General features: G+C 33.8%; 2 protein-coding genes across 2 annotated transcripts; both read right to left on the bottom strand.

Annotated features, from left to right (window-relative positions):
* Positions 1-16,413: 16,413 nt before the first annotated feature.
* On the bottom strand, positions 16,414-30,797 carry LOC147382471 (15-cis-zeta-carotene isomerase, chloroplastic-like). Its single transcript, XM_086428825.1, has 4 exons — positions 30,245-30,797; positions 18,220-18,366; positions 17,895-18,104; positions 16,414-16,900 (listed from the first exon to the last, which is right to left on the bottom strand). The coding sequence occupies exons 1-4, from the start codon at positions 30,677-30,679 to the stop codon at positions 16,565-16,567; spliced, it is 1,128 nt and encodes a 375-aa protein (XP_086284951.1). The 5' UTR covers positions 30,680-30,797; the 3' UTR covers positions 16,414-16,564.
* Positions 30,798-52,877: 22,080 nt separating this feature from the next.
* LOC147382470 (uncharacterized) lies at positions 52,878-53,742 on the bottom strand. The gene is made up of 2 exons (XM_086427143.1): positions 53,358-53,742; positions 52,878-53,261 (listed from the first exon to the last, which is right to left on the bottom strand). The coding sequence occupies exons 1-2, from the start codon at positions 53,568-53,570 to the stop codon at positions 53,007-53,009; spliced, it is 468 nt and encodes a 155-aa protein (XP_086283269.1). The 5' UTR covers positions 53,571-53,742; the 3' UTR covers positions 52,878-53,006.
* Positions 53,743-72,089: the final 18,347 nt, after the last annotated feature.

The following is a 72,089-nucleotide window of genomic DNA, read 5'->3' as shown; positions in this document are numbered from 1 at the left end:
AAATTTTGAATGTAAACATTTAAATTTTAAATTAAATAACATCATAATTCTTCTCTAAACAGGATCACCTTGTATCTGATAATTAATAAGGATAAAGATAACATGACAAAAACATATTTTCTTTCACAATGCTCAAACATGGATTAGAATTGAGCTAATAAATTGTGCCCATGATATTAACTCAAGACTGAATCCACCACTTTAGCAGTGTTCATACATTTTTCTCAATCATTCATCAAACTAAAGAAAATATAAAGAATTTACTTTCTCTTTCTTCGATCACCCCTAATATTTCTTATGTCTTTCTTTGACGTAATAGATCTTGATGGCATGCCAAATTGTATAGGAGGAAGGGCTGGAACAGCAAAAGGAGCAACCGTTGTCGTTGGCACAAGTGTTGGAGGTGGAATTGAAGTTGGGGATGCAACAATATGTTCAGGAAGAGAGAGAGAGAGAGAGAGAGAGAGAGAGATGACCAACTGGCCACCGTAGTTGAGAGGTAGCCCATAGCCGGACGCCCTCACCTCAGCCTTGTAAGTTGCAAGAGACGAGAGAGAGAGAGAGAGAGAGAGAGAGAGAGAGAGAGAGAGAGAGAGAGAGTCAGTCAAAGACGCCTTATTCCTTAAGATTTTGAAAAAAAAAACTTATATTTTATTTTAAAATAACATATTGGTTCGGATATTTACCAAGTCTGAACTGAGAACCGAGTTGAACCCATCGGTTTTTCATTTTTTTGAACCTGAAACCGAACCGTTATCAGTTTAAACCGAACCAAATCAGCCTAAAATTCACGATTTAGTTCGGTTCTTGGTTTGAGCTGGATTAAGTTGCTCCTCTAGTACTTATATAAGAATAAATGACACAATCAAAGTTATTACAATTGTTGGGTGTCGAGCTTATGACTCGCAATATAAAACTATGAGAAAGGGCGATTAACCAAGAATTAAGAAAAATAAAATAAAAATATTAGAGACCAATTTTATTTTTTATTATATGGATAAGCCATCGAGAAAATATTTGTACTTAAACAAATGTCAAAGAAATATAAAATAAAAAGGAAGAACCTTCAAATGATTTTTATTGACTTAAAGAGAAATCGTAGGACATAATACCCACAGAGAACATTTAATGGATATTAGAAAAATGAAAGTTTCGAATGAATAAATTGATACAATTAAGGAAGAAGATTGCCCAAGTTAAAATTAATTGTTTACTACTACTTCGAAGTTAACACTTTCGTCGTCTCAATGGAAAAATATTATATATAAAGATAAAGAGATTGGAGAATACATTGTCTATAGAATCAACGTTGGATGATTAAAGTGAAGTGTACTTTTTGGAGTACTATGTGACAAACGTATACTAGTCAAATTAAAAGAAAAATCTTATAGGACAGTGGTAAGACTAGATATTATGTATGAAGCTAAATGTAGGATAGTTAAGAAGTATCTTGTTAATTAATTGAGCATAACTAAGATGGTAATGTTGAGATTGATGAGTGAGAATATTAAAAAGAATATAATTAGGATCGAACTTAATTGGGAAAATGTAGGTATAACTCTAAAGGTATGTTTGATTGCATGGAAAGTGACTTTCCATGGAATTTGAAATCCATGGAAAAGAAGGGTTGGAAAATCAAATTTCATTGTTTGATTTTACTTAGATAAAATCATGTGAAAAATATCTGAGGAAGATGAAGAAGAAGAAGAAGAAGAAAAAGGAGAGGAGGAGGAGGAGGAAGAGGAGAAAGAAGATGTGAGGAAAGGGAGAGGCTTGGGGTGGAGGGAGGAGGAGGAGGAGGAAGAAGAAGAAGAAGAGGGGGAGAGAGTGAGAGAAAGAGAGGGGTGACCAGTGATGGAGATGGCAATGGTGTGACGACAATGACGATGGACAGAGTGAATGTGATGATGGCTATGGAGCTGGTAGTGATGGAGAAGAAGAAGATATGGAGTTAGGGTTTTAATTTGGGTTGTAAAATATGTGTGGATTCCATTTTCCCACATAAAATCAAGGTTTTGTGAGTCTTTTAGGGGAGGGTGAAAAATCATTTTCCATGTAAAACTGAAATCAAACACATAAAAAATGTCATTTTCCATGAAAAACGATTTTCCACCCTTTTTTCCTTGTGCAATCAAACATATCCTAATAGATAATAATTAAGAGAAAGTCAATAGAGATGGTTTGGACATATTACAGATCCAATTAGAAGCATATTCAAGTTGAGCTCTTATAGGAGTGAGAAGAAGACCCAAAAGAACTTTAATGGAAACAATGAACACACACTCCATGCAAATAAAAAAAAGATTGACCATGTACAAGATGGAAGGGAGGAACAAGATTCATTTATACGAACTTAGTACTCCCAATAAAAAAATGGTTATGTACAAAATGGAATATAGGAACAAGATTCATTTAGCAAATCCCAAAATTTTGGGATAAGGCTTTGTTGTTGTGAACATGAGTTCATACATCTTATAAGTAGAATAATAGTTGTAAACTAATTAGATCATTCAACTTGACTTTTCTTGTTTCCATCAAGTTGAGTCAACCCAAGTATGCAAATCATCTCTCCTATGCCAAATATATATATATATATATATATATATATATATATATAGGGTATTTTGACAAAATCTTAACCAATATTTTAGACAGTTTTATCTTATATAGCTAAAAAGTTTCGAAATAGAATGATTTTTTGTGAGGATAATTTCTATAGTCAGTAGATCATCCTCATAAAAATCAACCAATTCTGAAACTTCTAACCCATGAAAAGTGGTTACAAATTAATAGTAAAAATTGACGATTCACGATTCTTCATCTTATAAACTAGGTTAGAAATTTCAAAATTTACTGATTTTTTGTGAGGATGATTTTCTTATCATGGAGATCATCCTCACAAAAAATCAGCCCATTCAAATTTTTTTAGCCCATATAAGACAAAATGTTTTGGCTAGAATGTTGTCTAAGATTTTGTCAAAAGAACACCTCCCATATATATATATAGAAATTTATTAAATATTTAAAAATAGTATTTATATTCTAAAAGCAAGAATTACATTTATTTTTTTTTTCTTTGAAAAAATATTAAATATAATTGCATAACTGGGTTGAATTTTTAATTAGATTCGGTACATTTCTGCGTTAACTTGACCAATTTTCCAAATTAACTCATTGAGTTGGTTCAAAATTTTAGGATCGAGTGAACTCAAGATTAAATCTGAATCGAGACATCACTCATTCTCATATTATCAAAACATAATCAATCAAATCATTGATTTCAAATAGATCCGTTGACTTTCAATGCCAACAATGATGTTATGGTTTTGACTTTTGATCCCAACTTACCAACACTAATCAGGTGATAGAATATTCATGATGATGGATTTGTAAGAGAATTTTACAAATGTTAAGGGCCCGTGTGGATACAGGAGCCAGAAGTATTTAGAACATAAGTACTTTTGTAAGTACTTTTTGAAGTATTGTCTAGAGTAGGTAGATAATTGTTGTGTGTTTGGATGCAGGTTCTGAAAAGTACTGTCAGAAGTACTTTTGATAGAGTTTTGTGTTTGAAAACTATTTTGGATTCTGTTAAAATGATCAAAATGCCCTTATAAGTATCAATTACTATTTTTAACATTATAACTCAATAAATTATTCTTCAAAAGAAATAAAAGTTATTGTTTTTATTCATAAAAACTAATCTAAACACTCAACAATTATAAATAAATAGAAGATATTGTGAGCAAATATATACAACCACTAAAAATATGAAAAAGCTTTCACCTCATCAATGGATAGTAAATTTGTGTGTAATTGTTCACATCAATCTTGCAATAAGAAAATTTCAACCATGGTTGGAATACTCATGGATAAATCATTGAGTGAGCAATTGGGGGAGATAGAAATCCAAATTCAAATGCTACACTAAAAAGTTACTACCACATCAATGGATTATAATAAAATATTATTTAATTGCATTTTTGAGGATATGCTTGTAATTTTCAAAATTTATGAGGGGCATACTTGTCCCAAATGCTACATCAAAAAGCTACCATCACATCAATGAATAGTAATATAGTATTATTGTAATTGCATTTTTGAGGGTATGTTTGTAATTTTTAAAATTTATGAGGGGTATACTTGTCCCAAATGTTACACCAAAAGGTTACCACCATATCAGTGGAAAGTAATATAATATTATTCCAATTGCCTTTTTGAAGGTACGTTTGTAATTTTCAAAATTTATGAGGGGCATGCTTGTCCCAATTCCGTCATTTTGATAATGTTTTGTGGCTCCGCGCAAGAGTAGTTTAGAGAAGTAGCACCATAGGTATTCTGTGAAAAAACACTAAAATGACTTCACAATAAAGTAATTCTTTCCAGGAGTTATTTATCCAAACGCCTTTAAAGTGCTTCTGACTCCTCGCAAAAGTCAGAAGTACTTAAAAAAGTCAATCCACATAGGCCCTAAGGTTCCAACTTCCATCTGTTATAAAAGGATTAGAAAACTGACTCTATATCAAGTGTATGAACACAGTCCTCAGTTTTTGTTGGAAATCATTTATCTTTTATTATAATTCATGATAGATATTCTTTATTTATATATAATAACTAAATGGTGGTAATGTGCAAAGACAATGTATCAAAAGTTTTTTGTAATTTAAAATATTTATTAAAGGATTTTTGAATATTACATAGTAAAAAAAAACATATTTTACTATCAAAAGTGACTTAAAAAGAACTGGACACGCGGTCCTTGCTATAAGGAACGGCTTCACGTTGTCCTTATTATAAGGAACTTGTTTGACTGATTCAACAAAGCGTCCTTCTCCCGCGTCTTTAAAGGGGCCAACAGGGTTGTCGACATGCTTTTTTCCCACCAGAATAGTATAGGTTGTTTTAATTAGATTGTGAGTCGCTCTCTAACTACCTTGTCTCTGTTATTTTTCAGGATGCCTGTAGTGTCTCGATTCTTCGATTGTAGCTGGTCTGAGTCTGCCTTAACCCTATTGACCTTTCAAAAAAAAAAAAAAAAAGATAGTCCACGATCCCTCAACTTGTATGTTGAGGATGATCGTGTGCTTATTTAAAAGGTTTTTTTTTCATGAGTACACCATTATCCCAATCGTTTAATTTAATGGCAAATTAAGAATGATTGGTTAGTGGAACAAATGAATACTTGGGAAAGGGGGGGGGGGGTTGCGAGGCCACACCCTCACTATCCTTGTGCGTGTGATCCGTGCCCCAGGCCTAGTCCTTCGACAAGACCATGGTCTATGGACTAGGCAAAGCCTAGATAAGAGCTCGGTTCCCTGTCTACAGGGGATACCTGGGTGGTTATAAAATCTCTCTCTCTCTCTCGAAGGAAGTGTGATAGAATAACTTGCAAATTTTTTACTCTCCTAATTCAGATTATTCTCTTCAACCTTATTCAATTTTAAGGATGAAGAGGAGAGGACTAAATGTGTTCTTCTCTTAGTTTTACTGCTCTTTTAGTCTTAGGTGGTCCCTTGCTAGCTATTTGTAATAATTTATAAGTCATTTGGATTTATCATATAAGTAAATTTTGTTTTGAATCAAGAATTATCATATTTTATAACTAGAGCTTTACGTTGTGTTCGCGTGGGGAAAGGGGTACCTATTGTCCATTGTTTGAAATTCGGATCAAACCAAGGTCCCACCAATTTGATAAATTTTTGTTCTAATCATCGGTTCGATTTTAAAAATATTGTTATTTTTTATTTTGATCTCTCTTATAATTAATCGGAGACCTGATGCGTGTGATGTGCAATGTTTCACATGCCCCGAGACTAGTCCTTAGACAAAACCATGGTCTATGAACTAGACAAAGTTCAGATACGGCTTAGCCTACTGTTTACAAAAATAATTGATTATCAAAAAAAAAAATACAACAGATGGTAAACTGATCGGATGAGAGCTGATTCTTAGATGTTCAATTTTGGATATTCATCGGGCTGAGTCCCCTGTTCATTGATTCATTAGTCATCTTAGGTGAGTCAAAAAATATCTTTATTTATTGATAATCTTAAAAATTTTTTTGAGAAATATTATCTTCCAAAAAAATACTATATATAACCAGTAACTCAAGCCAAGTTTCTAATCCAACTCAACATGTTTTCTTGTCGACCCACCAAGCAACATTGATAAGTAGATTAAAAACAAGTTTGAATAGTGAGTCAACTCATGGTTCATTGAGTTAAATTGGCTTGATGAGTTTTGAGTCGACTCACCGATTTTAAAACTTATTGTATACTACATAAATAATAATTCATTTAAAAAATATATATATTTAGCTAAGGAGCAACAGCTGTGATAGTTAAATAGTCTTTTATATATATATATATATATACACAAGAAGTGAATAGGGTTAGAGAGGGAAAGTAGATCAACATATATTTGGCACCATTCTTGCTCCTCCTAGTTGTATATATATCTTTCAAGAAGTCAAAACAGAGAACATAGATTTTTCTCACTCGTATCTCGATGACAAACATCTATGATTTTGAAACACATCCACATCAGTGATATCTCCAACATGACTCATATATATATATATATATATATATATAAAATCCTGATAATATGACTCGTCAAGTGGCATACTCAATCGACTCCTTGACGTGGATAAATTAGAGAATTGTAGATCTGTACGTCTCAAGATACATGGCTACCTTAGGATATGAAGGTAGGTTCTTTGTCAAATTTAATTTCTTCTAGAAAATAACACTTTTATCATGCTCAAAGGTGGCAAATTTTGTTTAAGAACAACTTTTCCATCCACCTTTTCAGGCTAAATTAAAGATATTCTTCTCACTTGTATCTTGATGAAAAATATATATGATTCTGACACACATCCTTATCAGTGCTATGTCTTGCAATGTTACTCCAACATGACTCATATATATATGGAAATGTTCAGCACCCTAAGTTTTACCACACACTTTAACAAATGTTTTTGTCCTACATGGGTTAGATGTTTTGGAATGGGCTGATTTTTGGTGAGGATGATCTCTATGATTAGAAGATCATCCTCACCAAAAATCAGCCCATTCCAAAACTTCTAGCCCCATGTTTACACGTTGAAAAATCGTGGACCGTCCATTTTTTGTAAACCATTTTTGATGGGTTAGAAGTTTTGGAATGAGCTGATTTTTGGTGAGGATGATCTCCTCATCATAGAGATCATCCTCACCAAAAATCAGCCCATTCCAAAACTTCTAACCCATGTAAGACAAAACACGTTTGTTAAAGTGTGTGGTAAAGCTTAGGGTGCTGAACGTTTCCCATATATATATATATATAGGGTCCCTATCCGTGGCCAACAGTTTGGCAAACATTTTGGCAAACACTTTTTCAAAACATAGAGGTCTTGGAATGGGCTGATATTTGGTGAGGATGATCTCTACGGTGAGGAGATCATCCTCACCAAAAATTAGCTCATTCCAAAACTTCTAGCCCCATTTTACAAGTTGAAAAATCGTGAACCGTCCATTTTTTGTAAACCATTTTTGATGAGATTAGAAGTTTTGGAATGAGCTGATTTTTGGTGATGATGATCTCCTCACCATAGAGATCATCCTCACCAAAAATCAGCCCATTCCAAGACCTCTAACTCATGTTTTGAAAAATGTGTTTGCCAAAATGTTTTGCCAAACTGTTGGCCATTGAACGCTACTCATATATATATATATAATATATATATATAGGGTCCCTTTCAGCAACAAACATTTTGACAAACATTTTGGCAAAACATTTTTCAAAACATGGGTTAGAAGTTTTGGAATGGGCTGATTTTTGGTGAGGATGATCTCTACGGTGAGGAGATCATCCTCACCAAAAATCAGCCCATTCCAAAACTTCTAGCCCCATGTTTACAAGTTGAAAAATCGTGAACCGTCCATTTTTTGTAAGTCATTTTGATGGGTTAGAAGTTTTGGAATGGGCTGATTTTTGGTGAGGATGATCTCTATGATTAGAAGATCATCCTCCCCAAAAATCAGCCCATTCCAAAATGTTTAGCCCCATGTTTACACGTTGAAAAATCGTGGACCGTCCATTTTTTGTAAACCATTTTTGATGGGTTAGAAGTTTTGGAATGAGCTGATTTTTGGTGAGGATGATCTCCTCATCATAGAGATCATCCTCACCAAAAATCAGCCCATTCCAAAACTTCTAACCCATGTAAGACAAAACACGTTTGTTAAAGTGTGTGGTAAAGCTTAGGGTGCTGAACGGGACCCTATATATATATATATATATAGGGTCCCTATCCGTGGCCAACAGTTTGGCAAACATTTTGGCAAACACTTTTTCAAAACATAGAGGTCTTGGAATGGGCTGATATTTGGTGAGGATGATCTCTACGGTGAGGAGATCATCCTCACCAAAAATTAGCTCATTCCAAAACTTCTAGCCCCATTTTACAAGTTGAAAAATCGTGAACCGTCCATTTTTTGTAAACCATTTTTGATGAGATTAGAAGTTTTGGAATGAGCTGATTTTTGGTGATGATGATCTCCTCACCATAGAGATCATCCTCACCAAAAATCAGCCCATTCCAAGACCTCTAACTCATGTTTTGAAAAATGTGTTTGCCAAAATGTTTTGCCAAACTGTTGGCCATTGAACGCTACTCATATATATATATATAATATATATAGGGTCCCTTTCAGCAACAAACATTTTGACAAACATTTTGGCAAAACATTTTTCAAAACATGGGTTAGAGGTTTTGGAATGGGCTGATTTTGGTGAGGATGATCTCTACGGTGAGGAGATCATCCTCACCAAAAATCAGCCCATTCCAAAACTTCTAGCCCCATGTTTACAAGTTGAAAAATCGTGAACCGTCCATTTTTTGTAAGTCATTTTGATGGGTTAGAAGTTTTGGAATGGGCTGATTTTTGATGATGATGATCCCCTCACCGTAGAGATCATCCTCATCAAAAATCAGCCCATTCCAAAACCTCTAACCCATATTTTGAAAAATGTTTTGCCAAAATGTTTGTCAAAATGTTTGTTGCTGAACATTTCCCTATATATATATATATAATATGGGAAATGTTCAGCACCCTAAGTTTTACCACACACTTTAACAAACGTTTTTTGTCCTACATGGGTTAGAAGTTTTGGAATGAGCTGATTTTTGGTGAGAATGATCTCTATGATTAGAAGATCATCCTCCCCAAAAATCAGTCCATTCCAAAATGTTTAGCCTCATGTTTACACGTTGAAAAATCGTGGACCGTCCATTTTTTGTAAATCAATTTTGATGGGGTTAGAAGTTTTGGAATGAGCTGATTTTTGGTGAGGATGATCTCCTCACCATAGAGATCATCCTCACCAAAAATCAGCTCATTCCGAAACTTCTAACCATGTAAGACAAAACGCGGTTGTTAAAGTGTGTGTAAAACTAAGGGTGGCGAACGGGACCCATATAATATAGGGTAGCGTTCAAGGGCAAACTTTTTAGCAAACTTTTTGGCAAAACATTTTTCAAAACATGAGTTAGAGGTTTTGGAATGGGTTAATTTTTGGTGAGGATGATCTCTACGGTGAGGAGATCATCATCACCCAAAATCAGCCAATTCCAAAACTTCTAACCCCATCAAAAACAGTTTACAAAAAATGGACGGTCCACGATTTTTCAGCTTGTAAACATGGGTTAGAAGTTTTGGAATGGGCTGATTTTTGGTGAGGATGATCTCCTCACCGTAGAGATCATCCCCACAAAAACCAGCCCATTCCAAAACCTCTAACTCATGTTTTGAAAAATGTTTTGCCAAAAAGTTTGCTAAAAAGTTTGCCATTGAACGCCCCCATATATATATATATATATAAATCTTGATAATATGACTCGTCAAGTGACTTACTCAATCGACTCTTTGACGCGAATAAGTTCAAGAATCGTAGATCTGTATGTCTCAAGATACATTACTCCTTTGAGATACAATTTTATATGGGGAATGTAATCGTGTATCCTGAGATGTACGAATCTACGATTCCTGAACTTATCATGTCGGGGAGTCGATTGAGTATATCATCTGACGAGTCATATTAGCATGACTCATAAAAAAAGAGGAGGATAAAAAAGAGAGTTACTATTGGCATTGGAACTTATACTTATTACACTCCAATTAAAAATAAAGAAAATAAGTAAAAGTTAGAGTACTAATAGAAAAAGCTCTCTAATTTTATTTTTTATTTTTTTGTACTAAATTTCTATTTTTAAGGTTTAAGATTTTTCATGAATCTAATCATAATTATAAAAAATTATTGAAATTATTTGAACGAGTGTTATAATGTTTTACGTGCATGTTTTGATATTTAATTGGGGGTGGGGTGTAATAAATAATTTAAGAATTTGGAGTGTAATAAGTAAAAGTTAGGGTAAAAAGAAGAAGTAGAATCTCTCTCTCTCTCTCCTCTCTCTCTCTCTGTGTCTATCTTTAAATCCCCACTAAATGCGTTTGTGGCGGACATGCGTCGGAATCTCGGGAAGAATATGATACTAATTCTATTTTAACACGTTTGACCAAAATACCCATCATTTTATTAATTGTTGACTAGATTGCCATTACCCACCATTTACTATAAATTATAATTTATTAATTTATAAAATAAAGTAAACTTATTAATTAATTCTAATTTAATCGTTAAAATATGATTAATGATGCGGACATCACTTTGTTATGGACATTTTTTTCTTGTTATGGACATTTTTTTCTTGAATCTAATAAATTTCATCTCTTAATTAAAGAGTCATGCTGGAGTGACCTCAAGATTGGATCTCATATAGTACATCCTCACGAGAAAGTGGATAAGAACCGTAGATACTTTTTCACTCTTATCTCGAGGAAAGTTTTTATTGGTTTCCATACACTTTCACGTCAGAGAGGAGGATGCGAGGTCCAATCTTGTTGAGGTCACTTCAACATAATTCTTAATTATATAACGACCAATTAAATGGTAGTAATACTTCCTCTACCGCTTAACATTATTAATTAAAATTGGTGTCACGTCTTTGCCATGATAATAAGAGGATGATGATTACTATCGACGAAAACCTATATTAGTTAAATATTCAATTTATAAAAATTCTCTTCCATTACACTAAATGACAAAAAAATCATAATAAAATTAAACTACCAATTTATTTTATTTTTTAAAAATAATCTTACAAATCTTTACTATTATAATGAGAGAAGGAAGAGTTTAAGTGGTTCGACGGCAAAATCGAGAATTCCTATAATGCCCTCACCTTTACATTTAAATCTAATATAATTAAGGTCATTTTGACAAAAAAAAAAAAAAAAAAGTCAAGAAAATTGCAATCCGTCAACCTTATAATTATGTTGGTTAGTTTTCAAAATTATAAAAATATCTTTTTTTTTTATGATATCTTCAAGCATCCTTTAACTAGTATTTTAAATTAAAAAAAAAAAAAAAAAAAAACCTTTCTAATGATACATGTGCATTTGCACACGCTTTAACAAACGCGTTTTGTCTTACATGGGTTAGAAGTTTCGGAATGAGCTGATTTTTGGTGAGGATGATCTCTATGGTGAGGAGATCATCCTCACCAAAAATCAGCTCATTCCAAAACTTCTAACCCCATAAAAATTGATTTACAAAAAATGGACGGTCCACGATTTTTCAACGTGTAAACATGGGGCTAAACATTTCGGAATGGGCTGATTTTTGGGGAGGATGATCTTCTAATCATAGAGATCATCCTCACCAAAAATCAGCTCATTCCAAAACTTCTAACCCATGTAGGACAAAAAACGTTTGTTAAAGTGTGTGGTAAAACTTGGGGTGCTGAACATTTCCCATATATATATATATATATATATATAGGGTCCCGTTCGGCACCCTAAGTTTTACCACACACTTTAACAATGCGTTTTGTCTTACATGGGTTAGAAGTTTCGGAATGAGCTGATTTTTGGTGAGGATGATCTCTATGGTGAGGAGATCATCCTCACCAAAAATCAGTTCATTCCAAAACTTCTAACCCCATCAAAATTGATTTATAAAAAATGGACGGTCCACGATTTTTCAGCGTGTAAACATGGGGCTAAACATTTCGGAATGGGCTGATTTTTGGGGAAGATGATCTTCTAATCATAGAGATCATCCTCACCAAATATCAGCCCATTCCAAAACTTCTAACCCATGTAGGACAAAAAACGTTTGTTAAAGTGTGTGGTAAAACTTGGGGTGCTGAACATTTCCCATATTATATATATATATATATATATAGGGTCCCGTTCGGCACCCTAAGTTTTACCACACACTTTAACAAATGCGTTTTGTCTTACATGGGTTAGAAGTTTCGGAATGAGCTGATTTTTGGTGAGGATGATCTCTATGGTGAGGAGATCATCCTCACCAAAAATCAGTTCATTCCAAAACTTCTAACCCCATCAAAATTGATTTATAAAAAATGGACGGTCCACGATTTTTCAGCGTGTAAACATGGGGCTAAACATTTCGGAATGGGCTGATTTTTGGGGAAGATGATCTTCTAATCATAGAGATCATCCTCACCAAATATCAGCCCATTCCAAAACTTCTAACCCATGTAGGACAAAAAACGTTTGTTAAAGTGTGTGGTAAAACTTAGGGTGCTGAACATTTCCCATATATATATGGGAAATGTTCAGCAACAAACATTTTGACAAACATTTTGGCAAAACTTTTTGAAAATATGGGTTACAGGTTTTGGAATGGGCTGATTTTTGGTGAGGATGATCTCTACAGGGAATAGATCATCATCACCAAAAATCAGCCCATTCCAAAACTTCTAACCTATCAAAAATGGTTTACAAAAAATGGACGGTCCACGATTTTTCAACCTGTTAACATGGGGCTAGAAGTTTTGGAATGGGCTGATTTTTGATGAGGATGATCTCCTCACCGTAGAGATCATCCTCACCAAAAATCAGCCGATTCCAAAACCTCTAACCCATGTTTTGAAAAATGTTTTGCCAAAATGTTTGTTGCTGAAAGGGACCCTATATATATATATGGGTCCCGTTCGCCACCCTTAGTTTTACCACACACTTTAACAAACGCGTTTTGTCCTACATGGGTTAGAAGTTTTGGAATGAGTTGATTTTTGGTGAGGATGATCTCTATGATTAGAAGATCATCCTCCCCAAAAATCAGCTCATTCCGAAATATTTAGCCCCATGTTTACACGTTGAAAAATTGTGGACCGTCTATTTTTTGTAAATCAATTTTGATGGGGTTAGAAGTTTTGGAATGAGCTGATTTTTGGTGAGGATGATCTCTATGGTGAGGAGATCATCCTCACCAAAAATCAGTTCATTCCAAAACTTCTAACCCCATCAAAATTGATTTATAAAAAATGGACGGTCCACGATTTTTCAGCGTGTAAACATGGGGCTAAACATTTCGGAATGGGCTGATTTTTGGGGAAGATGATCTTCTAATCATAGAGATCATCCTCACCAAATATCAGCCCATTCCAAAACTTCTAACCCATGTAGGACAAAAAACGTTTGTTAAAGTGTGTGGTAAAACTTAGGGTGCTGAACATTTCCCATATATATATGGGAAATGTTCAGCAACAAACATTTTGACAAACATTTTGGCAAAACTTTTTGAAAATATGGGTTACAGGTTTTGGAATGGGCTGATTTTTGGTGAGGATGATCTCTACAGGGAATAGATCATCATCACCAAAAATCAGCCCATTCCAAAACTTCTAACCTATCAAAAATGGTTTACAAAAAATGGACGGTCCACGATTTTTCAACCTGTTAACATGGGGCTAGAAGTTTTGGAATGGGCTGATTTTTGATGAGGATGATCTCCTCACCGTAGAGATCATCCTCACCAAAAATCAGCCGATTCCAAAACCTCTAACCCATGTTTTGAAAAATTTTGCCAAAATGTTTGTTGCTGAAAGGGACCCTATATATATATATGGGTCCCGTTCGCCACCCTTAGTTTTACCACACACTTTAACAAACGCGTTTTGTCCTACATGGGTTAGAAGTTTTGGAATGAGTTGATTTTTGGTGAGGATGATCTCTATGATTAGAAGATCATCCTCCCCAAAAATCAGCTCATTCCGAAATATTTAGCCCCATGTTTACACGTTGAAAAATTGTGGACCGTCTATTTTTTGTAAATCAATTTTGATGGGGTTAGAAGTTTTGGAATGAGCTGATTTTTGGTGAGGATGATCTCCTCACCATAGAGATCATCCTCACCAAAAATCAGCTCATTCCGAAACTTCTAACCCATGTAAGACAAAACGCGTTTGTTAAAGTGTGTGGTAAAACTAAGGGTGGCGAACGGGACCCATATATATATATGGGTCCCTTTCAGCAACAAACATTTTGACAAACATTTTGGCAAAACATTTTTCAAAACATGGGTTAGAGGTTTTGGAATCGGCTGATTTTTGGTGAGGATGATCTCTACGGTGAGGAGATCATCATCACCAAAAATCAGCAAATTCCAAAACTTCTAGCCCCATGTTTACAAGTTGAAAAATCGTGGACCGTCCATTTTTTGTAAACCATTTTTGATGGGGTTAGAAGTTTTAGAATGGGCTGATTTTTGGTGATGATGATCTCCTTACCGTAGAGATCTTCCTCACCAAAAATCAGCCCATTCCAAAGCCTCTAACCCATATTTTGAAAAATGTTTTGCCAAAATGTTTGTTGCTGAACATTTCCCTATATATATATTATATATATATATATATGGGTCCCTTTCAGCAACAAACATTTTGACAAACATTTTGGCAAAACATTTTTCAAAACATGGGTTAGAGGCTTGGAATGGGCTGATTTTTGGTGATGATGATCTATTCCCTGTAGAGATCATCCTCACCAAAAATCAGCTCATTCCAAAACCTGTAACCCATATTTTCAAAAATGTTTTGCCAAAATGTTTGTCAAAATGTTTGTTGCTGAACATTTCCCTATATATATATATATTATATATATATATATATATAATATATATATATATATATATATATATATATATCTATATCGATGGAAGCATGACAGAATAACTTTCAAATTTTTTACTCCACCAATTCAGATTATTCTCTTCAACCTTATTCAATTTAAGGATGAAGAGGAGAGGACTAAATGTGTTCATCTCTTAGTTTTACAGATATTTTACATTTTTAGTCTTAGGTGGTCCCTTGCAAGCTATTTGTAATAATTAATAAGTCATTTGGATTTATCATATTAGTAAATTTTGTTTTGTATCACGAGTTTAACTTTCCTCAAGTGATTTTTGTTAAAATGAAGAGTAATTTTGTGTGAGTAGCAGTTATTTGGAAAACGTTGAGTCTGCCTACTTAGATAAAAATCAAGTAATGAAATAAGCAGCGAATTCGTCACTTTGAAAAGAACCAAGAAGGGAATTTATAGCTTGGAAACAAATCGAGCAACAAAATTGATGATTTTCAAAGTTGCGAGTTCGATGTTTGGAAAAGAAAAAGTAGCCAATTTACTACTTCGAAACAAACCAAGCATCAAATTCATCACTTTGCAACAGATCAAGCAATGAGTTCATCACTTTGCAACAAATTCATCTATTTTGAAAATCATCTAATTTGTCTCTGTTAGACTGCACGGGTTGTGAATGTTCCCTTTTTGAGACTTAGTGTTCACTTTTATCTTCAAAAATATTGTTATCCATAGAAAATTTTGCCAATTGTCTCAAGATACGCAAAATAAGATGACAAATGATTTTATTGATTTGGTAAGACATATCTTAATACACTTGCTCAACGTAGAATTCACCTTTGATTAATTATCAATTATTTGAAAATGATGTATGAATTTCTTCTCTCTGGACTTCGCGCTTGATTGACTAAGAACATGATATTAATTCTGAAGAGAAACTTGGATGTTTGATCTTATTTATAAGTTTTAAAACTTAAAACTTTGACTTGACATGTCAAATGGAAAACCAGGTTGGTTCAAATGATTTAGAGAATGCTTTTCCAAATCAGCTAGTGGTCATTCACCTTGAAATCCAATCAAGTCGACCTACGTAAAGTACTTAATAGATTAAAAGCTGTTTTTCTTTGCAATTCATCAATTGCGCATGAAAAAGAGACAAGAAAATGATCTCTTAGAAGCAGCAATTCTTAGACAAGTTGACTTAACAAGTTGGTTCCATACAGTTCCAGGATGAGTCACCTCAAAATCCAATTAAGCCGACTTCTCAAAATTTAGAACTATAAAAGAAAAGAAAAAAAAAAAAAAAAAAACCCTCTTTTTGATATTGTCCAAGGTAAGATGAAATGGCAGAATCATTTTTTGCATGACCATTTTCGCAGAGAATTCGTATCCCTTGGAAACTAAAATTCCTTGCAATCAGACCAATCGCAACACTTTGTTATATGTATTGAACTTTATATATGGCTTCTGTTTGTTTCCAAAATGGTTACAACTAAACCTGCTACACATCTTCATGGAATTACAAAATGAGACATGTACATCTTACATAAACAAGTTATTGATTCTGCATCATTTTACCAATGAAGACGGAAACTGGCTGCCTGCATAAGTGGGTGAGCCCAATATGCGCCCAATGTCAAGGCTGTGATTGTCAGATATGGCAACCGAACGAATTCCTTATAGTAATCTTTGGGCAACTTTTGACGACCATCAATGATAGCGGCGAAAGGAACAACACTTGTTCGGCTCCTCACGACCTCAAAAGCTTCCCCATACCGTGATGCCAATCTCCTGTCACCATTCCAAACACCAAATAGATGGTGTCCTATCAAGCCAACAGAAACTGCTACTGCGACAGAGTTGCCAATCCATAGTGTGTGCGCCAAGCACCAGATCACCTGACCAACCATCTGAAAAGAAATGCAAATACCTATATCGGTCTACTAAACCATAATAATAATCGTAAGAAAACCCATAGTAGGAAATCTCACAAGCCCAAAATTGATTCCATAATAGTTCACACTTCACACTAGGAGATACAATGGCCAAAATTTGACCTGATTGAGACAGTTTGGTGGTCACGTGCAACTAAGACATAAATGAATGCAGATTGAGGTAGTGAATGCGATACGAATACCTATGGAAATAATAGATAGGGCTGGCAATTGGTCAAATAATATCAGCTTACCTGACACATCTGACCCCAGTTATATGGGTATGGGTACAATTTTTGTTATCCGATTAAGAATTCGGGTAAATTTGTCGATAATAATTATATTCATTTTTTTTTAAGGTCGTATATGGATAAGCATCCGATCCAATCTCAATATCTGTTTATCTGAGCTTCATACGGTAAATTCACAATAAGATATATTTATAACCCTAAAGTTCATCCATCATCTTCACAATGACTATTTTACAAGGATATCCGCTTGAAATTTGGGTACAAGTGGTATATGGATATCCTTAAAAAATTGGATAAATAGTCGGATATAGATATCCTCCTTAACAAAAGTGGGTAAAAAAATTGGATGCGGATAACTGGATATAGGTTGGATAAGGATTCGGATATATGCTTCATCCAACCCATTTCCAGCCCTAATAATAGAAGACATGGCTCTAGAAGAACTGAACGGAGGAACATTATTTGATTAGCCAACCACAAATTTTCAGGACAAGGCTTCAACAATGATGCTGATGATGGTTCTTTTGAATGGCCAAAAAAGGACGATGAATGGCCCATAAATATCAATTCAGATTGGTTTTCAGCCGTAATGTCCTAGCTAAGACAAAGCCAACGGTGTGGGCTGACCACCATGCATCTGTGGCGTGTATCCTCCAATGCTGAGCCTAAAGAGTTTTTCATGCATGTGAATGCACACAGATCAATAGTAAATGAAGTACCTGTGGATGCCTGGTTATTCTCATAATCCCAGTTTCCCACATATGCAACTTAGGCTTATCGACAGCTGCGACTTCTAACAAATTAAAGGTCGATGGGTAGAGGAAAAGAAAGGAGATGAAGGATGAAATCCACACTAGCTGATGTAGACCAGGAACACTCTGGAGCTGCCACAACTGTATTCCATCATACCGGTGATTGATGAAGTACACCTGAATTACACCAACCCATGTGAAGTTATTTAGATAGTTTGACCAAACTGACAATAAAATCTTAAAAGAAAAAAGAAAGCTACCCAACAATATACTTGATTGAATAGGAACTCACAACTGCACTGACTGCCAAAGGAAGAGAGATCCCTGCAAACAGAACACGGTATGCACGTGGTCCGATGAGTTCCTCACCAGCTTCTCGGAGACTAGCCATGCCACTGTGGAAAACGGCAAAAATGAGAAGAAGGGCCAGCACTACAATCTGCAGAAGAAAGGTTAGAAGGTCAGCATTTTAACTTCTCAAGAAGCTATGCAATACAGTAGATAAAACTCATGCAAAGCTCTTGCCAATAAAAAGAACTACTAAAATGATACCTACCTCAGAGTACAAAATGTGGTCCTCTAAATTCATAGTAGTCTTACCAGATCTACATGACCAATGAGAGTGTATGTTCACGAGCACGTGTGACAAAGCATTTTGGCCTACGTAACTAGGGCACAACACTTTTTGAATTTTTTCCATGTCAAACACTTACTGACACATGCACGTACTTTTTGAATTTTTGCAATGTGATACCAATACAGCCATTATATACTTCTATGCTACAATACATATATTTTTTTATTTCCTAATGTAATATTAGTTTTTCTCTTAGTGCGTCAAGATTTGTTTGTTTCTCTTAGGGTTTTTAGAAATAAAAAATACCTCTAGAAAAGGTGAAAACAAGTAGGACCTTAGGCCCAAATAGTATTATGATAGAAATAAGGAAATTCAAGGGAAGTTTTGGATTGTCTTTTTAGAAATAGTGCCCTAAAAAAGTCGTTTTTGTAATAGACTTTCTTTAAATAAAGATGTTTGACAGAAATTTATTTAAATCCCATTCTTGAGTTATTATGATATAATCATTTTCTTGTATGCATTGTTCTTGGTACATAACATTTTCCATTGATCAATGAGGCATGAGATCCTGAAAGGTCCTTAAGTATACTTCTAGGTTAACTAAATGATTGGCTTAGGGTTGACATGAGAGAATTAGTTTACAGGTTCCTAATAACTGAAATGGTCACATCTATGGACTTGGACGATTCATTTATATGAATGCCATGATGATATCATGCTCTCATTTTATAAGAAGTAGCCAAGTCTCAAAGCACCAAAGTGATGACTGTAGGCTCAACAGATGAGTCTTTTATCATACATTGACTGGTTAGGTATGAGAAACCTCTTGATGAAGGCTACTATAGGATAGAGTTTCTATTTAGCAAACTAAGATCTTATGTTGCTTGGACCTAAAAAGCTTATTAATTAATAATTAGCTATCTAGCTACTTTGATTACACCTAAGTGGGCTCAGAAGGCATCCTTGAAACTGTGTTATATTGGGGGTGGTCAGAGATCTGCTTAAGTAATGATAAATTTTCATTATAGAATTCATACGTACTAAATTTGAGAACATCCAAGATTGGGAAAGACATAAATCAAACATGTTTTGAAGGATTATTTTTATTATTTAAAATAATTTTATTTGTTATAATTAAGTTTATGCACTTGTTTTTTCTAGAGAAAGAGTTTCTTAAATATTTGATAAAGATCTTGACATCCCAATGACATGCGTATAGGCTATGGGTTCGATAGTAATTCAAATCCTGAGGGCTTATATATGGGATATTACTGTATAAAAGGAATAAATTAATTATTGATTCATGGAAGGGGCCTATTTGGTTAAATATCTATATTATAGGGATGTAGTTGCAAAATGGAAATCTTACGTTACTTTGCAATTCCAGAATTGATAACTATAGGTTAATTAATTGTTTTGTTTTATGTTAGCAACCTATATGACCTAAACTTGTTTAGAGGTTTATTATATATGCAAAAGTGTGGGACGGCTAGGTTAGGGCAGTTAAAACTTTGAGCCCTACTTCTGTGAGGGATGACTAAGAGAAGGGAGAGGTACCATTTGACAATCTCTCATTTCAGCTGGAAGAATAGATTGCCCACCATATAGTAGACTCATTGATTTTTGAAGTTTGTATATATTGGATTGATTTCTCAGTAAAAAAAAAAAAAGGAAAAACCTAAACAACTAATTAGTTTTACTTTGGTTGTTTTTAATTGGGTTCAACGTACAACCATGCGAAGATTTAAGAAATTGTTCCAAGATTTTCGATCCTAAATTAATTTTAATCGATGTTTTCCAAGTTTACCAGAAGTGATTCCCAACATGTCAAACTAAGGTATTGAATAATATTGTAAAGCTTAAAAAATATGTTAAATGAATAAAGGAAAAGTATCATAATACCTATATATAAGAATAAATTAGACATTCAGAAACTCTGGACTGACGTTTTTATTTTTTTAATTCTAGATATCATATGGACCAAAAAGTTAACTCATTAGAGAGGAATCATTATGCCTACCATCTTCCCAGAATCAAATCCTATTACTTTTACATTCCCTAAAACCAATTCCATTTTAAAGTCATTTAACACTTTTGAAAGCATTTCCAAACTCTGCAACGTATGGAGACTGAGATCACCATTCTTCAAATCTAGGTTTCTAGTTCCAGATCTGTCTAGAATAAGCTTCCTCTAGAGGTTAGAAAGTTTCACTCCAAATCTCTACTACTTCCACAACAAGGAAAGTTGACAGTTTTAATTCTCTGCAATCTGAAACCACCTCCTTTCTTAAGGGAGCAAATGCATTTCCAATAACAAGGTGAAATTTAGATCCAACATTATTATTCCACGAGATTTGTTTTTTCCATTTGATTCTCAATTGATTCAGGAATGAAGAATAGAGACATGAAATACACAAGGATGGTACATACAGAAATCTTAAATAAAAACTATCTTACCACCTTTAGAGAGATATACGGACTTCAATGAACCTAGTTTTTTGCTACTTCTATGAACTATCAGATCGCAAACCACCTATGACCTATAACTAGCCCTAGGAGGGCAAGATATTATTTGAGATGGGAAATGACTGACCTCATGCAATGACACTCCTGCTAAATAGTCAATATTAGGACCGATTCAAACAAAACACCTTATTTTTTTGTGAGGTTAATGGCTGGACCTAAGACCGCTTGAAACAACACAAGAAACCATTACAAAATTGAAGCTGGGAAATAGAAGCTCAACATACATAATAGTATTCTTTGCAAGCTAAAGATGAGATACCATCGTACTTCCTTCTCTTAATGAAACTTCCATACTTCTATTTTGGATTATTTGAGAAATAACTCTCCATAGTGCTTCTACAACGATATCAGATAGAAGTGAGATAAATCATCACATTGTCTTAGACATCTTGAACAATTGAAATACCTGATTGGATAATCATTCACCTAAATAGACTAGTAGAAGATACACATTTTATGATCCACCTTCTCCACACAAACAAAACCAATTATCCCTTTCATATAGTTCAAAACTAAAACCTAATTGATGTCGTCATATGCTTTTCCAAATCAATTTTACTATGAGTTTGACCTACCTGATTTAATTCTAGAATATATACAGTTATTAAAAACAAAACCCATCCAAGATTCATTTGCCTTTGAAAAAAGCACCTTGCATAACACATATATCATTTGTAAACCACTTTTGATGGGGTTAGAAGTTTCAGATTGAGCTGATTTTTTGTGAGCATGATTTGTCTCCCAATGTTGTCCCCCTAAGATTGTCTGCCGAACGCTCCCACCTTAATCCTTTACACAAACATTTTAGTAATAAGTTCGTAAGTGGCACACACTAAACTATTCATCCTTAGATACGAGACATCTTTCATTCCATACTAGATTTAGTAGAAATCTACCCTCCCTAATGCGATCCTCACCTTCTACAATATTACCTCTAATGACCATTCTAGATATACGTTTGATTTTTTGTGAGCACTCATTATTTGATGAAAAAACTTGGTGTTGTTATCCTCCTTTTTAGCCATCTGACCTTTTACTCTACCTAATCTCTTAAAGACTTAATCATCCTTTGAAACTAAACCTTTAGATTTATTCACATTGAATTTTGGGTAGAACCTCCCTTTCTTTCTTATTTCTTTCCCTTTTTATTCACTGTTTTGAATTCTTCTTTATTCCAAGATTTAGCTTATCCTTAAGACCATTTATCTCTAAAACGAAAATCAGGTCCTTCCTTTGTATTGAAAATAATCTAGTTATTTCAGTATATTTACTATCCTAGTTGTTTTAGTAACTTTTATTTATTTTTGTTTCTTATGTGTAAAGGCATTTATGTCCATTAACTCTTTTATTAATATAAATACATGCCAAGTTCTCAGAAAGAGACTTGACAATTATAGTTCTACAATTCTTCTTGGTATCAGAGCCTAGAAAACTCATCGTCCCCTCCCCTTGAGTCCCTCTTTAGTTTTTAGGACCTTGAAGTCTCCTCTCTTCTCTTCTCTCCTCTCCTCTTTTCTTTCTTCTTCCACATCCCTAGAACTTGAGACCTAATAACCTAGTAGTAGCTCTGTTAGGTCTCCCCTTCGGGGGTCTTTTTTTGTGTTTTTTTCCTTTATCGTATGTTGCGATAGAGTTTTATATGTCCTTCACATCCTACGATTCTGCACTGTATTCTTTGCCTTACGTTAGGGTGTTAGCATTGTTGGTTACCTACTATAGGGTTCTTTGCCCTACAGACGTACTCTTTGGTGACCTGCGACAGCAATAGTGGCTGTGTAGGTGTGTGCGACAGCTACTGGGCTGTTCTTTGGAGTTATGTTCACCCTGTGACAGCAACCAGGGAGTCTCCTCTGGCCTGCGACAACAACTAGTTTGCTTTTTTGGATCTCCTCTGGCCTACGACAACAACTTGGTTGCCTTTTTGGATTTCCTCTGGCCTGCGACAGCATCTCGGTTGCTTTTTTGGATCTCCTCTAGCCTGCGACAGCAACTACGTCGCCTTTTTTGGATTTGTGTTAACCCTGTGACAGTAGCAGTGATTGTTTAGGTGTGTGCGACAGCAACTGGGCTATTGTTTGGGGCTGTGTTAACCCTGCGACAGCAGCCACTGACCTGTGACAACAACTGGGTTACTTTTTGGGGTTGTGTTAACCCTGTGACAACAATAATGGCTGTGTAGGGCTTCTCTTGTGACATGCGACAACAGCTAGATGGGTCTTTGGTGGTATACAATAGCAACAGAGGTGCTGCCGACAGCAACTAGGTGAACGAGGTGACTTTTTGGGGTTGTGTTAACCATGAGACTACAGTAGTTGTTGTGTGGGCTTCTCTTGTGACTTGCGACAGCAGTTAGGTGAATCTTTAGTGGTATATGATAGCAACAGAGGTGCTGCCATTGATTTTTGTCCTTGTTGCTGCCCTTTGACAGTATTACTACTCTACTGCCCTTTACCTCATGGTTCCTTTCATCTTGCGTTGATACTATGGGAGATCTCCCTTCAATCCAAAGTTTTGTTGTTCATAGTGCGCAACGACGACAACTCATGAGACCAAGGATTCCAACACAACTCTTGGGGCAAATTCCTCAGTCCAACTTATAACCATTGCCCTACTAGATGGTCGGAATTTTCAGTCCTAGTCTCGGTTTGTGCGACTTTATTTGGGTAGTAGAGGTAAATCTGGATAGCTTTTGGGCATCGTTATTAAACCACCCTTCACTGATCCCTTTGAATAATGGGAGACTGACAACTGCACTATTCTTGGATGGCTATTTAATTCAATGGAGCAGCGGATCTATACGATGTTTATGGATCATGAAATTGTTCTACCTTTGTGGTCAGCCCTCACTCAGGCATATGCTCACACTAGGATTTATGAGCTTTACCGAGACATTGCCTATGCTACCCAAGGAACATAGAGTCTAGATGATTATTTTGGATTTCTTTAGTCCTATTGGGAGGAGCTCTCTCATTATGAGTCTATGGAGCAGTCGGGTTTGTGGTTAAGAGGATTGTTTGATATCAGACATACCAATTTCTCATTGGTTTACGCCCTGAGTTTGAGGCACTTCGGCCCAGATCCTTAATACCACTCTTTTACCTCATTTATTTGAGATATTTGTGACCATTGACAATGATGAGTGTCGTAATCGTATAGTTCCTTTTCAGACTCAGGTCCCTAGCATTCTTTTTGCTCTAACTATAGATTAGATGGTTCTAGAAACCAACTTGAGTTTCTCCAACTCTCATACCCCGGGATCTGCGAATCGAGGTCAGAGTAGCTGTGGTCGGGATAAAGGGAATGCCCTTATTTGCAGTCATTGTGGAAAGGCTGGCCATGAGAAGGCCCGCTGTTTTCAGCTCTATCCCTATATGTAGAGATTTCCTGCCACTCCATCTTTTGGACAGTCTGCTCCTCGTGCCGCTATAGTGGAGTCATCATCTATTCCTTACTAAACCGCCTTCACTTGGCACTATTGATTTGCAACAGTTACAGACTTAGACTGCCACTATTGTCTGGGATTAGATTCATGCTCACACTCACTCATCTTCGATCGTGGCCTCAGTTACTACGCCTCCAGGTATATCCTCTGTTTTTCATGTCACTTAGTCTTGCTCTGATCCTCTGACATGGGTTATTGATTCTAGTGCATTTGAATACATGATTGGTGAGTCTAGCCATTTTATTTCTTCTACTTTTCCTACCACCCATAAGGAGGTTTGTCTTGCTGATGGATCTCTTACACCTATCCACAGCAAGAGTACCATACCTTTATCCTCTGGGATTTTCCTAGATTCTATGTTTCATGTCCCTTACCCATCTTTTAATTTTTTGTCTGTGAATAGTTTTATTAAATCTCAAAATAGCTCAGTTACTTTTTTTCCTACTCACTGTATTTTTCAAGACTTGACTTCGAGGAGGATTTTTGGCAAGGGGTATACGAGGGATGGGTTGCACTTGTTTGGATCTCAACTTACTGTTGTTCCGACTTCTGTGCTTCCGTCTTTTGGGAGCCACACGTTTTCATTTCAAAATCTAGATTTATGGTTTTGCTCGCTTAGGACATGCCAATTTTTAGCACTAATGTTCTTTATTTCCTGCTTTAAAAACTGCTTGTAGTGGACACAAATTTCAATGCTTTGTGTGTGAACTTTCTAAACATACACGTACTTCTTATATTCATCGTATGCATAAATTTAATGCAATATTTGATTTAGTTAATTTTGATGTGTAGGGACTTTCCGCTATTACTGTTTTTAATGGTCATAGATATTATGTTACATTTATAAAGGACTATTCTCGTTGCACTTGGGTTTATCTGATGCGTTCTCGTTCTGAGGTGCTCTCTATTTTTGTTAAATTTCTTAAAATGATTCAGACTCAGTACAATATCACTGTTAAATCTCTTATGTCGGATAAGGGGGGGGATATATATCTGATGGGATTCGTTCCCATCTTCATAAGTATGGTATGCTTCACCAGTTAACTTGTCCTTGTACTCTTGAGCAGGATGGGGTGGCAAAACACAAGAATCGCCACCTCATGAACATTGTCTGTTGTCTTCTTCGAGGAATGCATGTTTGTAAGGCATATTGGAATATGATAGTCTTCATTGTGGCTTTTCTTCTTAACCGAGTTCCGAGTCGCACCTTAAAAGGACATGTGTTTCTTCATGTCCTTCAACCTCATAGCATTGTCTTCCCTATTATATCTCGAGTCTTTGAGTGCAAGTGTTTTATTCGGGACAGGACTCCCAATTAGACAAAATTGGATGACAAAACCATTTGATGCATTTTCTTAGGTTACTCCTCTAGGTCAAATGGATATTGGTGTTATGATCTAGTTTCTCACCGTGTCATACACTCTTTTGATATTACTTTCTTTGAAAATATTCCATATTTTCATGCCACATCTACTTTGCAGGACCCATCTCCTATAGTGTTTCCTTCTTTCAGCTTTTTCCACATCTTCACCGATGCTTAAGGTCTACACTCGTTGCTTTTGCCACTCTCCACCCTTGCCAACCTTCTCCTTGGATTCAGGTATATCATATCCTACCTTTACACATATACTTGTTCTTATCCCTTTTATTTCTGACTCTCACTTACTTATTGTCCTTCGCAAAGGTAAGCGGGTGTGTGTGACTGATTATCCTATTGCCCAACTCGTTTTCTAGCAGGGTCTTTCTTCCTCTTATCAGGCCTACCTTGTAACCACTGATTCTATTCGAGTTCATCGGTCTGCATCAGAGGCTTTGCAAGACCCTCAGAGGACTAAAGCTATGACTATTGAGATGGATACTTTGCAGAAAAATAATACCTGGGAGCTCGTTACTCTTCCATCTAGGGAGTGGACCATTGGTTGTAAATGGGTCTTCATTGTGAAATATCTCGCCAATAGCACTGTTGATCAGTAAGCCTAGTTGTTAAGGGGTTTACACAGAATCTAGGAAAAGATTTTGGTGCCACGTTTGCTCCTGTCGCCAAAATTTTCACTATTCGACTTCTTATCTCTTTAGCTGCGTGTAACTCCTGGCCACTTCACCAACTTGATATGAAGAATACATTTCTAAATGGTGATATGATTGAGGTTATTTATATAGACTCTCCTCCTGGGTTTCGTCTTTAAGGGGAGTAGTTTGGGAAGGTAAGCCACATTCTTAAATCTCTACATGGCCTAAAGAAGTCCCTGCAAGCCTAGTTTCAACAGTTTTCTAAGGTTATTTTATCTATAGAGTTTTCTAGATGCCACTCAGATCATACTTGCTTTGTTCATCGAGGAATGGATGGTCATTGCACCATTGTCTTGGTTTATGTGGATGATATTATCGTGACTGGAGATAATGCACAGTGAATTGACAAAGTTAAGGTACTATTGGGACGTGTTTTTAAGGTTAAGTACTTTGGTCCACTCAAGTACTTTTTGGGGATAGAAGTGATCCGCTTTCACCGGGGTATTTCACTATCTCAGCGCAAATGCACATTGGATCTCCTTTAAGATACTGGAATGCTTGGTTGTTGTTTTGCCTCCTCTCATATGGACCAGAATCATCATCTACATACTGAATCTGGTGAACTTTTATCAGATCCTTCTTCTTATCTGAGACTTGTACGTTGTCTGATTTATCTGACTAACACTAAACCGAATTTGTCCTTTGTGGTTACTGTGGTCAGTCAGTTCATGCATACTCCGCATACTTCTCATCTTGATGTCGCTTATCATATTTTTCATTACTTGAAGTCGCATCCTGATCTTGGCTTTTATGCTCTTCCACTGCTCAGCCACCTTTGTCTTATTTCACAAATGCTGATTATGCTAGTTCTCTTATAAATAAGAGATCTATCTTTGGTTTCTGTACTTTCTATGGTGATAGCCTAATCTCATGGAAAAGTAAGAAACAAAATGTAATTTTTTGTTCTTCTACTGAACCTGAGTATCGTGCTATGGCCCTTGGACATGCGAGCTTATTTGGCTTCGATTTATGCTGACAGAGTTGAGATTTCCTATTTCTGGTTCCTCCACTTTGTTTTGTGACAACAAGTTTGCTATCATGCTTGCTTCTAACTAAGTTCTTCATGAGAGACCTAGGCATATTGAGGTTGATATTCACTTTCTTAAGGAGAAAGTTTGATCTGGTGATCTTTAAACAGTCTTCGTACCTTCTTCAGATCAGCTTGTCGACATGCTTACGAAGTCTGTTGGTCCTTCTATCACTAATTCTCATCTTGTCAAGTTGGATTTAGTTGATATATTTGCCCTAGCTTGAGGGGGAGTATTGAAAATAATCTAGTTATTTTAGTATATTTTTTGTCTTAGTTGTTTTAATAACTTTTATTTTTCTATTTCTTATGAGTAAGGGCATTTATGTCCATTAACTCTTTTATTAATATAAATACCTGCCAAGCTCTCAAAAAGAGACTTGACAATTATAGTTTTACATTTCTTCACTTTGATGGAAAAAAGACTCCAACCAAATCCTTACTAGATCAATGAAATTTGAGTTTTGCAACCACATGTTTTCAATATGGAAAGGAATATGATATTAGAAGGGACCCCAGTATCCAAAAGTAATGAGGTATGATCAAATACTAGTTTAAGGATAACTAATTGAGCAATAGAAGGGAAATGTTTCGCCCACAATCTTGGAATGAGAAATCCATCCAATCTACATGCGTAGGGTTTTCTTGATTATTGATTGAGGCACTCTCTTAAAGTAAGATCTACTGGAAAATTATGATTCAAAATGTCTCGAAATTCTTTCATGTTTCTCATCATTGTGTTGCCACCTTTAATCTCAAAAGAAAATCTTATGAAATTAAATTAACCCCCCCCCCTTGCAATACACCAAGGGAAGTCCTATAGGCCTACAATTTAGTCCAATTCTATCCAAAAACATTCACCCCTCTCTCTCCTAACCAAAGGGCAATATACCCCGAAAATACCAATAAAATACGCATCAATACTATTACACAAATGTGAAATCGAGCCCAGCCCCTACTATAGTGTCAATCACTTTAATAGATCCACATATCCACAACATTATCCAGTGTACCTATAGTCGAAAGACACATCAATCCACATACTTTTAGTAATTAACTTTTCCCTCCTTATTAGCATAAGATAGAATTAAAGAACTACGAAATTCATGATGTTTTCTAGTAACTAACTTTCATAAACAAGAATTTCATTATCGCATTTTCCTGCAAAATATTAATCTCTAACCACTACTTCTATTTGTAGACTAAAGAATAACTAGATACTCCTAAGGAAATACCAAGATGTCGATTCTCCTTATAATAAAGATCTTGAAATTCAATGAACTCTAGTGCTATTGGTGAAGAGTTCTCCACGATTGACATGTTATTACAGCGATCATAAGTCAAATAATCCCGGAATGGCAAGGTGGTACCATCCTACCCAAATCCCTTAACAAAAATGCTTATGCTTTGAATAAACCATTGTGACTCAAAATGTACAAAAGATCATAATGTCCCTGACCAAAATGTTTGAGTTAACAACGAAACAGGGCCAGAATAAGGAATTGAAGGATAATCATGGAATAGGGAACGAACAATTGCACTACTATCTTCAAGCAAGGAGAAATGGAAATTGAAGATGAAACCAACCTTATAGATCTAAAACCATGAGAAAGGAATAGTAAACCAACTTACCTTCATATTAGAGAGTGAAGTTGATAGAAAGATTAGTGTCGAATTATATATGGAGAGATCTATCTAACAAGGACACATTTATCCTAATGCATTCTTGATGGCCAAACCTTGATAAGGTTGACCAGAAAGAGTTTTATATCCAAGGAAAGATACAAGACAATTATTTCAAAGTAGAGATTGGTAATCCTATTGTTAGCTTTCGATGAGGGACACATGTTAGCCTTGAGTGTTGTCGACAAGATAAGAGACTAGCTCGGAGGATTTGGAAGACCTCGAAAAAATCTGGTCGGCTAATTCACCATGGTTGTAAACATTTGAGTTTGATTGGAATTTTGGAGTTGTCTTTTACTCATTTCCCTTTCTGGCAACTATGAATTGAAGTTCGATTTGTTTTGATTTAGTTAGAAATATTTGTTTTTTTTTTTTTGGTCATAAATACATAACATACTTCGATTAAAATCATATTGAACCTCAAATTTCTCTCTGTTATTTTTTCTAGAACTGCTATTGGCACCCCAACTTTTACTTATTACATCCCAATTTATTAAATTATTTATCACACCCCAATTAAAGATTAAAACACTCTTCAAACATTACCAAGGTTTAGTTCAAAAAATAATCTCAACATTGCAAAATATTATAACACTTACAATAATAATTAGGCACATATTTCCTAACCCAAAAAATAGAAACCTAGCAAAAAAATATTAAAATGGGAGAGCTTCTATTGGCATCCCAATTTTTACTCTTTTTTTTTTTTTTTCCAACCATTTACTTATTTTCTTTATGTTTGATGGGGTGTAATAAGTAAATGTTGGGGTGCCAATAGCGGCTCTCAATCTTTTTGAAGCTCTCAATTTTTTTTTCTTCTTTAGCCATCTCACTAAACCTAAATCAATTTTTTTCTTTTTGAAGTTCAATTTCTTGTATTACTATCTATAATTCTGGTTCTATTTCTAATTTTCTATCAATCAACATAACAGAAATTCAATTTAAAAAAAAAAAAAAAAAAAAAACTATAAATGAAGTAAAAACAAACTAACCTCATGGCTTTCGGACAACCCCGAAACAGAATCGATAAATGCCTTTCCGAGTCCAATTCCGAAAGACGAATCGATCCAGAAGACATCAAGCGCAAAGAGAACAACTCCTAAAATTCCAGTAAAATAAATCCAAGAAGAAATCTTCTGCTCACCAAGATCGAACTTAGCTGAATCCTCACCAATCTGCAAATCATCAGAGACTACAGAATTCTTCTCCTCAGTTTCTCCTACCGATGCGCCAGCACAAATCTTCAGGGATTTGAAAGAGTTATTAAGTTTCTGATTGAAAATTGTAGATTTTGAAAAAGAAGAAGAAGAAGAATAGAAGATTGAAGAACGATTAGAAGCAAGGAGGATTCTAGTTTTAGTAGCAAAGTAAGAAGAGTTGTGAGAAATGGAGAATGAAGGATTTGAAAGGAGAAGAGGAGACGCCATTAACAACTGTAACGAGATATGATCAACAATTCTGCTACTGCTTCTTGCTTATGTGTACATTTTGAAGAGAAAACCGAAAAAAAAAAAGAATCTCTTTAACGAACGATGCTTTGGAGAGGCTTTGGACGGTGGTGCGGTCTTATTAAATCATAATTTATTGGCCATTTTTGGTAATCAACTAATTTTAATTTTAAACTCCTATGATTTGGTATAATTCTATATTGACCTTTTAACTTTTTGATAATTACATTTACCTCCCCTGACACAAAACATGTCATTTTACTATTTTACCTTCTCATTTTTTTTTTTAATTTTTTATTTATTATAAAAGGTAAATTTATAATAGATGTAACTTTACTATTTTACCCTTAAAAAGGGTGATTTAAACATGGCCACCTAATTTTACTGAATATTAGAAATATCCCTCCATCTTTTTAAATTGATGACGTGTATCTCTTGACCTCTATTTTTTTGTTTTGTTTGGTGGGATTAGTAGTTAACAATTAACATTAGTATAAGGGATTCGAGGGGTTTGAACACAAGACCTTGAGAACAACCTCGACAAGGTCTTCTAAATAGACTAAGGGGAAAAGAGTCAAATGTGTATTTGAGAACAGTTGGTTCACATTGAAAGTTCGAAAACTTGCGTAAGCTGGTTTAACATGCATATTTGAAAGATTCAACACATACGACTCTCTATACTCAATTTTCATCTAAATTGATGAAAATTCACAACTTTCTACTCGATTGTAGTCTTAGGCATTGTTTATTTGAGTTAATTTTTAGTACTTAGTGCTGAAAAACAAAAAAAAAAAAAAATTCAACACCTTTTGTCAAATTAACGCGTTTGTTTACTTCATATTTTCAATGCTTATAGTTGAAAATAAGTGAAAAAAATTCAGTACTATTTTGATGCTTAAGTTTTTCTCTGAAGAGGTAAGTACTTCTCTTTTTCGGCACAGACAAGTATGCCTTTATACTTAAAAGGATGTTACCTCTTATATCCCACGGATAATGATATAAGTACCCCACAAACTAATAAACACACACCATAGCCTAATTGTTTTGTCTTATATGGGTTAAAAGTTTCGGAATGAGTTGATTTTTGGTGAGGAAGATCTCGACAATGAAGAGATCATCCTCACCAAAAACCAGTCCATCCCAAAACTTCTAACCCCATCAAAACAAGTTCAAAATACATAAATCGTCCATTTATTATTATTTTTTTTTTGAAAATCAATTTTGATGTGATTAGAAGTTTGGAATGAGCTGATTTTTGGTGAGGATGATCTCCAGACCATATAGATTATCCTCACAAAAAATTGGCTCATTCCAAAAAATTTAACCCATATAAGATTAAAAAAAATTGGCTATGGTGTGGGTTGCCTTTATTAATTCGTGGGGTGTTTTTATAATTACACATTCTTCATTTTCATAAAAAATTATTCATCCAAAATTAAGTTATTTCATCTTTGAAATAAGATGATGAGATGCTCCAACTGTTATTATGAGAGAGAATATTATGTGTGTTGTATGAACACATGTTATGATAATGTTGATTTCAAATTTTGGTGATTTGTATGACATTATTGTTTTTAATTTGAAATTTATGGGATTTTAGAAGTAAAAATTATTATTTAGAAATTAAAATTTTGAGTATTACTTATTATTTAAAAGTGAATTGTATTTTAATTTTATACGAAATAATATATTTTATTGTGTTTGATAAGAATTAGGCATTTGAAACATACAAACAATGTATAATATGATTATAAGGGTAAAAAAGATAATTTACCAGTTTCAGCAATGTGTAACAAACATGATTCTACGAATTTAGCGCTTAATTTTAATGATTTCAACACTATTTTAACATCTAAACAAACAATTTTTTCAGCACTTATTTTTTTTTTTTCAGTTTAACAAGTAACACCTTAGCTAAAGTTCCTCATCTCCAAGAAAAATCAGGTAATCTCTCTCTCTAACACACAAGTATGAGTACAAAAATTGCAAAGGTGAATTTGAAGCTTTTCTCCATTGATATTGTCTTCACCTTCTTTTTCTGATTCTCCCAAATTCCCAATTTTTTGGATCCTTTTTCTCTCCTTCTTTTTTTTTTTTTTTCTGGGTTTTGAAAGTAGGGTTTTGCCCCTACTTCTTCATCTTGAAATAAGTTTTTTTTTTTTTTTTTTTGAAGTTTTCAAAACACTAACTTGATCTCTTGTCGTTAACTAACAAAGAACTTCAAACCTAACCCTAGGTTTTGGATGCCCAATCCTTGTTTGTTAATTTTGTTTTTTAGTAGAGAATCAAATGTGATGGAGTTGAATTTCTCTTTGATTTCAATTTCAACCTTGAAGGCAACCAAACAAGAACGTTAAAATTAACTCTCCCTCAACTTCACTATTTCAACTTTAGGGACTCTTGAAAGTCCAACTCTTATATTAAACTAATTATTTTCAAACACACCCTCAAATGCCTTCATCTTCAATCTCTAGTTTAAAACTCAAATTTTGCTTCTCAAAATCAGTCATCTTCATGCTCTCCAATCTCCATGATATATTTATTCAACTTTATCTCCAATTCATCGTTTACAATCAAGAAATAACCCTTTTATCTAAAATTCTAGATTTTTTTTACCTGAAACCCCATCATTTTTAATTATCCCAAAATTTCATCCAAAACCCTTGTCTCCTTTGTAGAAAACCCTTGATTGTTTTACCAAAAATTTCATCATTTTATACTTTTAAAAAATAGTGTCTAGTCTTGACATTTGAAAGTTGAAAACTTGAAGCAGCAAATAAAATCTTAAGATAGATGATAAGGGTTAAACTTTTTATCAAAAAGGATTGAAGATGATTGATTTTGAAATATGGGGTTTTCTCTAGATGTGGAAGATGAGGGCACTTGAGTCTTTTTCTCCTAGTTTATGTAGAAAATTGAGATCAAAGGATGCATCTCATAATATAGGGGTATATCTAATATTCAGCAAAAGGTATGAGGCATGTATAAATCACCCATTTAAAAGAGATTAAAAAATAATAATAAAATAAAAGAAGCCCCCATCCAAGTGTTCTCACACTCATCCCATGCCATGAATCAGTTTTGTCTATTAAAAAAAAATGACATTTTAAAAAGATGATAAATTAGTCTTTATATGTAGAAAATCATCTTTTAATTGTTTGAATAAGGACGGCAAGTAGGCCAAAGTGGGTAAGTGAGTCTGTTAGATAACTGTATGGTAGGTAGGTGCAATTGCCAAAATGTTAAGGAGTTGAAATAGAATTACATCAAATCGTAGGGGGTCAAAACTGCAATTTACCCAATCAAAATATCAAGTAAAGGGTATTTATGAAATTATTTACCAAACAATTAAAGATAAATTACCACTACGTGAATTAACGGGCCAAGCCCCATGAATTTAAGAAACTGAATTTTGACAATCTAGGATCGTTAAAATTCTTGATGTTCTCAAATTTGATGGTTTAGAGCTGTCGAATATCTCTCATCCTTCATTAATTTGATAGTTTCGATCAGTCGAAAAAAAAAATTTGACAAAAAAAAATTCAATGACAATTCGACCCCTTGGTCCGTTGAATTTTATGAAATTTGACGGCCTTAGGACCGTCACATTTGGGCTTTTTCACATTGTGTACATGCCTTACTAATTTTTAAGAGTCCAAGTTTCATTTGCTATTGCCACATATCATGAGATTATGTGAAACTATATTTGTGAGCCACATCACACACAATGTGAAAAAAGCCCAAATTTGACGGACCAAGAGGTCGAATTGACGTTGAATTTTTCATTGTCAAGTTTTTTTTTTCAACATGTCGAAACTGTCAAATTAATAAAGGACGGGAGAAATTTGACAGCTCTAAGCCATCAAATTTGGGAATATCAAGAATTTTGACGGTCCTAGACCGTCAAAATTCAGTTTCTAAAATTTGTGGGCCTTGCCCATCAATTTTTTCTGTCAAATTTTCCAGTTTTCACGTAGTGACATCTGCCTTGGAAACTATTTTCTTGCAGTTAAATTATTTTCAACTTCCAATGACTGTATACTAAACTTTAATAATATTCATTTATTTTGTTAATTATGTTTATCGTAAATGTTTTGGATCCGACGAATCGTGCTTTCCTCTCTTACTTTTCCTTCCAATAGCTAAGTAATGATACCTCATGATCATGGTTATGTTCATCGTTATATCTATCGTCATCATCATATATGAGTCCAAAGTTGATCGAGAGCCTCGCATTAATGATGAGAGTTTTGAAATTGAATAATTTAAGATAAATATAATTAATATAATAAAATAGTATTATTAAAGTTAACTAATATTAGTGGTAGTGACATTTTTGTGAGGCCTTCACATCAAATTTGGTCTCCATCTTCAACATTTTTGTGACATTCCACAGAGAAAGTCTTCAACAACAAAATATATTTATTTTTGAAATATTTTATATTTTAATTCCTTTTCTTATATAAAGAAAAAAAAAAAACCTATTTCACAAGTTATTACCAAACACCATTAACATCCATCATAATCAATTATGAAGTCAATTATCAATTATCAACCTCATAACCCATTAAGACAATGATTACCAAAATACCTTTCACTAATGATATTATTTATCTTCATTATACATATCCAAACCAGGATAAATGAGTTTTCAATTTAACCATTTTTGTTCTCTAACCATATTATATCTTGACAATCCAATATTATATTTCACAAAATATTATTGATTTTACTTTTATCTTATATATTTTTTATATATTTAATTTGATAGGTACAAGTCAATCATAATAGCTCTCCCCAATTTCTACTTCCAACAGTAACTCTTATTGGAAATATTGTATGGAAGCAATAATAAAAAAATAAGAGGATGAAGGAAATTAAATGTTCTTTGGGGCATGTTGAATCGATGTTTTCTTTAAACATTATTTGCCATCTTTTGATATAAACTTTAAATGCAAACGGGTCTTAGAAGACACATTCCTAAGATACAATGAACCACAATATCTCTATTATTTCTTACCTTTTATGCATTAATATAAGAAGAGACATCTTGGGTGTTGGCTTTGATACTGAAAGCATCAAGTTTATTATTTAAGTTTTGCTCCTTATTGACCAAGTTTGTTTTGACATTTTTGAGATTTGGATTAGTCTTGATCTCATACATGTCTGATTTCTTGATTCCCATGTTTTCTCTATCGAATTCTCCTAAGTTGGTGCTCTAATTTCGAGTACTTTCAGTCAGTTCAACAATGAACTCGTAGGCTTGATTAGGAGTTTGATTAATAAACTTGCCTTAATGCATTGACTCCAATAAGATACATTGGGTTATTGGGAGGTCACAATAGAAGAAGTTGACCAACTAGGCTTTATTTATCCCATGATGAGGGCATTTGACAAGCAGGTCGTTAAATCTCTTCTAAATTTGGGAATTCTTCATGAGGCCATCCCTTAAAATTTCGAATGGCATTCTTAAATTGTTCAGTCTTTACCATTGGAAAGAATTTAACTATGAATTTCTTCAATAACTCATCTCATGTGGTGATAGAGTTAAAGGTCAATGAGTTCAACCATGCTGCTGTATGATCCTCCAGGGAAAGAGGGAATAATCTTAACTTGACATTTTCTTGTTTAAGTTATCATTTTTAAAGGTTTGACATAAGGTCAAGAATTTATAGAGATGATTGTAGGGTTGTTAACTCTCAAATTCATGAAATTTAGGGAGCATATTAATTGTGACTACCCTGATTTTGAATTGTGCTACATTAGTTGTTGGCAAGGTAATACAGGAAGGTGGAATGGCGGTAATGGGTACAAACTCATTGAGAGTTCTTTGTTATTTTATGAAAAAGTTGATATGAGATAGTTGGCTGACTAGGCTATTGATCCATATCAAGAATTTATAGAATAAATATCAAATTGAAATCTTTCCTAACCACAAGGAGTTGATGAGATCTTGTGATTTGTAGGTCCAATGGCTCAAGAGGTTTTTGTTAAGATCTCTTGCCTACCATGCATTATGGTTCGCACAGAAAATAAGATGAAATGCACATAGTACTTTATGAGTTTTATAGACTAAACAACTCCTAACTGCGTCAAAGGGATAGTCTAAACCTCAAATTCTGTTATTTGAAATCAAAGTCAGTCAGTTTAATCCCTAGATGAGAGGTGCCAAGTAATGCCAAGTAATGTCACTTTTAAATTACATTCTCATCTCGAATAGACATAATTTATCCCCTTCGTACAACACAATACAATATGGCAAGATTTTGCTTAGGCATTAACCTTAATCAAGAAGTGCAATTTGTGCAATTTAAACTAACTTTGTCTATTGAGCTCAATGGGACCTAAAGTCAAGTTTTTCCAAATTTTATTTAATTATTGACTAATTGTGAATTCAATTTCCTATTAGGACAAGTAATCGATGATGAAATTTGATTCTTATCTTATTGTGTCATCCTCGTAAGAGTGCCCTTTTTACTATTTGTTATTCAAAGTGTGCACCTAATTTACCCAAAAGTAATACAAAAACCCACTGACAAGAGTTTTATTTGGATTTGAGTCTTAACTCCCATTCTAGATGGGGGATGAACTAAATGAGTCGACTCAGGCCACTGACACCAATCTCGGTACGAATTCGAGGGGCCGAGACATTTACGTCCCACTATCATCCTTCCCTAAAACTATTACACTTCGACCCTTCTTGGATAAGTTAAAAAGTTAAAAAATTTGTTTACAAAAATAAAAGCATACTAAAAGTCTGATCTTAAGAAGAAGAGAAAACAAAAATAAGAAAAGAGTAGTGCTGGCTCTTATTGAAAAATTTGATCTAGATGACCAAATAAAGTATCAATCAAATATTATATGTTAAATCCTCGTCTTGAAAACAATAGACAAATCCAAAATCATAAAATTGAAATTAAAATATTTTATTTGATTTGTCATCAGTTCAAAAAATTTCTGCAAAATAAAATAAATATGGATTTCGAGGTTTTACCGCATCACCCAAAGGATCCTAGGCACCACGGTAAAATTTCATTATTTTTGAAAAAAAAATTACTTTTATTTTTCCTGATAGATTGAGAATCAAAATAAATATATTTTAAAAAAAAATAAAAAATAAAATTCGGATTTGACGAAAAATTCTAATCAGATTTTGCCAAAATTGGATCACACCGTTGTCCCCAACGACACCAATTTACTCGGTACATGTTATCAATAAAAATAAATAACAAAATAATAAGCCTTCACAAGCAAGGATTAATACACAAAGACAACATTGATCAAACAATTTTTGACTTAGAACGATCATAGTTCAAAATATTTAATGAAAACGATATAACACTAACTTTAGATAAGCAAGAATAATAATCACAATGTAAATAATTAGATCGGTTGAATCCACCAAAAGTAGTTCATCTCATTAATTTATTTTTCCATTTATTATCTTGATCCAATCAATCAAGTTCATGTTATTGGATCGGAAGATGAAATCTATTAGTCTAAATATGTAATTTAAACTCTGTAATGATATTTAATAAGACGAAATCAAAAGATTAAATTTAAAAATCTTTAACAGACATAGTTTAACTTGAACTTGGCTAAGATTAAATATCAAAATTAGAATAATAAATATTATATCTGATGATCACTACTTAACAAATTGATATCACAATAGAACATTAAGACATGATTAAAAACAAATAAATTAACTAAGATGTTCTTGATCAAGCTTCATCGACCTCTCTAATTGAGGTCTAGTCATAGATCATTGTAATAGTAATAAAAGAAATTATAAGAATAAAAAAATATACTGAGAAGAAAATGATCCTTCTTTTATTAATTTTGGTTGGAAACTAGTAGAGAACTCATTCTGTTTGTAATACCCTGAATTTTTATTTGTATCTCGAGGAAAGTTAAGAGTGAAATTGTGAGAAAATTCTAACTAAAGACTTAGGGTAAAAATACTCAGATCTAGTTAGGTTTGTTTTCAATGAAAACCGACTTTACTATTAGATTCAAAAAGGTTGAAATATATACTTTAGCCTATAAGCAAACTCAAATTCTAGTTCGGATGAAAATGTTATGAAATTCTCAAATTTCGTGTTGAGTGGGACCCAAAATCGTGAAGTTTCGTTAGAGGAAGAATCAGGAAAATTTGACAACACCATTAGGTCCGCAATGAAACTTTTTTCGAAATGGACTATTCATTCGTCGAATTTCGAGTTTGGGAAGCTAAGATATCGTTGACCATCAAAGTAAATAAAAAATTACAAAGATGCCCTCAACCTTGTTATAAAAGAAAGCTGGCTTTCTTTTTAAGTCATTATCTTCTTCTTCAAAGGACAAACACCAACCCACTCTCAACCCAAGGGTTTTGACCCATTCTCATCAAACTCTATTATAAACGGGTTCGAGTTAATTGTCAACGAAGAAGAAGAAATCGTCGGCATCGATAAACTCCACGTTCTCATCACCTTGGATCTCTATTTCCCTTTCTTTTTTTTCTATTCCTCATTAAAAATTAGTCAGTGAGCTAGAATACAACCAACTCAGGACTTCATCTCGTTAGTAGAAGACTCACCTTTTATTGTAGAAGAGTAGGAGAGCGCCGTCGTCAAACGCTTTGCAAACCCTCGCTTCTTTCGCACCCATCTCAACTCAACTTCGACTTTCGTACCATCCAACCTTGATTTTCGTGCTAGCTTATCACCTTTGGCATCTACAAACTTCGCTAGAGGACTTTCGATTCTTAGTAGTAACTGTAGTTTTTGAAATATGCACTTAAAAATTTTTATCGAACATGGTTGTATTTGTAAATCGTAAAAGTCTTTTGTTTGATTTTCAATTCATGATTAGAATTAGAGATTTGATGTGTTTTATCAAGTTTAAACGTTAAATTCATGGGTGGGTCGAGGGATTCGAAGAATGGAAGAGAAAATCCAAAAAAAATGATCGAAAAATCAAAAGTTCATACAATTGTTTAGTACTGTCTGCAGGAGTTGGCGGTTCCACCGTTACCTGCTGTAGGCTATTCTAGTGGTGTCACCGCTAGAATCAAGCTTCTGCCACTGTAAATTTTTTAAAATTAAAATTAACTTCTGACTTTTGGGTTCCTCTCCTCATGACTTATACATGTTTTCCCACCCTTTATTTTATTAAAAATATTAGTTTAAGTTCCTTAATGAAATTAAATTTTACCCCCCATTTCGGAACAATGGGAATGATTTCTACATCTAAATCTCAAATGATCAAAATCTGAATTTTGGTTTTAAGAACAAAATGTAAATTTTGACGTTTTCGACAAATTTTCAGAAGTGAATATCTTTCGTGTTACTTTGAATTGGACTATAAAAATTATATGGTGTCGAATCTTGTGCTCAAGGCTTTCATTTTTAAAAACCCGTTTTCAATTTCGAGGACTTTGAAAATTGAGTTTTCGACACTTAGTCAAATTTTCACCAATATTTTTTGTTTTGCAGTTTGACTTCGAACACTGATTAGGACCCCGTTTTAATAAAAAATTGATAGTTTTTTTATTGAATGATCAAAGTGAATGTGAAAGCTTGAAAAAGAAAGGTTTGGTTTGGAAAAAATGAAAAGTGAAAATGTTGAAAGAATAGGCAACAGATGAAATGGTAAAATGTCAGAATCACACCCAAGGGGTGATGTCTGCATTTTACTTTTTATATTGTGTGTAGGTTGGTGAAGGGGTATCCATGGATAATGATTGTTTGCATATTTATTTAAACTCTGTTAGCGCAGAGGCCCTGAGTTTTGTTATTTATTTTAGGCCGGTGGCCATAGTTGCATGGTAGGAAATTAGATATCCATTCTCAACATTGTATTGTTAATATCTCTTTTATTTTTAAAGAAAAATAATATATATATATATATATATATATATATATAGCTACTTTGTGAGTTGTTAAAGAGCTTATGAATGCCTAAAATAATAGTGCGTCATATTATCCGGAGTGATGTACTATCCTAGGATATAGGTAGGGACCACCAAGCTCATACGTGATATGAGACACGTATGATAGTGGTGTCACAATTGGAATCCAGGTCCATTCCTTTATATCTTTTTTAGTGAACTTGTATTGTAAAGGTGGTCGTATATGAATAGAGTTATATATTTGGGAATCACATGCACACTTGATAGGCATAAATGAATATGATTAGTCAGTGATTATTAACAATCTAGAATTATTCAAACGTTCTGACACATCAAAAAGAGACCCATTGCTTATGGTCACGTCAAACGGCCTGCCTGAACTGGATAAATGGTCATCCAGTGTGGTAAATGTAGCGACCGACCACAAAATCAAGAACTAAAAGTCAGTGAAATATTGTAATATCATGTCCTGATTGGGAGCAATCTAGTTGTGAATTCCAACTTTTTAATTTCACTAATCCACCATTATGTAATATGTATCTGTTGTCCTAATTTGAATTATAAACTGAAAATCATATTTCCTACTTCAATGTTGTCAATTATATTTGTATAAGAATGAAAATGTATGATGAGTACTGTTGATTGATGTAATACGAGTTTTAACATGTTTAGTTATTTATTTATCCCAGGCTATTGAAAGCACCCTCGATCTGCGGGGTGTGCGGATCCGTTTTTGACTTTGAGGTTTGGGAGTCGCAACCTAGTTATTACGGTCTAGGAATCAAACATTGACTGAAAACGGATAAACAAACAACTAATCTACTAAAAAATACTGAGTCCAGGGAGGACATTACGGGATTAGAAGGTGTTAGGCACCAATCCGGCCCAGCAAACGCCGATCTCTACTAATTTTCAAAAATGATTACATTGCTAAAAAGACCTAAATAATAATAATAAAAAAAATAAAAATATTTACCTTTACAACGCAACGGTTTTGTTCCCTCAGATCTGATAGAACAGCTCCTCGTATAGTACTCAATGCTTTGTCCTATCATCGGATTCGCTTCAGACTTCCAAGAGAAAGTACCTCACTCTTAGATCTGAATATTTCTGATTTATTCATGGATTTCTGAGTATTTTTGAGGGCTTTGTAAGTATTGTTTGAACTAAAGTTGGGGTATGGATGTTAGGATTTCAAAATTAGGATTTATGGGAGGTTAGGAAAGCTTTTTGACCTATTTTTCTTAGGGTTTATTTTTTTATATGAAAATAGATTGTAGGGACCCTTATTTATAGATTTTTTTTAAAGTACTTTTTAGATAGAATTAGTGTTTAATTAGAATTATTTTTAATAGAGTTAGTGTTTAATTAGAATTATTTTAAGTAGAGTTAGTATTTAATTAGAATTACGTTAGATAGTTTTATAGTTTAATTAGAATTCTTTTAGATAGTTTTAGAGTTTAATTGGATTTTTTTTGGATAGTTTTAGAGTTTAATTAGAATTATTTTAGATAGTTTTTTAGTTTAATTAGAATTCTATTAGGGTTTTGACTTTTGTCTTATTAGATTGATTTAGGATTTTGACTTAAGTCTCACTTGATTGACTTGACTTTAAGATTTTGACTTAAGTCTTACTTAATTGACTTGACTTTAGGATTTTGACTTAAATCTTACTTGATTGACTTGAATTTTAATTAGAATTTCACTTTACATTAATTAATATTTTAATTATTAATTTTGAAATTTAATTATTAAAATTATAAAATTATTATTTTACTTTCAAAAATGACTTTTTATGTTTTAAGTCATTTTTTAAGGTTTCAGGATGTTTTGGAATCGATTTTTCGTAAGGAATTCAATGGGAATATTGGTTTTTGTCATTTATGAAATTTTTTGTACTAAATGATCGTGAACTTTATGAGTGGCATTTTCATAATTTTATCGAATTTTGTGAAAATTGACAAAATCGTTTATTTGATTTAGATTTGTTGTTTTATGTGTTTGAAAGGATTTTCCTAAGCGTAATGTAGGCTTTAGGGATGTTTTGAAGTTAGGGGTATTTTGATAATTTGATCATTTTTTAGTGATTTTTATTGTGAAGCTTCTTTTTATTTACAAAATGTTGATTTTTATGTTTTTAGAGCACATTTTTCTAGCGTAACGTGATTTTTATAGTTTTGTTTGCTTGAGATACCTCATCCAAATTTTTGAAACATATCTAGTAACAAACAGAGCATTGGAATAACCATCCATCATTGGAAATCGTTGCGATCGGGTTAACGAGTTGATTAATCAGGCAAGTAAGAAAATGGGGTGTCTACAGATGCCCCTCTTTGGGAGAGGGTTGAAGCAAACTAGATAACAGAATCTATTTTGGTAGATAGTGCGATATCTAAATGCCAAAGCTAATGACAGTTCATTTTACAGTCTGATTTAGCAATTTGTCGGGGCGTTAGGATCCTTGAGCAAAAACTCTCCCCAAACAAAAGGTTGTCAGGTCCTTAAGCACATGCTCTCACTAACGGCGTCAGATCCTTGAATTTTAGAAAATTCTCCTTGACTAAAAATATGCAAGTGTGTGTACTTGAAATCTGAGATAAATCTCAAAGATGGTTTGAGCTAGATCTGAGCATAAATTAAGTAAAATCTGAGCAAAAGTTGAATGTTTTATTCTACTTACCCTGGGTGAAAGAGTAATGAACAATTTTTTTGGGGGAGTCCTACTCTACCTACTCGGGGTGAAAGAGTAATGAATTAATTTTATGAGAGTCCTACTCTACCTACTCAGGGTGAAAGAGTAATGAACTAATTTTCTAAGAAGTCCTATTCTACCTACTCGGGGTGAAATAGTAATGGCCTATTTTTCTGAGAGTCTTACTCTACCTACTCTAGGTAAAAGAGTAATGAACTAATTTTCTGGTAGTCCTACTCTACCTACTTAGGGTGAAAGAGTAATGAACTAATTTTCTAGGAGTCTTACTCTACCTACTTGGGATGAAAGAGTAATGAACTATTTTTCTGGGAGTCCTACTCTATATACTCGGGGTGAAAGAGTAATGGACTAATTTTTTAGAGTTCTACTCTACTTACTTGGGGTGAAAGACTAATGAACTAATTTTTTGAAAGTTCTACTCTACCTACTCAGGGTGAAAGAGTAATGAACTATTTTTTTAGGAGTCTTACTCTACATACTCGGAGTAAAAGAGTAATGAACTATTTTTCTAGGAGTCCTACTCTACATACTCAGAGTGAAAGAGTAATGGACTAATTTTCTGGAGTTCAACTCTACTTACTTGGGGTGAAAGAATAATGAACTAATCTTCTGGGAGTTCTACTCTACTTACTCAGGGTGACGGAGTAATGAACTATTTTTCTGGGAGTCCTACTCTACATACTCGGGGTGAAAGAGTAATAAACTATTTTTCTGGGAGTCCTACTCTACATACTCGGAGTGAAAGAGTAATGGACTAATTTTTTAGGAAGTTCTATTCTACTTGCCTAGAGTGAAAGAGTAATGAACTAATTTTTTTGGGAAGTTCTACTCTACCTATTCGGATTGAAAGAGTAATAAACTAAGCTTTTTGGGAGTTTTACTCTGCCTGCCCAAGGTGAAAGAGTAATAAACTAATTTTTTGGGAAGTTCTACTCTACCTACTCTGAGTGAAAAAGTAATGAACTAATTTTTTAGGAATAAATGAGGGATTTACACCGTATTTGATTTTTTTAAATAAAATTTGGATTTTATGAAGGTCCGGTAAACATTTTAACTCTCTTTGAATCTTAGGAGTTTTCAAAATTGCTATCAAGAGGGTAATCTTTAATTCAAAGTTAACATTATCCTTTGGGGTTGAAATTGACCAGGCTTTAGAACCAAAATGTCCCTAGTTTGACAGGGAACATTGCACTGGAGATAATTGAACATAATTTGAAAATAAAAACCCTTAGTATAAGGGGAGAAACTATGCTCTTTAGGAAAAGAAAGTGCCTTTATTATGAAAGTTTGAAATCTTTGATTACCGCAAATGCAATAAAGGTTTATTTTTTAATTTTGATTTTTTATATTGAAGATTTTGAGTCAGGCTCAAAGAAATTGGAATAGAATATTTCTTTTTGAAATTCATCATAGAATTTGTTCTTTCTCCTTGTCGGTTCTCTTAGGGACATGAAACTCTTTAGATTAATCATAGACGAGATACTTGTATCTACTGAGTCTATATTTGGTTCAAACTGGATATTTAAACTTAATCATTCGGACTTCTGATGTTTTGACTCGGACCGTCTTTTCAGCTTCTCAACTCAATGGAGATTTTCTTTTATTTTTTGGTTGCTCTAAGTTTTGCTTAGATTGTCTTTTCAGATTTTCAATCTAGCGAGCATGCTCTAGCTTTTGCCTAGATCACCTTTTTAGGTTTTCGATCTAATGAGCTTACAATTTTTTCTCTTTTCTTTACCCTGATTGTTGCCAAAGTCGTCCTTTCAGAATTTCAACCTTGCGAGCTTGCCCTAATTTTTGCCTAAGTTGCCCTTTTGGGTTTTCAACCTAGCAGGCTTCATTTTTCATTTTCTTCCATTTTGAACTTCTGAAATTGCTGTTTGATCATGTTTTGCTATCTTCCTTGACTTTTTTGCATAGTACTTAGGAGGACTTTTATGGGTAGGCTTAGAACTAAGCATAAAAAGAAAGGAATTTTAAGGCTCAAAACCCAAATGCCCCTTATGCGGCATTTCCTTTGAAATTGTTTTCTTTTTCTTTGAATTTTCTTCCCCATTTTGGATGATATTTCTTTTTTTTTTGAATTTCTTCTTTTTAGATTTTTTCGTTGTCGGAGAATCTATTTTTTTTATTTTGATGTGGTTGGGCTTGAAGTAACTTCTCAGGTTACCTACGTACCTCAGAATTTTGGGATCAGACCAAGACGTAGTTCGAATTTCCCCTTCCTTGGATTAGGTGATCAGGTTGAGAAAGAAAAATGTATTTATTTATTTTTTTTTTTTGAAAAGGCTGCAAAGGACTGAGAAAATAGATATTGAACTGGGTAGTAGGAAAGTTGATTCGGCCAAAGATGACCTACTTAAATGTAGTACCGCTTGATCCGGTTAAGGTTGGTTGACTCTAGTAATTCAATTCTATCATGATCTTGAAATCTTATGTTTTTTTTAGGTAGTATTTTTTTAATGAATTAATCTTTATAATTGGGTTCAGACATCCTCCTATGGTTTAGGATGAGTACTTAATTTTCTTTGAAGTCTGATGGATAAATCCTTGACTTGTAAGTAGCAAACTTTGATTTTCTTGTCAAACGTGCGAGTGACTTTTTTTTATAAGTTTGCACATGGTACAAAACTTATAGGTTGTTTTTCTTCAATCAAGTTTAGCTCTTTGCACCCAATGATGAGTTTAGTCTGTTTTTTAACAATTGACTTTCCATTAAGACCTTGAGATATGAAATTTTCCTTTTAACTAGTAAGACTGTTTCTGTATCCCTATAGTGTGAATGGTAACTTCTCTGACTAATCTTGGTATGATTGACACATTTTCTTGATAATTGTTTTGAGATTTTTTATTGGCTGCTTCAACCTTTCCATTAGTCTGAGAACGTATGATGATTTGTGATGCCGGATCCTGAACTTTGAATACAAAGTAATGACTTAAACTTTAAAGATACCCATTATTAGAGATCAGTTCAAAAGGTACACCTATATCAACTAATAATATGTTATTTGCAACTCAAGATGCAGTGAGGATAATACTGATACATTTTATAACATCTCTATCGATATTTTCATCTCATCGAGCAAGTATCTATTCCGCGTTGAACAACACCCAAGGTTGTACCTAACATATCCTCATCAGACCACGCGAACAAGTCTTTTGAAATTTTTGAGTAAATTCATTATCCTCTAGTATTCTTCTAGGGATAGGAGGGTTTTTATTTGAATCTCTTTAGGAATTATTTTTTGTTCCGAGGTCAATAACCTTTGTTTTCTCGATTAAAGGTTGAGCCGGATTTTGTCTTCTTGTTCATGAGAGAAATCTATCTTGAAGTTAAATTATTAGTTAATCCGTTAATGCGCTTAAGGTATTCAAAAATTTTCTTTATCCAATCAAATTCAGATGAGGCGACAGACACCTCTATAGACTCGATAAACTAACTCGACTTAACAAGGAAAGAGTAGACTCAATCTAAAGAAAACATGATATTAAAAAATTGGATTTGAGTCAACTCAAATAACTCATGAAAACTCAAGACAACTACCTACAACGGGCTTGATTAGGATTGAGGACTGAGACACTGCCTACAACCAACAGGATTCAGGCACTGTGATCTTTAGGGAACAACTGGGCGATGTTGAGAAATTTTGAGGCCATTGTTGACTTGATATTGGCGTTTGTTCTAATTGACCGGACTTACAACTCTAGTTAGATGATGGACGATTGAGCTTAGGTACAATGATAACCCTTAAACCTCATTGAAGGTGAATTTCAGTGTTACCCCCTTGATAATATTTTAATGAATCCTGAGATTTTATTGAATTCTGTGCACCAATCCATTAAACAATTCATCCATTCAATGATTATTCAGAAGGAAAATAATTTTATTGCACTATTGAAAATTATTGGAAAATAATATTTTTATTATAAAAATTTTCACAAATCTGATTATTTTTGCAATCATTTTCTTTTTAGAAAAACACCTAAACTCTAGGTGTCAGAGTACATGGCCGTCACACTAAAGCGACTTTTTTTACAAGTCCAAAAATCTATGATTTTAGTGGGAATCTTTGTCACTCTTATAGAGATTATTGGTCAACTATGAATTGACGCCAACATTCGAATCGAAAGAAACCAAGTCTACTTTGCCCCCACTAACCAAAAGTTCTGACTCCACCTTTGCATAAAACAAAGCCTTTCTTTTTAAACAAAAATACTAGAGATGAAGAGTTTTATTAGTTTGAGAAGAGTGCTTTTCCTATCCCACGAGGAACTAAACTTTTAGGCATAAAAATTAAGTCTCCGTATGAATGAAAGGACTTAAAAGAATTTTTCATTTCTCTCCAAAAGCTTTGAATCTAAATAAGGAAAAAAAGTTTTATAAAGTACAAATTTGCTTTTTGGATGCCCAAAATATAGAAGTGCCTCCTATCATAAAGATTCAACCCAGTGTAGACTTTGAATTAGACTCTACACAAAGGGTCTAGCAAAGTTGTCTTTAAGATATAAAGAAGTCTTTACTCAGATTTGTTGAATTGGATTATGTACGATCCGGATTCAACTTAGAACATTTTAAAAATTAAAGATCTAATGATACCAATGTCTAAAATTTGGAATCAGAAATTCCCAAAAAAAATTTGGTGAGTCAATTGGACTTCTAGTTGGTTTTTTATAGTCAATTTTGTTCCAGTTGATCAAGAATCATGACCAATAACTCCTTGTTAAGGAGTCCTTGGATCGTGGCTGTTATTAAATCTAACAATCTTGATCACCCCCCATCGATGGTACATGTCTCGTGCTTCATCATCAACGCTCATTTGATGTATCTACACAAACTAATGGTTCTAATCGAATACCGCATGATCCAATAGATCCAATCGTCCACAATTGGATACCAACGCATCTAATCGTTATCGATCGGGTACTAACTTGATCCAACATATTCAATCGAAACCCAACATGATCGTGTTGTCCAAATCGCACCTGATCCATCAGTCGTGGTTGTTCAACACAATCATTCAATTTTCAAAAAATTTAAAGGGTCCTCAGGTCCTCGCAATTTAAATGCATAATACGTCACAAAAGAACCCAATGCAACCTAAATGCTCAATCGTATGCGTTTGCACACAACGATGTGAAATTATTCTTCTAAAATTATCTTATATAAGACACATGTCTTAATTGACTCCTATTTATTAGTTCTCTCACTTTTTCACTCTTGAGCAATGTGGGACTAAAGTAATTATCATTTTCTTTAACCTAAGAAAAAAAAAATCTACTTGTTTTGTATTTTGAAAATTATCCAATATTACATCCCTATGCTTTCCTTCTCAAAGACATCTTCATTCTATTCAAGAACTTTAGCTCCTCTTTGGTGTAAGGGTTGCTATTAATGAGGAGTTATTTGATTCTTCATCTTTTAGTCGCAACCAAATGAAAGTTACTTCTTGGCATACATTTTGGAATATAAATACTTCTTGATTATTTTAATGATGTTTAAACTTGATAAAATAATGATTTTAGTTGTGATATATACATATATATATATATATATGTATATGTATATACTAGTGGATGTCCACACCTACACCACGAATCATTTCGTGCATTTGTTCCTTGCACATTGAATATTTTGTACTCGTTGAAAACCAAATGAAATATATGTTCAACTTAAAGAGCTACTATTGGCACCCTAAAGTTTACTTATTACACCCCAATTTTTTAAATTCATTATCATACACCAATTAAAGACTAAAACACACTCTTCAAACATCACATAGATTTGAAACACAATGCTAGATTTCATGGGGAAAAAAAAAAACACTTTCCTTAATAAGGGTTGTTTTGCTCAAATGATTACGACATTGGATATCCAACACCATATCCCTCTAGTATTCATGTAAAAGTAAGATCCAATCTTCTTCCACAAAACTTTAAGTTCTCATTTCTAATAGATCCCGACATGAATTGTCTCTTTCGTACATGAAGATGAAGAATAAGAATCAAGACATAATTTTTCTCAAATCGATTAAAATTGAAAGTTAAATGATTAATGAAGAGAAATGTAAAAAGATTTACAAAGTATTGGATAATTAGAACAAATAAATCCTTATCTTAATGGGTTTCAAGGTTTCTAAATATTTGCAAAACCATCTACATCTAACACAAACCTTTAATAATCTACAAATTTCTCTAAAGAGAGAGAGAGAGAGAAAGGTTTTTAGGATTTGAAAGATGAAAAAAGTGAGTGATTTCTAGGTATTTGAGGTGATTATTAGTAGGACTCTTCCGACCAATCTGAGTTGTGTTCTTTCAAGATTTGCAAACAGAGGAACCAAGTAACATAGGTTTAAACAGGTGAGGTGAGGATAGGATAGGATGGTGCACAGTAAACCATCCAAAATCAATTAGTCAATATGTAAGCATGAATTACGCGGGATTTTCTTTGGTCCAAGACTCCAAGCTTGTTAAGTCGGACAAACTAAGAGAATATTTCCAAAAAATGTCACTATCTGTTTTCTTTCTTTCTTTCTTTTTTCTCAAATTAAGGGTGTATGATTGTAGGAAATTCTTTATTAAGAAAAAAAGAATTCCTTGGGAAAAATGTCATGGAAAAAGGGATTTCTTCAAAAAGAAATTCTAGTGCTAAAATGCACCAAGGAAGAATGTCGAAAAAAGTGATTTTTAGTTTTGGGATTGGGGATAATTGTGAGATAATAATATTAGTGGGGGTGAAATCAATTTCCTAGGTATGGGTTGGGAAAACATTTTCTCATTTTGGGAATGACAAATGATTTTTAAAAAAAATGTAGGATAATACATATGAAATCCACCCTTAGTGTATGTTTGATTGCATGAAAAGTGACTATCCATGGAATTTAAAATCTATGAAAAAATTGTGATGGAAAATAGATAGGGTTGGAAAATAAAATTCTATTATTTGATTTTATTGGATAAAATAATGAGAAAATTATATAAGGAAAAAGAGGAAGGAGAGGAGGAGGAGGAGAAAGATGATGAGAGGAGGGGGAGAGAAGAAGAGGAAGGGGGGAGGATGTGGTGGTGGTGGTGGCGGAGGCAGTGGCGACGGTAGCGACAGAAGTAAGTGAGGAAGAAGATGAGGGGAGAACGTAGTGGTGGTGATGGCGGAGGCGAGAGATGGAGAGGAGAAGAAAAAAGAGAGAGACAGAGAGAGTGGTTGGAGATGGTAAAGGCAACAACGACGGCTATGATGACGACAACGAGGTTATTGTGATGGTGGTGGTGGTGATAAAGAAGAAGAAAATATGAGTGTGGAAGAATTGAGAATGAAAAATATGGGTGGATTTCATTTTCCCATCCATATGGGTGAGAAAGTGAAATCCATGTTTTGATGGACTTTTTGATTGAGGTGGAAAATGAATTTCCATTTCCATGTGCAATCAAACATACCCTAAGTTTATCTCTTCCTCTTTCCCACCACCACCATCACATTCACCCTCTCCATCGTTAGCCACCATCCTCTCTCTCTCTCTCTCTCTCTCTCTTTCCTCCTTTTCTTTTTCTTCTTCCTCAGATTTTTTTTCCCATGATTTTATCTAGATGAAGTCAAACAATGGAATTTGATTTTTCAACTCTACCAATTTTCCACCACAATTTTTTCATAAAAAGTCACTTCATGCAATCAAACATACTTAAAAGAAAAAAAAATAAAAAAAAAATAAAAAATCATTTGTTGGTTGGTATCCAACACTTCTATACAATAATTATCCCAAAGTACCCCAAATTTAAAAATAAGAAGAAAAAAAAAATTCTCTCCAAAAATTATCTTATCAAAACATATTTAATGGACTTTTTTCCAGACTGAAACAAGCATACCCCTAAAATGGGGAGAAATGTAATGTCTAATGATTTTCAAGAAAATAAAGGCATTTCATCATGGGCATTCCGAGGGGAAAAAATAGCTAGTTTAATCAGACGATGGTTACTATGAAAAGTTGATCATGATTTTCTCATTTTCTTAGGAAGATAGGAAAATGATTTTCCTTTTTCTTATAATAAAAAGAATAATGAGTTTATGAAAGAAAACTAATTTTCCAAATAATATTTTCTTGGGGGAAAATACTATCATGAATTTTCCAAACAAACAAACCAACCCTAAAGAAAGGCTTTAATGCAATAACTGTAAAGGGGCCTCAATAACACAAAACCCAACTTGCATTATTATTATAGCTAGTGGCAAGTCTTTAATGCACCCTCCAACCAACTACCACCACCAACCTTAAGAGTTAAGTTGGTTCACATTCACCACCTCAGCCTAGGGTCATTGAGAACAACATCTCCAACATCATCACCCATTGGTCTATCCACTTATCACACAAAAAAAAAAAAAAAATTATATTTTATATCTCTATATCACTTCTTTATTGCTCCCCACCCATCCCAACCTAAAATATTAATTTACACACACAATAGCATTAATATTTGTGATTAATTATGGAAATCACGAGGATGTCAATTGGTCGATATACAAATCAAGATGTTTTTAACTCTATTCTATTTATGGTTTCTAATAATTAATGAAGAAATCTAAAAAATCAGAAATGATAAATTCCTGATTTACCATCTTATATAAGATACTAATTTCATCGTCTCAGCGCTAGTCTCAATCAACTATATCACTTGTTAGATGTATCTCAAGAGTTTATTTGATAGAGAGGATGGACTGTGTTGAGGCTAGTTAAGTCAACCTGAGAAAATTGTATCTCTAAAATAATTATATAGAGCTGATATTGGCCCCCCACCTTTTACTTATTACACCCCAATTAAAAATTAAAAAACAAAAAATAGACAAATGGCTTAGACTAAGTAAAAGTTTTGAGCTCTAATGTTTTTTTTTTTTTGCTAGATTTCTATTTGGGGTTAAGGATTTTATATGAGTCTAATCAAATTTGCTTAGCAAACAACTACCAAAATTATTGAACGAGTGTTATAATGTTTGGTAATGTTGAGATTATAATTTGAGCCAAACCTATGTTATGTTTGAAGTGTGTTTTTAATCTATAATAGGAGGGTGGGTAATAAAAATTTAAGAAATTGAGAGTGTAATAAGTTAGAGGTGGGGGGTGCCATTAGCAACTCTCTAATTATATTATGTTATTTCCTTATAAAAGAAGATCTAAAATATTGTTTTTGTCCTAAAATCCCAACCGTCCGTTCTATGAAGAACCTATTAAAAAGTTCAAATCCTACACTAAAAGATAAAATAATAATAGGCACAAAAAACAAGAATTATACTGTTGAGACCAAAATTTCTCCCAATAGTTCCATCAAACCTCCCAAACCCTTAAATACTAATTTTCTTATTAGCTTCAAAACATTAATATAAAAAAAAAAAAAACTAAATTGCCCTCAATTGATACTTTTTCTAAATATATATCAAAACAGTAGCACTAGTAATAAAAAAAATGAAATAGATTCCACTAAACCCTTAAATATTATTATTTAATTCTAATATTAAAGCACAATCATGGCACCATCTGAGTCAAGAAGTCATGGTAATGCAGCACTCATAACAGTGATTTTGGAAATAAACAAGAAACAAATATTCCTCCTTTTCATTCACACTTGCAATGCAACCACAAACCCCCTTAATAAAGTGAAGAAACAAAGAAATTTAAAAAAAAAAAAAAAAGAAAAAAAAAAAAGAAAAGAGAGAGCTAGAGATGACACCCAAAGCAATTACAAGTCTTGGGTGTGAAAGAGCAGAAACCAAAGGGCCTATTGGGTATGTTGCAGTTGATAGCATAACAACAAGGTGAGGGTAAGCATAAACCCTTTGGGCCTCCACAGCAAGTGCAAAGCGCACATATCTGAAAGCTTCTAAGCCTCCTACGTGTCTCATTCAGTACCACCACCGAACCTATCTCTATACCACCCTCCATCAAAGGCACCATCGACCCATTCTCCACCCCCTTTAATTACCCAAAAATTAAAAAAATTAAAAAATTAATAATAATAAAAAAACAAAATAATAGAAAAAATATTGAGATTGAGATTTAGAGACTTACATGAACAAATCTTGTTGGGTTGGTAGAGGTAATAATAATGGTGAAAAATAAAAATAGGAAGTGAGAGAAAAGAAGTCCTCTAGAGCCAGAAGTCATCATCACCAATCTATGTGTGTGTGGTTCTCTCACTCTCTCTCTCTCTCTCTGTACACTGGTGGAGAAAAAAGGGGTTTCTAAATGGAGAGGAATTTTTGTTTGTGGGGTTGTGTACATCAAAGTAGATGTGTTAAATGAGGGAATGTGATGATGGGGTTTGAAATCATAAAGGCATCAGATTAAGAAGAGAGATCTAATTTGTTTGGTTTTGGTTTTGGTTTTGGTTTTGATTTTGGGTTTGGGGAAGATGAGAAAAAACTGAGGAAGTTTAGAGGGTTTTTTTCTTCATTTTGTGAAAAGGGTTGATATTTTCAGGATCTTTTTATTTATTTGTTTGTTTATTATTTGTACTTCCTTGTATTTTACAGCTGTTATCACATTCTTCAAAACGGACAATTTTTCTTTTTTTTTCTTTCTTTTTTTTTTTTTTCAGAAGGGCATTTTCGTCTACTTAATAAAATGATAAGAGAGCTACTATTGGCAACCAACTTTTACTTATTACACATCAACTAAAAACTTTTGTAATGCTTGAGGGGTTTATCTTAATATGTAATTAGGTGTGATAAATAATAGAGATGGCAATCTTAATTCGTAAAAAATACGAAATTAGTGAGTTTCAGTTAAGTCTAATTGAATTTAGGTCATAATCTTTAATTAAGGTGTGATAAATAATTTAAGAAATTAGAGTGTAATAAGTAATATTTGGGATGTCAATAGCAGTTCTCAAGGTTAGAAGTTGATCCCACCACCAAGTTTATATAATTTTTTTTTTTTTTTTTTCGAATTTTTTTAGAAAAAACTTTAACACTAATCAAACATTCCCAGACTTGGGGATAAAAACAAGTTTCCTAAGTTTTTTATGTTCTTCTCGTAAAAAATATATATATAATATCGCCATTCTTTAGGGGTGGTAAATTCAAAGCCATTTTAAATAATTTTTTTCTGAAATAGTCAAGTAAATTTAAAATGTAAAAAATCACACATGTATCATTTTTAAATATTATATTTTAAAAATATATGGGATGTTTAAAATAGATTCATATTTTTATATCAAAATTGGATTGTGGAGTGTTTCGTTTTTCTCTTAATCTTCCAATGTTTTCTTCTTCTTCATCAATTAAGATCCTTCTATTTTATGTTCAATCTTCTCACACGAACATAATTCTTGACTTGCCCACTTAAATTAGTTGGAATGGCGATCTCTAGTGCTTAAGACTTATGTTAACTCGTTCGTTGGTTTGCTCAGTTCGAATTCAGATTCGTCACTCATTAAAGAACCCCTTACGTAGAGGTAGCTCGTGGTGAATATTTTAGTCAATCATATTAATCTCATATAAGAAAACTCAAGTCAAGGGGTCTTATCTCAGTTTAAAAACAAAGGGTATCTCTACTATTGATCAATCCACGGGGGCATCTCTAAAATTCACCAAAATAAGGGATTTGTTATGTTCACAATTTTTTTCGAACCCACTACAAACCAAACCTCAAACTGGTTTAGTTTGTACCAATCCGCGGTTTGCTACTATATTAGTGAACCCTGTAACATAGCTCAAGACACCAAGGCAATTAGCAAAATATGCCATTAATGAAAACTTAGTCTTATGTATACCTTTCTTATAGAGTAGAAATCAAATAAAAATGAGTTGTTTAATTAGCAACCACATTTTCCTCTCTTGGCATCCACTTGTTTCACCCACCTAATGTTTTATGAGTCGTGCTACTAGCGCCCACTTAAGTGAAATCTTTAAATTAAAAAATAAAATTACATTTATGCCCTTATTGAATTACTCTATATACCCACCATCTTCTCCATCTATCTATCGAATGAAAATCCCAACCATTTCACCATCTTCAATCTCTCTCTCTCTCTCTCCCCCTCCCCCCCGTTTTATTTCTCTTCTCCTTCATGTTCATCTACTTTTGAGTTTTGTGAAAAGTTGAATAAATGAAGATTAGGTTTTAAGGTTTTTTTCCAGTTATCTTATTTTTTATTTTATTATTTTATTATTTTATTATTTTTTTTACTTTTGTGCATTTAATTATCAAGTAAGATGGAAAAAATCACTATTAAAACCTTCAATTGAAGAACTTGGAGATCTTTTGATAGATTTTGTTCAATAGATTTATATCAAACTTGTTTTACTAGATTCAGTAAGTATCCTACTGAACATAACTTTCTACCTAATATTACAAAATCGATTCGGTAGGTGCCTATCAAACATTACAAAATAGATTTGATACTCAGTGGAGGTGTTAGGACAACGTAAGAAAGTTTTGTTCTATTGGGACTTATCAAATCTATTTTGTAATGTTCGATCGGTACTTCGAAATTAGTTTTGTAAGGTTTGTAGGTTACCCATTGAACAAAACTCTATTGTATTTGGTATGTTGGTAGATACTGATTTGGGTTTGTAATTTTTGGTAGATGCTTACTGAATCAGCTAAAACAAGTACAATTGTGAACCTATCGAAGGTCGTTTGATGACTTTTAAGAATTTTAGTAAGTTGGCATAAAGAGTAGGTGGGTGTCGGAGTATTGTGAAAAATTAGATAGGCGCCATGAGTAAATGGGCGCCGATAGAGTATAAGGTGGGCACAAATAACATGACTCATATTTTATAATTCTACAAATCACCCAATGAACCTTCTTTTCTCCATATTCGTCTTTTTTTAAGTTAATCAATGGAGAATAGTTTTTTAGATTTTAAGTCAACTTATTTTTTTTGAAATTTATTTATTTTTCATTTAACCATAAAAGAAGATAGAAAAATCACTATTGAAATCTCCACAATGATCATTTTTATCAAAACCTCATTTTATTTGGTAAGTTCATATCGAATATTACAAAACTAATTCGGTATATACTGGCATACTGAAATCAAAGATTCACATGAAAATGTTTTGTTCAGTAAGAATGTAAATCTTTGTGTTCAGTATGCTAGTACCAAATCTTTATGTATAGGATCGATAGGTACCTATCGAACCTTGCAATAATGATTCGATACTGATATACCAAACTGAAAATTTCACACACAAATTGCTAATATAAATGGTTTCAATTCAATTGAATTTTGATGTATTAGGGTAAAACAAAACGCAAGTCAAAGAAGGAGAAGACCCTCGTTTAAACTTTTCTAGATACAAAGAAGAAGAAGAATCACTAACTCCTTTCTTTCTCGAAGACTTTAGAATCTCAACTAGCATACATTCTTGCCTACTAGATCCAAATTACCCTTTGGACTTTAGTTCATTCAGTTACAACTTTAAGCTAGCCTTCCTTACAATTGGAATATAGAAAAATGAGAGAGAAAGAGAGCGAGAGAAAGGCAGATAGTGGAGAAGAAGAAGAGAATAAATAGTGAAGATGGTGGGTGTATAGCGTAATACGAGGGCATTTCAGTCTTTTACCATTTTAAAAAGAGATCACTTAAGTGGGTGCTAAGAGATGAAATGGGAGGTGCTAGTAGAACGACTCAATAAAAATAGACTTGGAAAAATTAAACTTGTTGGAAGTAAAGACAATGGACTGTGGGACTCTAACAAGGTTTTTTTTTCTTAAATTATTGCCATGACCTCATGAAGAGAAAGCTAGAAACCACTATTGTAGACCATAGGCAAGCTCTCATGTCACCTCCTCTGGTGCTCTACCTTTTCACTGAAGACAACCTTGTTATGGTGTTACCATTCGCTTGTGTAAAACCTTAATTGGAGCTAATTGAAGATAGTCTTCGTTGGTAAGTATCAAAAAATTTTAGAACGGTCCTACTTACTCTCAGAGACAAAACTTAGGAAATAGGATGTAGTTTAGTAGATATAGGGAGATCCAATTTGTAGGCAATTAAATCAACTTTCCAAAATATAAAAAATGCCAAAATATTTGGGGGAAAGTTTGAGATTAGTTTGAATAACTAAAGTTATTTGGCATAAGTTGCAACCTCAAATAAACCTACTCACCAACTTGAAATTCACTTTCAGATTGATTCTTATCAACTTAAATTTCAAGCAAATGCCCCTTTAAACGATGTAGAACACAATCACAAGCTATAATTCTTGCTCGAGTAGCTTAAAAACAAGGTCATGTTTTGTATAAGCTGCATCAACTAGTGGAGGCTGACCATAAATTGCTTCAATTGGCATCATCCTAATTTGAGACCTAGATGGTGGTATTATACCACAATTCCGACCATACCAACCATTTGACGCAAGGTGAAGGTTAAGTACTCACAAAATTGTCAGCTCACGTTTTGGTATGGCCCGTATGGGCTACACATTTTTGGTATTTTTATCAAAGTGAAATTTTAAATTAAAAAAAATAAGAGTCGATTATTTACAAAAGTCAACTTTAGCTCTAGAAATTGGCTTCTAGAAGAAGTAGAAGTCCAAAGCCTGAAAAACCACATCCAGCAAAAGCTTGTTCATTACAGAAGCACATAAGTTAAAAATTGATGTTCGTTTGATAACTTTTTATTGTTGGATTATGATAAAATGACTAGAATACCCTTAATGTTGATAATGCATCCAGAATACACAAAAAATGAACAGAATACCTTAATAAATATATATAATACATTTATATAAAAAATTATAAAAATTATTATTTTTCAATTTAATAAATTTATAAATTTTATAATTCTATCAAAATTTTGGCAGCATCTCCTCTTAAAAATGAACATATGAAATTTTCTTGATAAAAAAAATACTCACATAATATATAATCCAGCATCCACATAAAGATGAAGGGAGTTTGGTAATAAAATAGTGATGATGAATTGGTTTTGATCTTAGTAATAAAGATAAGGGTATTTTAGTAGGAATCTCCTTTTAGAAAAAAAATGATATTTTGATAAAGATGAAGGGTATTTTGTAATCCTCTTTTATTTTTTAAGGTTAGCTTTGGTTAAAATTTTCATTAAAGATGAAGGGTATTTTGATAAAGATGAAGGGTATTTTGATAAAGATGAAGGATATTTTGGTAGTCCACTTTTATTTTTTAAGGTTAGGTTTGGTTGAAAATCTAATTAAAGATGAAGGATATTTGGTAAAGATGAAGAGTATTTGATAATTCTCTTTTGTTTTTTAAGATTAAGTTTGATTGTAAATTTGATTAAAGATGAAGGGTATTTTAGTAATCTCCTTTTATTTTTTAAGGTTAAATTTGGTTGAAAATTTGATTAAGGATGAAGGGTATTTTGATAAAAATGAAAGGTATTTTAGAAGATGAAGGGTATTTTGGTAAAGATGAAGAGTATTAGTAACTCATTTCATTTTTAAAGGTTAAATTTGGTTGAAATTTTGGTTAAAGATGAAGAGCATTTTAGTAATTACACTTGAGCCGTTTTACGTTTTTGGTTTTCTACAAAAGTCATTTGAAAATGCCCCTCTTGGACAATTTCTTTTAGGAGCTACTTTTGGACTTCAATTGAAATCCGTGGGAGCCAAAAAAGCCCAAATAAACATCATTTTTCTAGCTTTTTTGGCTTAAAAGTAAAAAAATAAAAATAAAAAAAAAAAAAAGCTAACTTCTAAAGCTCAAATGAACAGGGCTGAAATAATTAAAGGAACCCCAATTCGTTGGAAATATAATTCTATTCTCTTAATGTCTTATTAGGAAACCTTGATGGAAGGAATTCTGATGAAAACGAGAGAAACTCTAGGTCCTTTACTTTCATCTATATAAGAAAGATTGGCACCATTAAAAGGCAATCGACCATAACGTTGGAAGCATTTATTTCTAGCAAATTGCTTCTAACCATCAATAAAGGTATATCCTAGCCGATCTTTAAAATAGAGATAGAGGAGAAGGTGAGTCTAAAAATCAAAGAGCGTGGATCAATTTGATATGTGTGGAGTAAAGGGAAAACAATTCACTTCACCAAATTCATCATCAAATTAGATTTTGATATCAATGGCTCAACAAGGTTGGTACAATATGTTGGAGATATTTTGTGGTCTTAAAACAAATATTCTAAATCTAAAGAATAGGTTTTAAAAAGTAAAGGTTAGAAAGAACTTGTCGATTTTGATGTGACTGAAGCACGGAAGAGCGGCTATCCTTAAAACTAAATCCGTCCCTTTTAGGATGATATCCACAGTGCAAAAGGCTCTAGCGGTTGGTTTCCCAAATTCAACAGTTACGCTCCTGTTAGTCATGCACTCAAAAGTAGCAAATCTACAACAAACTCAATCAGTTTAGTATGATCTGTGAGATTTAGTAGGGATGTTTAGAGTAAATCATGTAGAGGAGAGAAAGAGAGATCGGCAAGTTTTTTTTTTTTGTATTAACTTCTAAGGCACATTTTTCTAATGTAGTAGAATGCCCAACGATACAAAGAATCCCAATAGCTTAATGGATTAAAGAGAGAGAGAGAGACGTTTGGACCCTAAATGACCCATTTCAAAACATTGGAGGATCAAAACGGTCAACAAACATTAAGATGGAAGGAAGCAATGGATCTAATAGTAACATGGACCAATCAAATTTTAGCAAAAAGTGGGTGTGCCTTCACGCGTACCCACATATGGCTTAAATTCAAGTTTTACACCATCCCCCCCTCTTGTGCACGTGTCGCATTAAGGTTTTCTGACGAGTCTGTCCCAAATACAATGAGTTGCAATCCCATGATGCCTTGGGCCCTCATGTACATGCGAGGCCCACTTTCTTTCTCATTCATATTCAAGCAAGTGAGAGAGTAGAATCCTTTAACTAAAAATTTGAAATAGTTGTATCTACAATTCTCACAAACAATAAAGTTAAAAGAATCTTTAACTTTCAACTTATACAAAAAAGGGAAAAAAAATAAATTTAGCTTTTGTTTCAACAATTAAGGAAATCTCTACACTTTACAAATAACACTCAAAAGGTCATGAGTTCAAACCTTGTCTCCAACAAAATATAAGAATAAAATACATAATAAAACTATGAATTTTACAACACTATAATTTTGATTGAATCCTAACATGATAGGTTCTTAAGATATAGTTGATTTTGAACGATTCTCATAGATTATGGTTATTCGACTAAATCATATAAAGTTTACATGTGGTATCAAAGCATAAGTTACAAAAATCTATATATCCTTGAACTATTTTCACAATGTTGCTCAACCTTGTTCTTGATTTCTTAAAAAATTAAACTGTTTAATCAAGAAGTTTTCACCCAAGATCAAATCGATTAAAGTATTTTTTCGATGTTACAATTATAAAATAAAACTTGAAGATTCAAGTTTGGTTATTGCAAAACCTTCAAGATTCAAGTTTTGATTTTCACTAAAAAAAAACTTTAAAGATTTAAGTTCGATTTTTACAAAACCTTCAATATTCAAGTTTGGTTTTTGCAAACCTTCAAGATTCAAGTTTCGATTTTCACCAAAAAATCTTTAAAGATTCAAGTTCAGTTTTCACCAAAAACCTTAAAAGATTCAAGTACGATTTTCACCAAACATTAAAGATTCAAGTTTCGATTTTCACAAGCCTTTTAATATTCAAGTTTTGATTTTGGAAACCCATTCAGGAATCGATTTCAAAAGGTAACTCCATTGGTCGATTTCGAATTTACAATCCAAATTAGTTATGGATTTCTTGGATCAATTTAAGTTTTTCCATATTTAGTTTGATAGCTCCCAATTTTTAAGGTAATCTTCTACTCTAGTTTGATATGGAAGTTGTAGACATGAAATGTTCACCATGAACCTCAATGCTACATTGTTTGAAGTTGCCACCATTCTTTTTTGAAAAATGGGTGTGAATGGACACCTGAATTGATTTTTTGAAAATCATTTTTTCTATGGCATTGTAGTGACTCTCATTTATTGGAAAGGGCAAGGTCTACCTAAGATCTAGGTAAGAAGGTCCAGTTAGAGGATGGGGAAGGTGTTAGGCACTCAATCCTCTCTACCAAAGGTGGTTACCTTACTTGGCCATTTTATTTTGTAAAAACTTGAGAAAATAAATATTAAAAATACATGAGAATGTATGATAAGGGTGGTGTGTGCATTAAAGTGAAATGTCCTCTTTTCAAAAGGGTTTTGATTTCAAAGTAACATTAAGGGCATTCTATGGAAGAGAATGACCCATGTAGTCACATTGCATTTGAGAATATGAATGTAGATTTGAGTTTTAGAGAGACTCCATGATGGAATTCCCTTGAGGCCACAACCTTGATGCATGTATGCATGGCTAGAAACTTAGTGTTTCACCCCATCAAGAGGGTGACACATTTCTTCATCATTGTCATGCATAAGTGAGTGAGTGCATTGTGTATAAGATAATGCATGAGTTTATGGTGAAAAGGGCTTCAATCCCCATCTTTTCGATCAAACCTTAGTCCAATCTACCGAGGATGAGAGAGGGTATACATTACATCTTAGGGATTTTTAAAAATAAAGAAAAGAGGGTTAGAAGAAGAGAATGCAAACTTTAAAATAAGTGAACTACATCTTAAACCCCACCTTGTCCCTTGATGAACTTGAACCTTGAAAGGTGGACTTGAGAGTTAAATGAGATGGTTGAGGGTTGAGTGGGTTGAAGTTTAGAAGATGAGAGAGTGAGTAGAAATTTTGGTAGAGTTTTAAGTTGAGAAATGGTGGCTTGAGAGCATTAGTTATTCTTAAAAAATGAGGGTATTTATAGAGTTTTTGAAGAACTTTTACGGATAAAGTGGTCCACCTTAAAAATAAAGAAAATGGACATGAAGTTTAAGTTGTTTCTTTTTGGATTTTCCATTTGTATGAGGGTAAAGATGACATTTGTGAAGAAACCCTAAAAGCATTCTTCGATCTTTGGTAAATAGAGATGAGAGAACAAAAGTACTTTTGGGAGGGTGAATAAGGAAGTGACATGTGTAAAGGTGGAGTGGTAGGTATAAAGTAGACCTTGGTTTATTTGTAAATAACTTATAAAGCAAAGGTGGAAGTGTAGTTTTGAAATTAACTAATGAAAAACTAAAAGTACTTTTGAGAGGGTGAATAGGAGAATGACATGTGTAAAGGTGAAGTGGTTGGTGAAAAGTAGACATTGGTTCATTTGTAAATAACTTATAAAGCAAGGGTGGATGTATGTTTTTGAAATGGACTAATGGGAGAACTCCATATATGTACTTGAAGATTCCCACCTTTTGAGGGTATGATTGGAAATTTTCTCACCTTTATGGATTATTACTAAAGAACTAATAACTTTTTTGGTTTGACTAAACTTTTTGAGAAGGACATTTTTGAGATTTCACGAAGGGAAAGTTGACTCTCCAATTAGATGATACATTAGGTATTGGGAGCTTATGAGGAATCGACATGTGTCATCTTGTGAAGGGGTATGAGAGAATGGGTTTGGAGTAGGCTTGGTGTTGGGCTTGGGTTTGGGTTAGGATATGGACTTGGGCTTGGGCTTAGAATGGATTTGGTTTTGGTTTTAGGATATGGACTTAGGTTTGGGCTTATGATGGACTTGGCTTTGGGTTTGGGTAATTGGGTTTAGGACTTAGAGAATGGGCTTGAATTTAGGTTAAAAGATGGACTTTGTTTTGGGCTTAGATTTGGTTAGAGAGTGGACCATGGTGAGGGTATAGGTGATGGATCGGTTAATAGATAATTAATACGAATTTGAAGTGGGTTAGAGATAAGGTTAAGCATGCAAACTATATGACATGATGCATGTATGCATGAAAATGATGCCAAGTGGCAATGCGGGTCCATTCAGAGGCTTAAGTCTAACTCGGAATCAATTTGAGAAAATTTGGATTTTCTTAACGGGTTCGTGCAAATTTGGGTATCTATAGGTTGATTTCGAATTTACAACCCAAATTAGTTATGGATTTCTTGGATCAATTTAAGTTTTTCCATGTTTAGTTTGATAGTTCCCAATTTTCAAGGCAATCTTCTACTCTTCACATTACTGAACCAATGATTGTTAGGGGAACAAAACTGGGGAAGCTTCCCCGTACCAAAAATACTCCTAGAACCTAATTTTCTCCCCCTTTCAACCACTCTAAAACAAAACCATTAGCAAATTTATGATATCCTTTTTGAATGCCCCTTCATACACTACACCCATATGAAGAAACATCACCACCATCCCACCCTAGGTTCTTACTCCCATATTTAGCAACAATCACCTTCCTCCAATATTTGAATTACAAGGATATAACTAATAACCATAATGAAGCAAAATAAAATAGTTTTGAATTCAAAGGAAAAGCTGAAACTAACCTGGGGAAGTGCTTTCACACAACTTCTATATGTAAATAACATAGACACCATCTCCTTCCCCTCTTGGACAAGGGTGTTATGCATGTTTTTCAACATAAACCATCAAAATATCTATTGAAGAAAATATCACAGATGAATATGGTGAAAAACTAACATGGTTTTTAGGAACATATTTGTATTTAGCATCCTAACAAGCTAACCAGAAATGGATCAACTGATTGAATAAATGATTAGTTTCTAAGATATAAAATGAGGAAAATAATGGGGTACTATACCAATTGATTGACAACTTTTGTGTTTTCCAACAACAGCAGCCGATAAGCAGAAACATCACCATACTTTATAAAATGAAACCATTATTAAGAACTTCAATGAATTATATAGAAAATGAGAACATAGAGAAATAGAAGTTGTGTCAATGCCTAATCCTACAAAGGAAAAGTTATTTAAAATAATGATGGCACTCAGATCATGGATCTTATAATCCTGAAGAACAACTAAGTTGGCACTCAACTTTCTAATCATGTTTTTGCCCACAACTCTACTCTCCAAGCTACATAACCTACTTGCATTCCAAGGTAATATTTTCAATGTCATCAGGTACCGTACATTGTCTTCCCTCTTTTGAGGCTTCATGTCTGCATTATCCCTAGAATTCAAGTGACTAGCCAGCCCCTGCACCTCCCTTTTTAACCTCATCCCTTGTTCTTCTTTGAGCTTTGACGCACTTGACTAAGAAATCATATTCTTCTACAATGATCTCCCACCTCTCAACAACTAAGGCTTTAGAATCTTTTGCCCTTGCCAACTCAAAAGTGGGACTGAAATATGTTTTCCCATGTCTATAATGTTATCCTGAACTATCATCGAAATGCAAGGGCTTATTCCTTAAGATTTTGTTTGTAGGTGGGAGTCAGTTCTTCCCAGATAGTCCATTGTTTTGTCTTTGGTGTTATATTTTCTTTTTTTCTTTTCTTCCAATATTTTGTTCTTGATACAAATGGCCTTCCTATTCTAACTTGGAAAGGACCTGTTTTTTTTTAGCAAAGCTATAAACGTGTTGGTACTACTAGGCAAAGTGGTTGCCTATGCATTGAACTTTACATGTTTCTTGTCAAGTGACGCCAAAATTGAGACCTGAGGGATCTTTTAAGTGGCCTCACTTCGAGTAAGTACCATTCAAAGTGCGTTAGCTTGATGATAATAAAAATAAATAGTGCTGGCACATTACATATTCAATAATCTTGTCTAAGCATATTGCATAACTTAGTCAAAGCAATGTAGTCTGGGAGGACCTGATGGGGTTGGGTCAATGATAAAACTAGCATAAGAGCTCACTCTCTCTGGTTGTATAGTGCCCCTAGTCCAAACGAATGACATTGCCTGCTTAAGGTTTTAACCTGGCCAACTTTAAAACACATCATACCATATAGTGTTAAAAGCTTATAGTTCAGGCTCTAAACATTGACCTACTCCATGTGGGAATATGTCATGATCTTTTTGGTGCATCTACTTAGAAAAGGAGAAGGGGTAGTGAGACCAAGAGATTAAACTGGAGCTGTCATGTGTATTTGATGGAATAGAAGATGGAATTGCAAGTGCTTATAAAATGGGTGGTTCCTTACTTATTTTGTTTCACGTTAGGATACTTCTATGGGATTAGGTTGTGCAACAATAAGTATTAGTGTCATCCCAAAAGTTGGGATACCTTGTTATATAAAAAAAAAATATTATACTATCTAGGTCATTGATCTCTTAAGACCCACTTTCAAAATCAAAGGATTGAAATTCATATCCAAATATTGTAACCTAGAGATTTTATCAAAGTAAACCTCATACAAGTATAAGTATTACCTCTCTAATGAAAGCTTTTGCGACAAATACAGCTAGGGTAATGTTTCGTGCAACTAAACATTCCAGTCAACTTTTTCTCAAACTCCAGACCAAACAAAAATAAAAAATAAATGGGCAGTTAGTAAAAAGTAGAAACATCAAGCTACTAAAACATTATTGTTTTAATAGTAAAGTAGTTTATATTTCAGATCATATAAAAACTACCTCTTAGACAAGTCCATCAAGCAAACTACTTCTTGCTTCATCCTTTTCCCTCCTCCTTTATCTGGACTTGGGATTGACAATGTAAAATGTTTAATTTTACATTAGCAAAGTTAAAAAGGTTTACCTAATAAGAAAAAAAAAAGTATGAGTTAGTAACAAGTAAAAAAATTGATATCGTAAGAAATAAAAAATATGAGATATGAGATACCAATAATAAAAAAAATATATAAGATACTAACAAACAAAAAATATGATACGAGTTAAGAAAAGTATATGAACTCTTATACCAACATACTATAGTATATGTGTAGCTTACACATTCCAAAATAAAGAGTATATGTACAAAAAGTAATTCTTACATATGCTGATATAATTTAAAAAATGCCAAAAAGTTATCGATGTTACTTAGTATTTAAAACAAAGTAGTTTACTAAAAACATTAGAGAAAAAATTGTAGATACGTGATCATCGATTACGAGTATCACACCTACTAAGGATTGGAGTTGGTACCATTCATATTATAAGAGGGTGTGAAAGGTCACCTAATGTACATTTTTTTAGAAAAGTTACATTTTAGCGTTTAGTGGCTTGCTTGGAGAGAAGGGAAGGTGTTAGGCACCATTTTCTCTCCATCAAGTGGTGGTAACCTCAACACAACTTGGTTATTTTTAATTGAAAATGCAAAACAAGAATAAAGTATCACGTGTCGATAACTTGTACCTTAAGTAGGGATTTTCTTTCGACTTGATTATGGGATCATCCCATCGAAAGGGACAATCCCTATAAACAATTAGCCTTGGGGTTTACATGTATTTTTGAAAAAAGTGTTAGCTATAGTTACAGATTCATTCTCATGAGTTGAGAAGAATCCAGATTCTAAAAGCCTAAATTTTTTTTGAAAAGGTTTAAAACTAATTTTTATTTTTGAAAGAGATTACAACCCCTATACTTTCAACTGAACCAAAGTCCGATCTATCGGAGATAGAGGAGGTGGGGCATTACATTCTAAGTCCTTCTAAAAATAAAATAAAGAGAGGAGGGGGATTATAGAAGAGGATAGAGAGAGAGAGAGAGAGGGGTGAGTGATCCTTTGACCCACCTTGAGGCTTCCAAGTTTTCTTCTCTTTCCTTTTCTTCTTTCTTCTTCTGTCTTCTTCTTAATGGAGGAAGAGAGCATATATATATATATATATATATATATTAGAAGGTTTATGCGAAAATGTGAGAGTAGAGGATAAATGAGTGAAGAGTTGAGTTGAGAGATGATTTTTTTATGTGGGACTTTTTAAGAGTTGGTAACCATTTTTGAAAGGGAATGAGAGGTATTTATAGGTGTTGGGAAGATATTTAGGGGTATAATGGGGTGGATTCTTGGGAGAGTAGAGAATGACATAGGTTTTAAAGGTGAAGGATATGAAATTTAAAGTTGATAGGAGGGTAATTGTGTAATGAGTAAAAATGGATAGTGTTTGGATCCAAATGATTTGGATCTTACCCAATCCATTTGAGTGGAGTGTTTAGTGAGATGAGGTGAGTGATGTGTGATAAAGAGAATGAGGCTGTAAGGTGTTAGGTGTTTGATTAAATGTTAGGTTGATTGAAGAGGTAAGGTGTTTAGATTTAGAAAAATAGATAGTGTAAGGGGTTAGTTGTTTAGATTTTTGGGAGGGTTAATGAGATGATGACATGTGTTAAAAGGATGGGGAGATGAGGTAATTAGATGAATTGATTGGTGAGGATAGGTGTTTAATTGGAGATAAGGAGTGTTGGTTAGGTTTGTGAAACTGATTTTGTAAGAACGATGAGGGGAGGTGTGGATTGTGATATGAGTTGATGGAATGATTAGAAAAAGGTGATGAGTAAAGGATATAGTTTGTGATGTGAGTGATTGGTTTTATTAGAGAAGGGTGATGGGTAAATTAGGAAAGGATATGGGTTGAAATGATTTTTGAAGATAGATGATGTGGGTAGATTATTGTTAGAGAAAAGTGATGGAGGTAGGTGATTATATGAGGGAGGTGAGAGGGGGTGATGACATGTGTCATCTTTGGTGATCAAAATGATGATTGGTTGATGTGGATAGTGATTTTTGGGTTAAGGTTATGGGTTAGATATGAATTGGATATGGATAAGGGTTTGTGGGCTTTTTAGTGTATTGGACTTGGGTTGTGAAATGTTTGGGGATTGGGTAGGATTATTTTAGGAATGGATTTTTGAGGGTGGGTATGTTTTAGGGTTTATGTGACATGGGATTAAATTTGGGTTAGGGGTAAGGTGAGAAATTAATTTTGGAAAGAGTTGAGGGTTTGTGGATTTTGAATGGGCTTAGGGTATTTTTCAGATTTGAAGGTGGAGTGGTGGAGGGTGGTGGGTATCCCAGGTCTCATTTTACATTTTTTTTTATCTTTTTAGGGATTTTTTGGAATCATTAGATTGATCAAAATGCTACGTGTTGACAAATTGGGCTTTTCAGGCCCGTTGACGACTTTTATTAAAATTTGGTATTTTTGGTTTTGGAGTGGAGCGGTGAAAGTGGGGTACACCAAATCTTTTTGGGTGTGCTCACTAGACCATTAGGAGGTCTTAAGGACCTTGGTTCGATCAAAATGTTGATTTTCATTGATTTGGGCCTTTGAGGTCCGTCGGCGACCTTTGTTGAAAAATCGGTATTTTTGGACCCTTTCGAGTTAGGGCCCGTTCAAATTGGGATGTCTACAAAAATAACTCGTAAAAGTTACGACAAATCATTGATAGCCCGAAAGATAGGTAGAAGAGTCATATGGGAATCGTGTAACAGCCCGAATTTTTAATTCGTAGCTCGAAAAAAAATAAATAGTGAAATTCTAAGAAAATCTTGAAAGTGGGATTTAGGGTAAAACTTTAGGATGTTTCTGATCATTTTTAATGGAATCTGACCTCACCATTAGATTCAAAATAATCAAAAAATATAGTTTAGCCTGTAAACATGTTCAAATGCGAGTCCGAATATAAAAATTGCAAAATCCTCGATTATCGGGTCGGACTAGGCTAAAACAGTGACTTTTTGTTAGAGCAATGATTTTTAAAATTCGATTATACCATTGAGTTCATAACGAAAAATTATTCAACATGGACAATTTATTTGTCATTTTTGGAGATTAGGAAGTCGAATTATCGTCAAAAACGAAAACGACATCAAGTTTAGGGATCACCTCAGGCCAAAAATGTAAACTTTTGATGGAGACATAATTTGTAGAAATTGATTATACCATTAGATCCGAAATGAAAAATTAGATGAAATAGAGTATTCATTTGTCAGTTTTGGAGTCCGGATGGTAAAGTTATCGTCGATTAAAATAATAGGCGAAATACCGAATTCGTCCCAAATTTTATATAAATAATATTTAAATTTTTTTTTAATCTCATCTTCCCCAACTCGTCATTTCAGTCGAGACATATATGGAAAAAAATTATTTTTCTTCCGACCTTCCACCTCAGATCCTTCGCAAACGGTCTATTTTCGACAATTGCCATAGAAGAGAAAAAGATCCGCAGCCTCAACATCTACAAAACCCACCCAACCTTTCTTCATTTCACTTTCTATTTCATTCAATATCGTAAAAAATCAGCCGTATTTGGATATGGAAATTTTGAAACCTTAACCTCGGATTTCGTCTGTTTCAGGGTCAAACCGTCTTCCGACGTAAAAGGGAGAAACGTCTGCAGCCTCATTCTCTACATAACCCAATCAAATTCCTTCCGTTTTCTCGTATTTTTCATCCCGTATAGTCAAAAATCAATCGTATTTTTATATGAAGATTTCGTAACTTCGACCTCGATTTTCATCGATTTCGGGGTCAAACCGTCTTTCGCCGTAGAAGGAAGAAGAGACGAGCACATCGAGATCTTCGAAACTACCAGGTCGATTTTAAAAATCAGCCTCTTCGAAGTTCTGTCCGTCTCGATTTCCGTGCCGATCGCCTCGATTTTCGTACGTACGCTTCGATCCTTTTGCCTAGATATTGTAAGGAATTCTCAATTTCTATTAATAATCGTAGATTGTTAAAATTGCATTTAGGATTTTATCAAAAAAAATTGGATGTATTTCTAAAATATAGAATTATTTTGTTATTTCAAAAATTCACGCCAGAAATTGCATGTTTGATATGTTTAATTGTATTTTTAACAAATTATACGTGGGTAGGATATTTTAACGGGTTATTTCCATAAATGGAGTCTTGTACACTGCTCGGACCCCGTTTTGATATAAAATTTGTTTTCTTTTTCAATATTATTGATAAAAATAAATTATTTAGTTGGAAAATGTGATTTAATATTCAATGAACTCATATTGAGTTGATGAATATCAGAAAATGGATGTTTTATTGAAGAGATTGAAAATTATAAAAATCGGAAAGAGGGAAAAAGGGTATGTAACGGTAAAATGTTAGAGTCACACCCGAGGGGTGATGTCTACATTTTACGTTGTTGTGTTGTGTGCAGGTTGGTGAATAGATATCCAGGGATAATATTGTTGGTTACATGTTTATTTAAATTTCTGTTAGCGCGAGGCGCTGTTTACGTTTCCGTTATGTTATTTATTTTAGGCCGGGTGGCCACACTTGCATGGTAGGAAACTGGATATCTATTCTAAATCTTGTATTGTTAATTTCTCTTTTGTTTTCAAATGAAAATAATATATATATATATATATATATAGCTATTTTGTGAGCTGTTAAAGAGTTTGTGAATGCCTGAAGGGATAGTACGTCATATCATCCGGAGTGGTGTACTATCCTGGGATGTACGGTAGGGACCACCAAACTCATATGTGGTATGGGACGCGTATGAAAGTGGAGTCACAACTGGAATCCGGGTTTTATCCTCTCTATCTTTACTAGTGAATTTGTAATGTAAAAGTGGTCGTATACGAATGGTTTGTATATTTGGGAATCACATGTACGCCTGATAGGTATAGACGAAGATGATTGGTCAGTGATCACTAACAATCTATAGTAGTCGAACGTTTTGACACATCGAAAAGACACCCATTGCTTACGGTCACGTCAAACGGTTAGCCTGAGCCGGATAAATGGTCAACCAAGCGTGGTAAACAGCGACCAGCCACAAAATTAGGAACTAAAAGCCAGAGAAGAATTGTAACATCATGTCCCGACTGGAAGCGATCCAGTCGTGAATCCCAACTCTCTAATTCCAATACTCCACCATTGTGTATTATGTATCTGTTGCTTATTTTGATATATAAAATGAAATGCATGTTTAATGTTTCCATTTGATCAATTAGATTTGTATAAAAAGAGAATGTTATAGTGAGTAACGCTGATTGATGTAATGTCAGTTTTAAAATGTTTAGTTGCTCATCCCTAGTTATATGTACCAGTTAATCGTAGTTTATTCTATAAAATTTTGTTTATTTTAAAATGATTCAGTACGTTTATTCATTCATGTTAGGAGAGGTTATTGGCAGAAATTATTACTTCCTTACTGGGTAAGCATTGTTACTCACCATTTCCTTCTCCATTTTTTAGTCTCAGATTCAGAGCTTGGCGAGGCAGGTATAGAGCACGAGTGAAGATCATCTGGTCGATCAGATAGACAACCAGAGTTCGTCACCTGGTGAGTATTGGAGCTACACCTCCTAGTGGGTCGAGTTGTCTAGGAGTATTATAGATTTGTATTGAGCGTTAGGACTCCTGTTAGAGTGATAAATTTTTGTATAATCCCGTAAATTTCTTCTTCCGCACTCTGATATACCGTATATTATTTGATGCGTATAGGTTTTCGCTAGTTATTATATTATGTATATATATGTAGGATTGTATGTCGTTTATCAGGTGCAGGCTGAACGCCTTAGAATGCGAGCATAAACAGAGGAGACCATGTCAAAATTTCGAGGTGCCACCTACTACCTCAAGATCTGACATGGGAATTTTTGTTAGTGTTCGGCGGGGCACCACATATGGTATCAGAGCATAGCATTAGATCCGTATGGGATACAGATCTGCTATGTTTTAGAGAATTGGCTGATACTACATATATTAGAGCGATAATCATAGAGTGTCACTAGGAATTTGGTATCCGAGCTCATTAATAATTCCGTATTGGAATTATGAGTTTTTCTGTATCTAAAAGTCTATAGAGCCTTGTAAGCCTAAGATAGGATTCTAAGTTTATTCTGTTAGTAATGGAAATGGAATCCATTACTAAGTTCCAAGCTACGATAGAAATTCATAGTTACGTAAGAACAATTTTGGCCGTATTTTGATAATTGCCTTGTTACGGATAAAGATAAGCGAGAGGTATGAACAAGGTAGAGGCCGAAACATAATAGAAACAAGACAGATTCTGGATTAGACCATTGACCCGATAGCATAGCTAA

The sequence above is a fragment of the Akebia trifoliata genome, chromosome 16 (assembly GCF_017979445.1).
Source record: "Akebia trifoliata isolate Shusen 1 chromosome 16, ASM1797944v1, whole genome shotgun sequence".
In the NCBI taxonomy this organism is placed as follows: Eukaryota; Viridiplantae; Streptophyta; class Magnoliopsida; order Ranunculales; family Lardizabalaceae; genus Akebia; species Akebia trifoliata.
The sequence above is the reverse complement of the archived record's forward strand: the minus strand, read 5'-3'. Positions and strand labels throughout refer to the sequence as shown.

Coding starts and splice junctions, on each gene's coding strand:
- LOC147382470 (XM_086427143.1), bottom strand. CDS start 53,570: ATGTACACAACCCCACAAACAAAAATTCCTCTCCATTTAGAAACCCCT. Junction 53,262..53,357: donor ACCCAACAAGATTTGTTCAT/GTAAGTCTCTAA, acceptor GGGTAATTAAAG/GGGGTGGAGAATGGGTCGAT.
- LOC147382471 (XM_086428825.1), bottom strand. CDS start 30,679: ATGGCGTCTCCTCTTCTCCTTTCAAATCCTTCATTCTCCATTTCTCAC. Junction 18,105..18,219: donor CTTTGGCAGTCAGTGCAGTT/GTGAGTTCCTAT, acceptor GGTGTAATTCAG/GTGTACTTCATCAATCACCG. Junction 16,901..17,894: donor GAATAACCAGGCATCCACAG/GTACTTCATTTA, acceptor ATTTCTTTTCAG/ATGGTTGGTCAGGTGATCTG.